Below are 72,089 nucleotides of genomic sequence, written 5' to 3' on the forward strand. Positions count from 1 at the left end.
ATCTTCTCCTCTGAAACTACTTGGCCAAATTAATCCAAACTTGGCCACAATCATCTTTGGGGTATCTAGTTTAAAAAATGTGTGGCGTGACCTGGTCAACCAACCAAGATGGCCGCCACCGCTAAAAATAGAACATAGGGGTAAAATGCAGTTTTTGGCTTATAACTCAAAAACCAAAGCATTTTGAGGAAATCTGACATGGGATAAAAATGTTTATCAGGTCAAGAACTATCTGCCCTGAAATTTTCAGATGAATCGGTCAATCGGTTGTTGGGTTGCTGCCCCTGAATTGGTTATTTTGAGGAAATTTTGCTGTTTTTGGTTATTATCTTGAATATTATTATAGATAGAGATAAATTGTAAACAGCAATAATGTTCAGCAAAGTAAGATCTACAAATAAGTCAACATGACCAAAATGGTCAGTTGACCCCTTTAGGAGTTATTGCCCTTTATAGTCAATCTTTAACCATTTTTCATAAATCTAAGTAATCTTTTACAAAATCTCCATTGAAACTACTAGGCCACAATCATCTTTGGGGTATCTAGTTTGAAAAATGTGTCCGATGACCTGGCCATTCAACCAAGATGGCCGCCACGGCTAAAAATAGAACATAGGGGTAAAATGCAGTTTTTTGCTTATAACTATGAAACCAAAGCATCTAGAGCAAATCTGACAAGAAGTTAAATTGTTAATCAAGTCAATATCTATCTGCCCTGAATTTTTCAGATGAATTGGACAACTGGTTGTTGGGTTGCTGCCCTCCAATTGGTAATTTTTAAAGAAATTTTGCGGTTTTTGGTTATCTTGAATACTATTATAGATAGCGATAAACTGTAAACAGCAATAATGTTCAGCAAAGTAAGATCTACAAATAAGTCAACATGACCTAAATGGTCAATTGACCCCTTAAGGAGTTATTGCCCTTTATAGTCAATTTTTAACAATTTTCATTAATTTGGTAAATTTATGTAAATTTTTACCAAATATAGTTCTCTGTTACTAATGGGCAAAGTTCATGATAGATATAATTGTAAGAAGCAAAATCGTTCAGTAAAGTAAGAACTTCAAACACATCACCATGACCAAAATACAATTTTGTCATGAATCCATGTGTGTCCTTTGTTTAATATGCACATAGACCAAGGTGAGCGACACAGGCTCTTTAGAGCCTCTAGTTTATATATATATATATATATAAAAGTAATTTTTTTATCATCAGTGCAAGCAGTAGCGTTTGTTTGATTTTAAAACACGAATCGATCTATACTATTTAAAATTACAATACGCAAGCTGAAACCGTACCAAGTGATTATTATTTTTGCACACGACATATAGGCTGTCGTCCCACCTCTAACAGTAGACGGTTCTCTTGGTGGGGATATTGTGCATTCAACCGTGGATATGATAAAATATCTGTAATAAACAAAATTGTAATGTTTTGATTGTGTAATGTCTTAATTTTTAAGGTTACGCGGGTTCGGTATTAAGCGGGACAATTGGTATGAACACATTTCGATATACGTGTAAATTATATTAAAAGAAGCTTTCAAACGCAGTTATTTTCGAGGATATTTAAAGATACAAATAAAAAAATCCTTTTTATGTTTTTGAATTAGGCTTTTAATTTCCATTCCTAATTATATATCATTGTAGAAAAAATTTATTTTATACATTTAAAGTACATGTAATTCTTTATGCTAGCTAGTCCATGAATAAAATTGCATAAATCACAAAAACACATTCGGGAATAGCAAGAAAGTTTACCAAAAAAGTAGTGGGAACTTTACTGTTTTTTTTATCATATATATTTCTGATAGTTTTCCCGACCTATTCACCTATTTTCAAACTTGAAAAGGGACCCCTTTCAGCGGCACGAGCCTGGAACATGTACACATGACAGTTGTAAGTAACAGCTATATAAATATACAAGAGAAGATATGGTATGATTGCGAATGAGACAAATGTCCACAAGAGACCAAAATTACACAGACATTAACAACTATATGTCACCGTACGGCCGTCAACAATGAGCAAAGCACATACCGCATAGTCAGCTATAAAATGCATTTCAAAGATACTATAATTAGAATAAAAGGTTAACGTACTTACAAAATATGTCATCTTAAAGAATGTGATTTCACAAATAAATTATTTTCAAATTCGCAGTCCAAGTCAACCTAAAATCGGTTACACACATTTTTAATGTTATAAATCCATTCCAACAATATTATTTTAAACACACACTAGCTTGCCTTTTCATTAATTTGAATAATACAAATTCAGCTAAATTTTGTTTATTCCCATCAACAGAGAAATCTCACACTCATCCCAGACGTTAATAATACTCATGCACTTCAATTTTGATAAACAATTTATTGATACGGACGAAAACGCTTTAACATACGGTTACATTAGGGTTAAAAAAAATGTGAACTTGTTTTTAATTGAATTCAAAGATAGATTAAACGGTAGCTTTAGGCATCAACCATTTGATTTTCTGGGGGTGGAAAAGGGGGGGGGGGGGCTATGGTTTTTTTTTGGAAAAAAAAGTTTGTTTCGAGTTTTGGAAAAAAAAATAATTTGTTTTTGACCCAGAGAAAAATAATGTTTGTTTTACCCTCAGCTGACACTATATGTAATGCTAAATTTGTCGCCAAAAAAATGTTTGGAAAAAAATCCATAGCCCCCCCCCCCCCCCCCCCCCCCCAAGAAAATCAAATGGTTGCTGCCTTAATAGTGAAATGAACTATTTTTTTGAAGACTCGCCTAAATGTATGTTGCATAGATGTATTTGACCCCAACAGTTTTATTTAGTTCATGCTGTAAATTATATTTATAAAACCATTTATTTGTAAATACCGCATAAATCAGTCTGTTCACTGTTTGAATAAAGAAACTTGTCGATTTTATAATATTGAGAGATATCCGAGATTTTGTAATATGGTGTGATAAACAAGTAATTGAAGATGAATATCATTTTATTTTAGTATGTGAAAAGTATAATGAACTTCGAAAGAAATTTATCAAACCATATTGTTGGAGAAAACCGTCGAATCTTAAACTTTTTAGACGATCAATGCATTTGAAAGGGGGCATATATATACAGTTGGAACTCGCCCCTTTTTTTATGCTCGGTTGGGACCCCCTTTTAAAGTGGTTGGGTTCTCACCAGTATCTGTTCATAATGTAAAGGAACTAACCAATTAAAGGGAAGTTTTTATTTCTGACTGAGAAGGTACGAAATTAAATTCATTCATTAATGCTAAAAATCCATTTGATCCTATTCTGCTGTACTGTTATAATGGTATACCTACTTATATGATTATTTGACTAATTGTTTAAATGTAAATATGTTTCACTGATGTAATTGAATATTTGTAATAATTATTTTCTGTAAGTTGTATTGCTTACGAATAAAAGATTATATTATTAATAAAATAAATATTATAACTTTCCTTTTTTGATTGGATGACCATGCAGTGGTGTTGCAACGCCAAGGAACTGGTAATAGAAAGCTATTTTGATTTGATACATATGACAATGAATCTTAACAAAAGGTTCTATAAATTCAATTGTGAAAAAAATCACAATACCGTGCATTAACTCAACAACCGTCCATCGACAAATATTACTCGATATTCATTGAAATGATAACAAGTAAACAGTTATTGTAAAAGCAGAGCAGTCTTAAATTCTAATAGTTTTGTCAAAAATGATTCACAGTTTTACCGATGCAACGATATTTTATATATTTTGAGTTGAAATGGCCTAGCGGTAGTCTGATCACTTCGAATGCAACACGCTTAATCTTTGCTGGGCATTCGTAAAGTTTTTAAACTAAAATAAGATCTTTATTATTAGTTATCAAAACATATGTTATATGTAAGCTATCTATTATAAATCTACGAGGAGTTTCAAGAAAAATGGGGGGGGGGGGGGGGCATTGAAGTCTAACTTTATATATATAAAAAAAATAAAAAAAAGATCGAGATGTGGTATTGATTGCCAATGAGACAACTCTCCAAAAGCATGAAAAGAGATTAACGTCATAAAGTTATAACTAACTAACCCCTTTCAAGACAGACGTTGTCATTTCTGCGGCTCAAGAGATATCTGTGACGAATATCATTATAATTATCATGACATGTTAAGTGTTGGATGTAGCTACAGATAGACAGACATTTTATACTGGAATATTGCTGCAAATTTTATATCAAAGGAATCGCTTTCACATTCTATACTATTATGTACTATATTAATACACACTTAATCATGTTTTTTAAAGTTCAGACTCTGAATTGAGACAGCACTATCGGTCATCTTACATAAAATTAATCTAAATTTCTACAAATGTTACAGGTAAATCGGTCCTGCAAGCTACATGCAAGTTAAATCAAGGTTTTTTTTCAACCAATGTGCATGGTATTAATAGTTGTAAATATATATTTTCTCTGTTACTATGAAATGTAGTTTTAAGGTAATAAAGTTCATTCGTTCATTAAAGTATTCTTTTTTAGATACTGATCTGTCTTATAAATATTTTAAATTCTAATTCTAAACACAAGGACACCAGTATGGGTTAAGCCAGAGAGCTTCCGAAAAGGGGAAATCCCACCTATGTTTACCTAACAAATACACTCATTTCTGCTCAAAATATCAAAAAGAAATTTTACAGAAATTCTCTTAGATGACCTTACATTCACATTATAGCAAAAAAATGGGGAAAAATTCAAAGGAAAGGCAAAAAAAAATTTAAGAAAAAATATACTGAAATTAAAGGGAACTATATTTGTGAACGAAAATTGACAACGAAAATTGAAGGGGGATAATTGTGTTCCCGGACCAGTACTAACAACACAATTCATAAACAAAAATAAGACAAGTTGCTTTCTTTAAAAAAAGAAATGCAATCGTAAACCCAAATGCTTGTTTGGCATTATATATATATTAGATAATAGTTTAATAAAGATGTATTGTCTTATATTACTTTTGTTGTGCATAAGAATTAGAAACTGACATTGCCTGTTTAGTGGTTTAAATAATGTAATACCGGCTTCACACATCAACGTATAGATCCGACGTACGTCGGCCGAGGTAAAAAAAATCATGCACGCTACCAAAATGCTAGTAATTTTGATGCATTCAACCTGTCAATCATATCTGTATCGTGTGCACAACGAGCTTAAAGCGTGTATTGGGTGTGCGTAAAGCGTACCTTAGCGTTTCTCCTGGTCTTCCTACATTCCCAACTGCAGGTCTGTCTATATGTGAATGTTTGTCAATAAGTCTGTCACATTCGCCCGTCTGTTTACATGTTTACCAGTCCGTCTATGTCCACTGGTTCGTCTACATGTTCACTAGCTTTGAAATAGCTTTCGGTAATTATAAAGAGATAGATTATTTAAATTCCAACGATCACAAATCTAATCTAAATCCGATTTCAATTATTTCGTAAAATACGTTTTTTGACAGACATTACCTTTATCTGATTATCATAATATTCCCAGTTTAAGGAAAAGAAAAGACATTTTTTCTATATATTTTTTTACAAAGTTGCTAATGGTTTAATTATGTCGTAATTTGCTAGGTCAGTGTCGGATTCCGGGCGACATAGCGTACACTTTCCTTTTAATTTTTAGCGTTATTAATATCGTAATTTTTGTATCCTTGCTATCCTTGCTAAATCTTCTACTGTATATCACAGCTAGTGAATAAGTCTAAATGTCCGTACAGTGTATAGTAAGATCTTTTTTCCACACATGGACATTTCATTAGTATAGAAAGTTCGCTATAGTGTTCCATCATGGTCTTAGTGCAGTTTCGAGAGCTTATAGTGCACCGAGGCGGCCTAGGTTATTTTTAGACGCACCGTAAAGTCCCAGTCACACCATTGCAACAACGTCCTGTTTTGATAAATTTGTTAAAATGCTGGGACCATGATACTAATAGTATAATATTTCCCTTTTAAATAGTAATTGTTATGAATGATAATATTTTATATGTATGCTGTCTTAGTTTTTAAATAGTTATTTGGTTAATATGGTGTCTCGTAAGTCATTTTTGGACAGGATATTTTTGTTTTATAGTGTCACGATGTATATTCTGCACGAATAATTTTTATCGCTATCATTATAAAAAACTAGACTATGTGAACCCTAGTGTGAACCGTATGAGATCGCACACAAGACGGCTGATTGGATAAATGGGATGAATTGTTACGCCTACATAAAACTGATATCCAATCGAATGCCAGCAGACACCTGTCAGTAAAAACAAATTGTAAGCGTGGATGGTTAGAGATTTATTTATGTATTCGATATTTGAAAAATAAGTTAGATAGTCACTATTCGTTTTCCCTTTTTTCAGCCGGATTTCAATAACTGTTTTTACACTTTCTTATGATTAACAGAAAGGTATTTAAATAGAAGCGCACCACATGTAACAGAGATTTACAAGCATTTAATATAGCGACTTGTGTTTTCCGGAACGTCCTATTTTCAATTATTCACAGACTTTTGCAATATTATTAAACCTTTATTTTTTACCTTCAAAAACTGCTCAAACTTGTATTCTCAGACTAGACAGCATGAAAGACATAAACACTTTTATAAGTCAGTGTACACACGGTGTTTTCCAAACTTGGTAATTTCTTCGCCCAGGGATATGAATTTGACATTAAAAGTCCCTCAAAGCTTTACAATACCCGGTCGTGTCATTTCCGTATATTGTAGATGGAACGAGTGATATACATACACCAGACATACATGTTCCGTTACAGGTAAATTTTACCTTTTTGGAGGACTCCTAAGTGGGGATGCGTTGCATGTGTGCTAATCTAAAAAAAATCAAATCTTTTATTTTTCTAAACTGCGTTACATGCAAATGCGAAATAATTGGTGTTGTTTGTTCAGTCCAATTTATTTATAAATATTAATTTATTCTTTTGAATAAAAAAAAACTACGCATGTAAACTTCAATGAATACAATAGTATTTAATACTAGTAGCCTAAATGTAAAACAATTGCAGCAAGATTTGAGGTTGAAGCGGCTCGATCAAAACGTGAATAGATGAGAAATTGTCATCATTCTTCTAATTAATTACAAAGTATTTTGTGAGAACAAATACTTATATTTTAGTGATGGTGATTCATTGTTGTTTGCCTCAGTCACCTCCAGTGGCAAATATTTCATTCGTGTTCATAACGAGAAGCACTTCAAATAGTCGTTCGACAATAAGATTAAAAGTAAACTTGAAATACCACTGAATAATGAGAGAAGATTTAATAAGGATAGAAATTTAGCCTTGCAACAGCTCGCTACAATGGGACCACTAACATCATTGAGGAAGAGTTTTCAATTTGCAGAGAGCGATGGTCCTCTCAATCTACTCTGATGTCGGCCATCTCTATTCATACGTGTAGATACCAACATCACATAACGGTATCTAATTTAGATAAGATCATGACTTTAAAATCGCATTAGTAACGGTGATAATTCTGTTAAACTGTATTGTTTATTATGCTCGAGTTTTTGGTATGACTATGCGACCTCTCTCCTGGTTGGTCTCGTGAGAATAAGTTCACCTCGACAGCGAGAGGACTTTAGTCCGAATCCCAAACGGGTCTAACAAAGAGTTTTTTTCTTTCTTTCGAACTGTTAGCTTGTGAACTTACACGTTAAAAATCCATCTCAGTGTGTCGGTCTAGTACAAAGCAGGCTTAATTTTCATATTATATTTCCATATTATAGTTTTGTCCTTAATCTACTGATTTATATCACACCTGCTATAATTTTCAACGATCGAAATAAAAAAATAAAAATAAAATGGTACGTGAAATATTTCTACGGAACACTTGCATTTTTGTCTAAAAAAAATCACTGCTCCCGTATTATTTAGTCTTGTTGCGGTTTAGGCTTTTTATTCTGTATAGGTTTCTTTCTATAACAAAAATCTGTGTGTTGACTCTTAATGTTTTGATTGATATGTGTCGTTGGGTTGATGTCGTATTAATGTATACCTTTAAAATTGTTTTCAAAACCAAATGATGGATTGGGTATAGAAATATTCACATCTCCCGTTCAATAGTATATCTTTGCTAAAATTGGGTGCGGACGTTTGGTTGTTCGGTTGTATAAATAAGCAGCCGCATTTGGTCGAAAAAAAAAGTCTATGCATGGTGTAGTGAGAGTTTCGCGCTATCTATACGTTAAAAAAAATTGAATAAATCGTTGAAGGGATATACGAACTTTGATTGAAATTTCTAAAAAACGAAAAAGGTCACCTGAATCTCCAAGTAAGCCAGTCGCATGGTTGAATTTAACACTTTAGAAGAAACGAAACGGCCAAAATAAGTTTAGTCTTATTATAAATTGTTGCCAACTTTTTCGTCCGTGTTTGCTTTTATGACAACTTTACCAGATATATATATATAAAAATTTGACAGTAATTGATTCACCAAAACGAGCTCAACTACATGTCGTTGTTTTACGCTTCAACATAAATGCATATGTATGTATACAATGGAGACTGTTTTCTGTTCTACTGCCCTTGTCCTAGATTGGCTGTATACAATCTAACCCCTGACATGGACTACTTTATTAAATGTTTACAAACAAATAAATGCAAAGAGAAAGATTCGGAAAGAAATTCTAAAATTTACGCTAAAAAATAAAATACACAAAAATGGAAACAGTTTTAGACAATTATCATTTGAGAACTATATATAATTAGCATGCATCACTAAATGAAACTGATAAATTGATTGCTCCCTTAATGTCCAGTGGCAAATATATCACGCATATTCATGACGAGATGCGAAATGGATCAACCTGAAGCAAATGATTGATACATCACCAAGACAGAGAGTTCGCTGAGGTAAAACGTATGCCGTACTAGAATGCTGTATGGATTTTGCTCATTGTTAAAGGCCGTACAGTGACCTTTGAACGACTTTGACCCTACCCCTGCAGAGCTATAGAAAAACAGTACATTAAGGGGTGTTACACAGACTCTTTTTCGATGATACACAGACTCTTTTTAATTGTTACACCGACACTTTTTATGAATAGAATCACTCATGCATGATCAGTGAGTTCATGGGCACTTTACTTTTCAATTAGATTTGAACTTTTTGGTTCACCGACTTATTTCCTGTCTTTTTATTGGATAAAATATTTACATTAGCATCAATATCTATTTTCCGAAACATTTCCAGTAAAATACTATTCATATCAGTACACCAAGGGATTAGACATTTAACTTCAAGGGAGGGGGGAGGGTATGGTATAATAAATCAAATTGTCATCACTGTTGGGTTTCTCGTCTGAATATTTTACATTAACTGTGTCAGATGCCTCATTACAGGCTGAACCTTTTATAGGGTGCTCATTATAAAGTTTTAGTTTTTGGTCATTGTTGAAGGGTGTGCAGTGACCTATTATATAGTGACTAACAAGTAAATCACTTGGTCTACATGATTTAAATGGTTGATACTCGTCTCACCATATCTCCTTAGGCCAAAATAAAAATTGTTTGTTTCCCCTCCCCAGACCCAGGTAAAAAATAAGCCCCCTGGGATGGGAAACAGACATTCTTTTAAATGTGGCCTAATTCATGATCTTTTTATTGAAATTCTGTAATAAGAAGATTTTACTAGTCTATAAGTATCACATAAACTTTACATTATCAATAATCCATTAAAATGAAGTCCAGTCAAAATAACCATGCCAGACAGATATATGACAGATAATTTCATGAATTACATGAATTTTTGAATTTCACAGTTCTTCCATACCCCAAATTTATGGTTAAACGTTTATAGTAACCATAGAAACAGAGAAAAAGACTAAACATAAAAACCATGAAAATGGTGTCATTGTCAGATGAAATAAGCCATTCAAAAATGTCAAACATGTACAACTTACATTTATTCCATAATTATGCCAAAAGTAGTGATCCTATACATGTACAATGTAGCTTATAGCTTATGAGAAACATTGATGACCTTCGGCTATTGTCTGCTCTGAAGTTGGGTTGTTGTCTTTTTTGGCACATTCCCCATTTCCAGTGTCAATTTTATTAGGAAGTATAAACTGAGAAACAAACCTAACCATGTTAACATTGTATCAAACTGAAATAAGGGTTGAGATCTCACAAACATGTTTAACCCCGCCGCATTTTTGCGCCTGTCCCAAGTCAGGAGCCTCTGGCCTTTGTTGGTCTTGTATTATTTTAATTTTAGTTTCTTGTGTACAATTTGGAAATTAGTATGGCGTTCATTATCACTGGACTAGTATATATTTGTTAAGAGGCCAGCTGAAGGACGCCTCCGGGTGCGGGAATTTCTCGCTACATTGAAGACCTGTTGGTGACCCTCTGCTGTTGTTTTTTATTTGGTCGGGTTGTTGTCTCTTTGACACATTCCCCATTTCCATTCTCAATTTTATTAATCACTTAAATTATCCATGAAGGTCAAGGTCAGGTCAACCCAACCTGATAGACAAGTAGATCTTTCAAGATACTCATATACAATAAAATGTATCCAATTACATATATAAAATATATACAGTATAAGAGAGCATTTCATTGATTAAGTAACAGTATATTTTACATGCAGTCATTGAACCATGAAAATGGGGTCAGGTGCAATGTACATATAATGGCAAACTGAAAGATCATAACATATTAATTAGCTACTAGCATCTGAATACAAGACAAGAAACATCCAGCTCTTTTAGCTTTTAAAATGTAAAGCTCTATAAAATAGCTTACATCATCACCCCAAGACTGTAATACAAATTTCTTGTATACAACCAACTTTCATGACTTTTGTGTAAGGCGAGACAAAATAAAATGATACTTTGAAGTACATGTATTGTTTAATATGTTTGACTACTATTATAAAATGCCAGTTTCAGAATGAACAGTAATTTAGAAGATTATTAAAATACATGTAGATACATTCAGACTATTATAACTATACAGCAAGCTGTCATTCGACTCTAACCAACAACCATGCCAGGGCTGTAAAGCTTGTCTAGGTTGGTAAAAACTTCCATCATCATGCATATATATGACACTAACCAATAGTGATGGACCGTGACAGACCCTCATGGAAAGTAAAGGAGGTTTAACACTTCCTGGTGGTACATGTAGCCAACAATAGCAATGGCAGCATAGAAACTCTTATTATATCCAAATTCTTATTTCAAATGAATAATTATCCAAGGTGAATCAGATGATGTATGATCATGATGCTGCACTTTTAGTATTGACAATGATTGATATATATTCACTGAAACTAGAAATTTCCATTATTCCAATTTTCTATTCTTAATGATATAACTATCCAAGATAATCATGGAATTAAGATATGATGCACTACTAATATTCCTAGAAAACTTTAAATTCTCTTTATTTCAAATTGTTAATATTACTTATTTCAAATATATATATATATATATATATCAAAGGTATGCTCTGTCACCAAGTAATGTAGTACATTGTATTTCCTACATTTTTTCTATGAATTGTAAGTTTGCTATTTGTTCAATTCACAATTCTCTTTTTGTCCAATCAGATCATCCCATCAACTGTACATCATGACATAATGCTGTTAGCTCTATCAACGTTATTTCCAAACCAATAAGTAACACAAAATTATGAATGAATCCACCATTTCACAATTTATAGCTACAGGTACAAATGAGGTACCATATGAGAGTAACTTAGTGACACTATATATTTCCTATATATACATTGATATACATGATATATGCCGCTTCATAATCTGGCTGGGAATCATGCTCAAACCAATGTGATATCTTATCTACAAAAAAAATATACATTAAGAATAAAGTATTTATTATATATAAACTTGTATTTATCTACAAGAAAAACTAGCAATCATAAGTTGCTTGACAACAAAGTTTAATGATGTAAAGAAATGAATTTATGACTTATACAATTTAATTGATAAGTCCCTTATGAGAAGAAGAATAAAACCCTTTTTTGAGGTTCTATTTCTAAAACAAAATGTTCTCTCTTTCTACATCAATGTTTTCTTAGGTGTATACTTCATTGAAGGGTTACTGTCTAATAGAGGCTATAGCACTATACTTGTTGTGATCAATTTATAATACTTTTTTATTTTGAAATAGAATTTGTTGAATATTACTACCAACGTGACATGGTGACAAAGCAAATAGTATTTATAAGATTCTTCTTCTTCTTCTTTATAATCCATCAACATACTGATGATAACGTGTCGGGCACTTATTTAACTATGCCGTGCATGCGTGGGATCTAATTTTTATTTAGTCATGACAGTCATGACAGTGAATAATATACAAAAGATAAAAATAAAAATTTCAACATAATTTCTTTTTCTTGTTATAACATATATTTAAGTTCTACAAAATTAAGAGCATAACAAATCATTTATAACAAAATAATGAATCATACCCGGTAAAATCTTAAATTTCTTATCACAAAAGATGAAAAGTGTTAAAAATTGTTGTTAAGGACGCAATGCCGTCTCATCATTTGGAATCAGGCATGTCAGGGCACAATATCAATAAACTCTTTTTTTTGCCCCGGGCAATTTTGAGGTTATTGCATATATACAAACCCAAGCCTTGAACATGTTGAAGGTATTCATAACACATATGTGACAAATTATAATTATTGTACATCACCCACCAGTGGCTATATAAATAGGTATATCATCGTCGTAACTAGTCCGAGATTACTCTGACGTCCAAACGTAACTAGTCCGAGATTACTCTGATGTCCAGCTTGTCTCGGACTACATCGTAACATGTGAAGATTGGTTGGTTATTGGTTAATAAAAAAAAGTGACCAATATTTCATGCAAATTTAGGACGTGACAGTTATCAATACATTAACATACAATATGTAGGATTACTCGATCAGGGGTTTAGGTCTTGTAACTGTTGTATAGCCTATAGGCCATCCCGCACAACCATACCATTGTGAATACCCCACATGTCAATGCATGTTAGGCAATAAACAGGGGTGGATCCAGCCATTTTTAAAAGGGGGTTTAAACCATACTTGTTTATATGTAACTTTTTAAATCATGCATTGATCTTTCAAAAAACATGAAAAAGGGGGGGGGGGGGGTCCAATCACAGGAACAATTTTTTAACAAGCCCAAATTCTTACTTTGCCTTTGAACAGGCTACTATCCAAGAGTGTGGAGTATTGGAACGTCGATTCATACCTGTATGCACAAATTTAACAAATGTGAACATTTTTCCTTCAAACTCTTGCCGTCTTGGGTGATGATCCATGATCAATGATTATTCTGATAGACATGTATTAAAATATTCATTTCTACTCACCAATTGCAATTTCCAGCTCAGCTTATATTGTACTATAGTTTCCTTCTACCATGTCAACGATTTTGTGTAAAATAAGTTAGCTATTAGAAGCGCTGACACTGCCGACACACATATGCGACATGAATGCAACAAAAATAAAGAGGGTACGGTAACGTTAAATCGTTTACGGGCGAAGAATTATTTTCCGTTTTTAATTAAACTTGTCAGATTTGATTAATTATCGTCGAAAAATGTCCCTAATGGATAGTCATTCAAATTAAACCAGCTTTATTATGCTGTATGCATGTAATATATATGTAACCTGGTCTTTAAATGTACTTTAAGTACAGTGTCTGACGTATTTATAAACATTTTCTTGATTATTTATCCTATTTCAAATATTAATTTGAATGAATTTATAAGCCTTTTTCTGCTATAATATTCAAACTTTATTTTTTAACGAAGGCTTCTGGTATGTAGTTTTTTTTACAAAAGGCCCTCGAATTATAGACACATTAAAAAATAAAGATGGAAAGTCAAACGCATGAGTCTGGCAAAAATAAAGTTAACGGACAATCATGTCATGACAATAAACGGAAAACGATAAAAGACAGAGTTATATCTATATATTTTTTTCCCTTCCTCAAATTTACTCAAATGCAATTTATATAGGTAACATAAAAAGATAAATGATAATGCATTCATTTACAATATTTAAAAATAGTTACATCTTAAATTTAATTTAACATATTAAGATCACGTTTTCAAGTGTTCACGGCCGACATCCGTGATTATTAAATAAGGGTGTAAAAATGAATGACAAATTCTTCACCACGTACGGCAGTTTGTAATTGCATATAAAACGTATTGCAATCAGTTGTAAACCATTAAATATAAAGGTTCAGGTGCTTATATTCAATAATCAAATATTATTTCGGCAATCTGTTGATTTTTTTTAGTCAATTCGCGGCGATTTGTGCAGCAGTATGACTTTGAGCTACTTTTTTTATTTATATAATTATAAAACAGTGTTAAATAATTAAATAGGAAGAAGTTAGAATTCAAATTGAATATTTGTTTTATTTAAATAACATGATTAAGGGGACGTGGTAGACTTTCAGTTAAAAAATCGTCTTCTTTCACAGTTTTATTTTATTCTTGAAAGGGGAGCAACCCCTGATAAATAATGGGAAAGTTTCACTCGTTTTGTGTCCAAATTATTAAAATCTGAACACGACTGGACACGGTCTGACAACATCTTGATGTCAGTTTGTATCCATGGTCTGTTTTGGTCTGACACGGTCTTAACGGATCTAAACAGCTCGCTAGAAGATACAGTCTTAAATATCTTGACATGCCTTAACGGGACTAATTTACCTAATGAGACTATCGATCCGAATGGAGACTTAACGAACTGACAAATCTTGACGTTTTCCTCTAGCGGTAAATCCAGTCAATTAAGATACGATCAGACCAAAATGACCGTTTCAGACTGAAATCGTGCTACTAGTGTATTGAATACATTTACGTCCTTTCAACTATAAATAGTTATTACACTACACATTTGTGTTCCGTATAATAAAGTTAGTTTATCCTTTTAAAAAGCGTAACGAAATAACACACAATTATATGGAGTTGTTTTCTGTCAAAACGATAGACCCTCCTTTTGAAAAAAAAAAATAAGAAAGAATAAACCGGACGATACCATGTTTCAATGAAAATTTATTCAAGACAACAGAATGGAATAAAAGTGCGGTCGATAAAATAAGATGCCAACTCTGCAAATGATTGAAGTTTAAAACAATCGCAAATAGCATAACCGCATGAGTGTACAGTACTAATGAAAGATGACGAATAATTTTGAAATGAATACTTTTGGATAACTAATTGACCATTAAAAGCACCATGTTCATTTTTATAAACAGGTAATAGTTATACTGTCATCAGCGTAGTAATATAGATCTAAGTATTGCTTTCATCAATAATTAGATTTAAAATGGGATATTTTAGACATTTCCTTTTATGTGTTTATCATCCTAAAAAAATCGTGATTCATTTCCCAATAATTGTAAAAACAAGTTTTTGTATCTGATGTTGTATTTTAAACTAAATATCCCTAGTATAACATAATATGCACGTTCATATTGATATCAAAGAGAAATACATTTTCATGTTCAATGATATATACATAATCAAAAGCTCGAATGACTTGTAGTTTAACTCCGTTTATTATCCTTTTTTCCTTTTGTTGAAATTGTGTTGTAGTCCTCTGAAATGTTAATTTAGTAATGTTGTTATGTACTTGTAACTGCATTTCATTCTTATTATTTGTATCGATTTAAGTGTGAAGAAATGTTTATACACGACTCAACTTATAGGTAAGATGTTAAGTTGCAAGACAACAATTATATCCCATATTTAAATCGCCTTGTACTTATCTTTTATTAACATTAAAGTATTGGTAGAAAGTAATAAGAACATGGAAGACCTATAGCAATGGCAATGTTATATATTAGTATATCTAACAGACACTCTTTTTTATTAGTGTTAGAGATTAGTAGTATGAGTTAGGCCACGCATTACATGACGCGATAAAAAGATTCTTTTCAAAGTTTTACGATGTGTTCTACGTTATTCTCTTACCATAAAACACGACCTGTGAGAACAGACGTTGACAGTGATACAATATATTCGGGACTTTAATGTCAGGCAACCCAACGTCATTAACAACAAAAGACATATAGTTGTCTATATACAGTACTGAATACGCTCGATTGTGATAATATAACATGTAGAGAGCGAACATTGTTTCTAAATGAACGAAAATCAAATCATGACCGTGTTTTTAATATGTGAAAAAATACACAGTTCAGTACCCGCCATTCTGATTTCTTCTTTAAGATGTTATGCTTATTATTTGTATCTCAATTACATTTCGTGTTGCGTAATCTTTAGTTTTCCATGTTGTCTCGTGTTTTTTGATTTTTTTGTTTGTCTTTTTTATTGTTTAGCCATGGCGTTGTCAGTTTATTTTCGATCTATGAGTTTGACTGTGCCTCTGGTAACAGTCAGTGACATTACTTACAATGTTCATTAGATTAGTATACTGATATTAATATGTTGTTAAAAATCGTATAGTACAACTTCCATATATATGGGTGAGGGATAATTTTTTGTTTTTCGTTCATTTTTTAAATAAGTTAGGCCGTTAGTTTTCTCGTTTGAATTGTTTTATATTGTCATAATATAAGACCAGTGACACAACTAACAATCCTCATATACTTATTATATAAATACTAGTCTTGTTAGACATTATATAATACAACTTCATATAGAGATGGGGATTATTTTGTTCTTTTGTTTGGCGTCTTTGTGCTATCACATTGCAGTATATATATAGCATTTCTTCATCTTCAATAATTGAATCATAAAACACTTACTGTAACTGATGGTAATATCTACCTATTTCTATATAAGTGGCACAGTATGATTAATCTATTGGTTTGTAATTTAACAGCAAATTATTACTTTTGTAATGGAACGTTTGAACCCCATCAATAATGGTTTATCTTGTTCGTACATAGTAAATTAATAATAAAAGGAAGTGACTTCTTTCTCTAATATAACAGCACAGTAGTATCCGACGTCATTGAGGACAAACGCTGTAAAAATAAAACAACATAAATGAAGACGTTTCATCCCAAATTGATATCCTACGTCATATTCAAACTCATAAAAATGCCAGGGTTATAATATGTTCTGATCGATTCAGGTTTCATATAGATTAGAATCATAAGGAGAATTTAAATCAACACACATGGAACGTCGTATTATTATTATATGAATTTAAAAGCAAGGAGGGCGTTCCATTTCATGTTGCGACGGTTTGTAATGATTTGATTATAATATGTTTTACAATTCCAGTGTTTAGCTTGAATTTTATCATGTGTAGTATGGTTAAACCGAATAACATATTCTTTTGGTTGACGCATTTTATATTTAAGGATCGGAGACATACAAAGGCTCACTTGTGTAACAACTTTATTTAATGAGAACTGACGCGGTAAACGCAATCTGTTTGCGATATTTGGGATATCTCTAAAACCATTTGTGAGTGAAATTGATCATCGATTGAACAATTTTAAGCCAACAATTCAACTTTTTGAATTTACATGGGACAACAGATCTTTAATAAATACATGCTACAAGTAACAGATGTAATACACAGATCTTTGGGAAACTCGTATTCTAATGAATCACCTAAAACGTAAAATCGCAAAAATACTGAACTTAGAGGAAAATCAATTCGGAAAGTCCATAATCACATGGCAAAATCAATTAACAAAACGCACCAAAAACGAATTGACAAGAACTGTCATATTCCTGACTTGGTAGAGGCATTTTTAAATGTAAAAAATGGTTGATTAAACCTGATTTTCTAGCGCTAACCCTCTCACTTTGACAGTCTCATCAAATTTCGTTTTATTTACATTGATGCGTTAACTAAACAGACACAATAAATAAAATAGTCAAAATAGTTAAAACAAAATTGAAAAAATCAGATGTCATATGCATTCTCTAAGGTATACAACCTTTTTAGATTGTATTGTTTCCAATAAGCCCTATATAAGTACAAATGACGTAGACACGAATGCTAGCGCTCTAATGATTTATTTGATCCTCGACTGATAACATCATATCATTAAAAAACCTCCAACTTGCATTACAACAAAGTGGATTTCGCAGTATGAGTATTTCTTTATTTATAAACCAACTTTATGTTTAAGAAATGAATTCATCAATATCACAATGTTGCACATCAATAGAATACTTTATTTTCACAACTTTGATTGAACAAAACAGTTTCGCTCCTGTTTGGAGTCATTGCGATTCCAAACATTTGTGTTTATTTATTTAGTGTAATCCTTATTCGATATTTCAGATTAGAACATCGATAAACTACATTTGTCTATGTAAGACATTCGTATCCTTGTTACTTATCTAGAATTCCAGTCATATTTAATAATCCGTTCTTGAAATAGACACGATCGCTTCTTTGATGTCGTTTATCCCCGTCTTATTACATCATAATAAAGCCTTTACTGGATATAAAATCGAAATAAATTGAGCATTATCATTAGATCCATGCATGTCTTAAACTATTAATTTATCAAGATTAAAGATTTGAATATAGTAAAGAGAGATTTCAAAGTTTAACTAATGGTATTTGACATCAGAAATACGAATTTTTAAAACATACTAATTTTTTTTTCATGAATTATGCATAATACAGCTACCCCAGAAATATAAAATTACTTCGTATTCATTGACTTATTTTGTATAAGAAAGAGTTCTCAGTGACAATCATACAACATTTTGTTAATATTTCTTCTTGATAAGACAACAGAAAGATACCGAAGTTGATTTATAAGAGACGTAAAGCGCCTTGTGGATCACTGATCTGAGAAGTACATATGTTTTACATTACTATCTTTAATCAATTCAATTCATAGTCTTTGATCCTTGGGTGGATTGTTTTTAATCAATAACAATATTTTTTTTATGTTGTGTTCTCGTGTTATATTTTATAGAAAAAAACAATTTACGATTTTACCTATTGTGTAAGATGTAAAGTTGCAAAAAAACAAATTTATCACATTTTTTATTCGCCTTTTATTTATCCCTCGTTGACATATAGTGTAATTGTGGTAAGTAATGCGTAATATGGATTAACCTATAGCAATGAAAATGTTTTATATTGGTATGTCTTGCAGACACTGTTTTTAATTACTGTTAGGAAATAGTAAAATTGACTCGGCTATAGCATCAACACGCATTAAATGACGCGATAAAAGATGTTTTTGAAAGATTTACGTGTTTTTCTCAATTATTCTCTTACCATAAAACACGATCAGTGCGAATACTCGTGGACAATGATACTATATACTCCTCACTTTATTATAAGGCAACGACATGTTATTGGAAAGTTTTTAACTACTGAGCACGCGGAAAACAAATTATTATAAGAAATAATTTCTTGGATTTTTTAAGGATTTTAAAAACAGACAAACATATTGAATCAGAAAACCTCTTTTATCATGTGATATTGTTACAATATTATCAAGCTGATTTTCAAGAATTTATCATTCACTTTGTCTAATTTAACAAATTTAAGAGACTGTTGTCAAGTGATTTTTTTTCGTTTATTCAAGTCAATCAATTCGTTGTGTAGTTGGTTTGTCATCAACGAGTATGTTCGTATTAACGTTTACAATTTTTCATTTCGATTATAAATAGTTACTTTACTACATAGTTTTTTCTTTATAATAACATATCTGTATCAATTCAAAAGATGAGAAGATATTGCGCATTTTTCATCGTAATTGAAAATTATAACGTGTGTTAAAATGGTGTTTCATAAATTAAAAAAAAAAGAGTAGATTTGTCTCTTTTCACGTTTATCAAACAATATATTGCATGATACAACAGTATGCGGTAGCAATTATTGTCATATCTCTGATGCATATATCAGTCTACGCAATTTCAATCTAAATGATAATAATGGATACCGATTCCCTGCGTATCAGCTGATTATGATTAATCCAGTTTTTTTTACAGTTGAGCAGTTCTTTCTATTAACTTGTATTATCATGCGGAAAGATCATTAAGACCTTCACGATAACGGTTCATTTAAAGTTGTTATGTTTTATATTCCGATCAAACACGTATTTGAAAATGGTAAATACAAATGTACTAAGTATTGATGAAATATGGAATAGGTTTACATCCATTATTGAATACATTTACGTCCTTTCTACTATAAATAGTTATTACACTACATATTTGTGTTCCGAATAATAAAGTAATTTTATCCTTTTAAAAAGCTTGAAGACATAACACACAATTATATGGAGTTGTTTTCTGTCAAAACGATAGACCCTCCTTTTGAAAAATAAAAAAAAATAAGAAAGATTAAACCCGACGATACCATGTTTCAATGAAAATTTATTCAAGACAACAGAATGGAATAAAAGTGCGGTCGATGGAATAAGATGCCAATTCGGCAAATCATCGAAGAACATAGTACTTTTTAACGGTATAAACATGTAAAGTAGATTTAGAAATTAGCGTTTTTATTATTATGAATAATGCGGTTTATAGTCGCAACAATTCATACACGCATTTTGAAATTTATGATATGAATAAGACAAGATTTTGTTTTCTATATTGCAATATTACTCGAAAATAAAAAAAATGCAATAAGAAATGCACGCAATAATTTCAATATTTTCAGACCTAAGGTTGACATGATTACGCATAGAAAGACCTAACTAAGATCGGCCTTTTGTTTGATATATACTGACACCCATGGGGATGTTCTTTGACAAGACACACCTTAAATAATGCAATATCTGTAGCTTAATCGCAATTGAAAATAAAAACTGGAAACAAAATGTTCCTTCTTACAAAAATTACTGAAGAAGATTAATCTCTTTCCTCATTAATCAGACAATATGTCACCTGATACCACAATGTGCAGTATCAATTGCTGTCATATCTTTTGTGCATAAAACCAGACTATGCAAGTCCAATATAAATGATATTATTAGATATCAATTCCGTGTCTATAAGCTGATTATGATTAATCCTTTTTGTGACATTTCAACAGTTCTTTCTATTAACTTGTATTATCATGCGGAAAGATCATTCAGACATTTGTGATAACGGTTTACTTAAATTAGCAATATATCATATTCTGATCAAAACATATTTTCAAATTGTTATCACAAAAGTATTGGTGAAATATGGAATAGGATACACGATAAGACTAAGTAATACAATACACTTTAATATGGGACAATATTTGTTTGTACATATAAACTAAGTGTCTAAAAGAATTGCACAAAAGCCAAACGGAGCTACACATATTCTTGAAAAAAATTAGTCCGTTTTAAGTTCCTTGGCAGATTAAACCCTATGATAATTTCCAATTAAAAACAAAAGCCCTGTTAATTTTTTTTAAGAACAGACGGAAAACTAAATGATAAAAATACAAACACAAAATGGGGATGCAACGCATTTGCTCTTTTCAAAATATAAAACTAAATATAATATATATATATAAATTATTATTGGTTGAATACATATAATATAAAGCTTTTAAATAATCAAAGCATTTTAGTTTTACACAATAAACTTTAATGTGAATAATCTGTATGCATCATTTGATTAAACATAGGTCGATTTTTGCGGAGGAAAATTCTTTATAGTTATATTGATTAACTCATTTCTTTATAAGAGACGTAAAACGTCTTGTTGATCATTGATCTGAGCACTGCATATGTTTTAACGTCATTGGCTTTAATGAATTGAATCTATAGCCTTTTATCTAGTAACTCAGCCCGTGGAATTAAAGTTTGAATACATAACAACATTTATCGCACGCTGTTTTCTCCAGTTGTATTTCATAGTAAATGAGTATTCTTTTAAAAAAAAGTTGAGAAAACTTATGGAACTATGAAAAATCTGAGTTATATTTTTTGATAGACATTTATGTGATAATATATGGAATATTTAATACCAATAGTCCTATTACTGGGAATATGGCACTAAGTAATACATTAAATAATCAGATATTTGTCTTTTTATCGATACCAGTGAATAAATAAAATTGTGTTACAACTATTCATTATCGTTGAATAATATTTCGAAACAAAAGATGGATGTCGGAGATACTTATATTCGTGATTTTCTAAATGACTTCATAAATGATATAAAGGTAAGGAGATGTTTAAACAATGAATATCTTATATATGATAGCGTAGAACATTACTAGAACACATTTGTAAGTATGTTTTTTAAAAGAATCAAAATTGTCTAATTGATAAAATTTACAATTGCTGTAAAAAACGTCAAATACAATTACCTGTACAACGTAAGAAACACAATGTGATTGAATCTTTAGCATCAACAAGCTGTGTATAGTGGTAAAATAAGGACTACGCAATTCAAAGATCCATTTCATAGATTTATGTTTTTGTCTCACTCATTATATTACCATGAAACACGACCAAAGAAAAACGTCATGTGTTGTGATACTTTTAAAATACTCTTGATTTAATTGTAAATTTTGAGAAATCAATATACTTTTTTAAAAGTGTTGACCCTTTTTTCTGTCAATTTGACATTGTACTTATTGAGTGTTGTTTACTTATAAGCATGTTACAAAACGTTAAATTTTTCGAAAATCTAAGGAATTTCTTATCCCAGGAATAGATTATCTTAGCCATTTTTGACACAACTTTTTGGAATTTTTGGGTCATCAATGCTCTTCAACTGTGTACTTGTTTGGCTTTAAAACTATTTTGATCTACGCGTCACTGATGAGTTTTATGTAGACGAAACGCGCGTCTGGTATATTAGATAATAATCCTGGTACTTTTGATAACTATTTCTACTGGATACATGTTGAGTGATTTATTATTTGAATACGAAACAGTAAGTTCTTTAAGCATCTCATTGCTGTTGACCGTTTTAATATCAATTATTTATTTATTTTGTTTTATCATATGTCCGTTTTATTGTAACTTATGTCATCAACCACATGATGAGGACTACACATTTGTTTAATTCAACCATGAATGAAACGAGTATTCAATCCTTTTTTCTTCTCTTTAGTCATTTATTAATTTCAATTGTCATTTTTTTTGTTATTCCTGAAGTCTTGAAAATAAATCAATGATAAGATATCTTGAATAAGAACTGTTTGTCATATTTCATTTTAATAAACATAAAGTTATGCTCATGATTAGGACGTTGATATTCGCGCCAAAAAAAATGGAGCCTATTATTCCATGAATTTTCGTTTATTTATGAAAATCATAGTTTGAGCTTTTAAGTTGTTTTGTCATGATAGTTATCAAACGTACCAGGCTGATAACTTGATACGCCAGACGCGTGTCTTCATAAGACTCATGAACCAGACCGCTCGTTTGACATTTTGATGTTAACACTCATTGTTGAGTATTTGACAGTGAACTGCAGTTGAATTCATCTTCACCATTTGTAGATTTGACTGTGAATTGTTATCATACCACATCGCCTCGTTGTTTTATGAAAACGTATATTTAGCATTTAAAAGGATTTGAAGTTTTTACATATAATTTATAATTATTGAAAATTCAAATGAGAAGCAATATATTTCCTAATTAAAAAGAAAACAAAAGAAGTTGTTTTTCTTTGGTCAATAATGAAAAAAAGTCACTGATCCAAGAAAGTGCAGTAGCAATTAATTTCACATCTTTACCGCATAAAACAGATTCTGTATCATTCTATCATTTTAATGATATCGTTGGAATATCATTTCCCAGTCTATAAGCTTGTTATGATTAATCCATTTCATTTGACATTTGAACAGTTATTTCTATTAATTTGAATTATCATGCGGAAAGATCAATTATACCTGTGCAATAATGGTTCATTTAAATTTACTTTCTAATAGTAAATGTATGAAATTTCAAATGTCGATCAAAGAAATATTTTGAAATTGTTATTACAAATGAACTCGGTATTTAAGAAATGTGGAACAAGGTATTTTATTCCACCACCAACATTCGTAATAATGTAAAAATCAACTATATTTCCTCACCGAAAATTACCACTTTGCTATTTTCTTGTGTTTTGCAATTTAGATGTTTAGTATCAAGTTGACCTAAGCATGCTATTATAAAAACACATATTCTGTGTATGATTTCCATGTAGTTTTATTTGAGGTCAGCGAAATTGTATGACGTCTAAACTTTGGTGAAATATTTGTACCTTCTAGCCTCTAATATGACTTTGTTCTTATCAAAATACTGTCTTTCAGGATAATCTCGTGCAATTATCTTGTAAGTGGGTCTTCTAAATTCTTTTAAATTGTAACTTGTCTAATAAGGGGTTAGACACTCGAAAGCAATTTAATTAAGAAAGCTTTTCTAGGCCGATTTTTCCAATGTTTTATACAAATAAATTGTTCTTTTTCGTTACCTGTGCCCTAATTTCTGACCATAGCCTTCACATGTTTATACCATTCAATACAATATTGGTAACACGAATTATATATATAGAGATCAATACTATTTACTGTTTTCATTGTGTTTGATTGCTATATACTATCATGGCAAATCAAATTATATGCAATATATAATGTTTAATAGGCTATTTTTGTTTGAATGTCCTTATTTTCCATATGTCCAGAAAGTTTTTAGTATATAAATAAGAAGATGTGGTATAATTGCCAATGAGACATCTCTCCACAGGAGACCAAATGACACAGAAATTAACAACTTTATGTCACATTACGGTCGAATGTTTACAAACCCTTTTTTCCTACGCTTTTGAGGCAATTTTATAAAACAAAAATGAGACGAAAGACAAATTATTTTTATTTGATTTCGTATATCAGGCCAAATGTTGGAAAAATATGTGACATTGACCTCCTTTTTAATATTATTAGTAAGCAGGTTGTTGCCATGGATACACCAAAAAGGAATATATTGAACCATTCAACTACTGGGTATCAGATATGTTGAAAATACTGATTACATACATATGCACATATATGATACAAACAGTAGGCTTTTAAAATTAGTAAGAAGGCAAAAAAGAGGGATGGTAAAATTTATGTATATTGCTATCTAACATTAGTACTTATTTAGTGACAAAATCCATGTGGTTGTGCTTTTTTCAAGAAAAGAGCAGTAAAACTCCCATTACAAATCAGCGTCCTGCTTTACATTTTAGGAAGTTTTTATAACCATGGAGGTCCTCTTTGTTGAGCTTCTGCAAATCTCTCACACAATTTTGCCATTTGATTAGGGACTTTCCGTTTTAAATTTTCCTCGGAGTGCAGTATTTTTCTGATTACAATTTATACTGCCCACACAGTGGTCGGCGTGTCAGCCACTGCATCATCTAGATTCTGGAAACCCTCTGCTGTCTACCCTTTTTGTTTCTTTTCTATGTTCTCTCTATGTATACAAGCTCCGTTTCTATGTTCTCTATATGTATACAAGCTCCGTCACAGCTATCAACCTGTCTACCTGAGCTCTAACCACCTTGCAAAATAATCCAACTGCTTTATTTCTATGTGGATACATAAAATGTAAAATTGTTCTTCGAAATTCTGTGAACTACTAAATCTAACCAAATAAACGGAGAATGTGTCCATATGGGATACAGATAATGCCCCAGCTTGCATATAACGCTAAAAAAAGTCATTACACAAGAACGATAAAAATGACGTCACTCAAATTCGCACTGGATTTATGTTTTATGGTATTAAGCATTGTGTATACGTTTCAAAGAATTTAATAGAGGCAAAATAAAATTCGAGAACGGAAACTAATTGTTGGGACGTACTGTACGTATACGTACTGACGGACGGACAAGGGTAACACTGTTTGCCTCCTGCTCCGCCACAGCGGATGATATAAAAAAATCAGATGTTTTTATATTAAAATTGTACATACTCGACTATCCCTACGACCCTTGTATGATACAGTCGATCTGGTCTTGCCAAGATCAGACTGAGATCGAGTATAGTTGATTTGGTCTAGCTAGTCGAGTAAAGATCGTGTAGAGATCATGAATTGGTCGGAATCATCGAATATTTATTCAATTAGTGGTCGAATTGGAGACGTGATGGAGTCATCAAGAAGTCGTGAATGGTCGAGTGAAGTTTGTGTACAGTCGGATAGCAGTCGGGAAGAAGTCAAAAACAGGCCCGATCAAGAATTTGGTCGTTGAAATGTGGACAATCGGGATCATCGAGTTGATCTGATCGCCAGTGTGAACCTAGCTTTATAGAACATCGATTTCTATCATTTATTTCTTTAATTAAGCTGTGCGCGTTTTGGTGATGGCACGTCATCAGGAATGATACAATTCATTGGGATATACATGTTGATTTACGTATGACGCGCACATTTTGTTATCCAATCCTAAAAACGGATTCTTCTAAAACATACATGTAATGTTATCATTCATTTTTGAAAATATTTACCTCATTTTGACTATAAATAGTTATTACACTTAGTCTACATCTTTGTATTATTTATATGTAACGTATCTTTATCAAGGCTCTATCTTATTGCGCATATTTTATTGCAATTATAAATTATAATTGGAAGCATGATATTTCCTATTTAAGAAAATACTTAAGAAGATTTATCTCGTTCCTCATCAATCAGTAAATATGTCGCATGATACCACAATGCATATGGGAAGTATCAATTATTGTCTAACCTCTGGTGAATATCAACAGTCTACGTAATTCCAATATATGAATGATATAACTGGATATCTACTCACTGTCTATAAGCTGATTCTGATTAATCCAGTTTTGTTCTTTTAAAATTTCTATTATCTTGTAGTATCATGCATAAACATCATTAAGACTTTTGTGATACCGGTTCACTGCAATTTACTTTATCGTCGTACATTATACTGTTTCAAATGCAAATTCAAGATTTGTTATAACATATGAACACAGTGTTTTGATGAAATATGGAATGAAGATGTGACCACATATACTCTCAAATACGAGCAAAATATATTACTTGGAATATACAATATGAGAGGAAAAGCTAAAAGAATCACATGTATGCCCATCGGAGCGAAACTTTTGACAGGGAAAGCCTATAATGGTATATACACACATATATGGTATGACGGCCAATTTCCAAACTTTCCATTGGAGAGCAAAACAAGTAGATGTTAATACTATAGACCACCGTGCGATCACCCATATCTACATAGAAGCGATACAAGCACAGCCAACACAATAATATACTAGACGTCGATCAACGTAGCCAGAAATCAATTGAAGATACATATGTCATTAGATGTTCATGTTTTTCAACTTGACAGAGCGTTTTGGTTGGTGATCTGAGTATGCATATAATAATTGTAATCGTAGAAATGACAAATATACGCTCCAGTGACTTTAAGCATTGCCAGTAATTCATTAATTTGCATATGAAATTTATATTTACTGAAATCTTCTGCAGCACTTCTGGTTTCTTTTTTTTTAACAAATAAGGTTTATGTTTATAATATACTTGTACATTGTAAGCGCAACATAGTTCATTTTATATCGCTAAAAAAATAACAGGATTAAATGCCTTTTCGAAGAAATTTATTAGTTTATAGACTGGATCAACTTATTTTGATCTCAACATCAAAGTTTGTTGCACATGATCATGTTTCATAAGTTTGTTTTATTGAATACAAGAGAGATACGTTTACTGAATCAACTATTTCAAATGAAAAACGATCGCAAATAAGTTATGTTACTACTGCAAAACTGGAAACCAGAACTTGTTACGCTTTTCTTTCAAATTATAGCATACAAACTAATGTTCGTAAGTTTAGTTCTGCAATACATAATTGTCCTGTCCATGTTGACCTTTGCAGGTTATTTGATATAAAAAAAAAGTAACATAACAAAGAATAGCAAACCCCATGAAAAAATCAAAACAGAAAGTCTTTTATCAAATGGCATACTCATTCAGATGACAAAAAAAAAACTATCATATTCCTGATTCAGAACCAGCATTTATTTATGTACAATACTGGTTGATTAATTCGGGTTGTATAGCTAAAGAAGAAAAGCAGATTATGTAGATTACATAAATGTTGTATTATCCGTCTACGAAAACAAATACATTTCGTGTTTTAATTCCTTGGCAGTTTAAACCCTTTTAGAGGATATTGTTTTCGAATTAAAAAAAAAAGGTTTGAGAAATGTAATATAAGGCGGAGAAGTAAATGAAATAAAAATACAAACACAAAACAGACACTCAACGCATTTGTTCTTTATTAATTAAAGCTCAATATATATATTATCAGCATTGTTTTAATACATATATCATGTATATAGAGCCAAAAAATATATTCTATGGCATTGAAGTTGTAAACAAAACAACTTTGAAGTGACTAATTTGTATGCATCTATTATTACACAAAGGTCGATTATAGCGGATGCAGATTACATATAGTTATATTGATTAGCTCTTTTCGTTATAAGAGATGTGAAACGTATTGTCGATCATCGATCTGAGTACTACATATGTTTTAACGTTATTGGCTTTAACTAATTGAATCTATAGCCTTTTATATGGTTACATAGCCTGTGGATTACATTTGAATAACTTACCACATTTAACTAATGTTGGTTTCTCAAATTGTATTCCAGGGTAAATGAGTATTCTTATTTGTGGTAAAAAAAAAGTTAAGGAAACACATTGAACTATGAAAAATCTAATGTATATCTTTTGATAAATATAAATTTGAAAATACATGAAATATTTAATATCAAAAGTCCTCTTAATGGGAATACGGAACTAACAAACATACTGAAACATCGTCTTTTTATCGAAACTAGTGAATAAATAAAATTGTGCTACGACTATTTATAAACCTTGAATATTAATTCGAAACAAAACATGGATAACGGAGACTATTATATCCGTGATTTTCTGAATGACTTCATAAAGGATATAAAGGTAAGGAGTTCTTTGAACCACTTATAATTTAAATAATCATGATGATATGATTAATGTCTAGCAAACTAGAAAACTTGTGACATTTTTTTTTCTCTAAAAAAATCAAAATTGTACAATTGATAAAGTTACAAAATAATGTTATGCCATTAGAACATACATGACAGTGAAGTTTTTAAAAGCATTAAAATTGTATAACTGATGAATTTAGGAAAAAATATCTATCATTCTAAGATTAAAGTAAAATTACCAAATGGTACAAACAGTTATTAGTATTATAAGAAAACGTATAGACCATATTTTCATGTTGATCTGTCACACTGAATTCTACATTTACGATGTTATAAGGGATGAAAGCTAAAACAAGACAAATATCCTTTGTGTATATTTCAATGTTACCTATAAGTGAAAATGGATCGCAGAAACACAACGGAGAAACATCTGTGTTAACATAATGTGTTACATTGCAATACTGACGTATTTGTCATAGTTTGTTTGTACAAAAACATATATACAAATAGTGTGCATATGCGCGGAATTGTGTTCTTTTTTTAAAGTCTATAATAAAGTAAAATGCAAAATATATTTAGAGATATGTGTTGTTTTTTTTCTCCAAAATGTCGTACTTGTGAGAATTGTGTACAGATAAAAAATAACGGATAATGGTCAACATTAACAATATTTCTTTACCACAATTGACCCACTTTGATAGTCTGTTAAATTTGTTTAGACTTGTTGACGTTCAGTTTTAAGCGTACCTTACAATGATATATAGAGAAAATAAATTTTGTAAATAAACGGACTGCATATAAAATGTTTTATATGTCAATACTAATGTACTAATGTTTTCTTTTAATATGTCATTAAAAACGTAATCGTTAAGTGCAGTGATAAATGTGGTTCAATTATATTGCTCATTTACTCTATGATACCAAAATTAGTGATAATTTACAAAACAAATGTCACCACAAAATAAGACTAAACCTGCGGTTCACAATATAAAAAAACGTCTTTGTTGAAATAACTACTAAAAATCATTATCTGTGTAGGAAGACTATTTGTTATAATTAACATATCAGCAGGTTAAGAACTGTTCAATATTTATAAAAAAAAAAAAGAAGATGTGGTATGAATGCAAATGAGACAACTGGCCACAAGAGACCAAAATGACACAGACATTAACAAATATAGGTCAACGTACGGCCTTCAACAATGAACAAAGCCCATACCGCATAGTCGTCTATAAAAGACCCCGATAAGACAATGTAAAACAATTCAAACTAGAAAACTAACCGTCTAATTTATATAAAAAAATGAACGAAAAACAAATATGTAACACATAAACGAAAGACAACCACTGAATTACAGGCTCCTTACTTGGGACATACATACATAATGTGGCAGGGTTAAACATGTTAGCGGGATCTCAACCCTCCCCTAACCTGGGACAGTGGTATAACAGTACAACATACGAACGAACTATAAAAATCAGTTGAAAATGCCCACATTCTTGCACCAGTTTATTTGTACTTTTTTATTATCTGTTATTATAAATCGTAGTCTGTTAGTTGGTGTGCTTACAACATAAGATATTGAAAAATGATTAAGTATAAAAAATCCAAGTTGAATACTAGTGGAAAAATAAATGACAAAAAAGAGCTAACAGTTTTTGTTAATTAAAGGGTGACATTTATACAGTGATGTCTCGACCCATATCAACACTACGTTTCGAGCTGATATGGGGGGCCGATATGGAAAATGCCATGTATTTAACTCTATGCAATATTTTCAATAATAACTAGATTTGAAATGGAATATTTTGGGACATATCATTAGTGTTGTCATCATTATAAAGAAAAAAGAGAATTGTACAACAGTTGTATACGACAGTTATTATTATGTTAATCAACATCTCCCTAGTATTACATAATTTTTTTTTTTTTTAAATCAAACGGATGTGATTCCTATAGTTCCGTTTTTAATCATTTTTTCTCTATCTACAAAGGGTCACTTAAAACAGAATTTGACTTGACATTGCATTCCAATTAAAATGCACTTTTATATTGATCTATTAATTTAAAGCACTTAGTAATACTATTTATAAAGTAGCTCTAAAGATTAGCTTTATATTTGTTATTGGCTTAGTAGAAGAAAAGGTTATAGTGTAGTGGGACAATTGTCAACATTTGTATTGAAATACATTCAACCATCTCTTATATTTAATCAACCAACGTATGACAAATTTTTGAGTTAATAAAATCGACTTTGAATAGAACGACGCATAATTGACATAATACATTTACACATCTTATCGAAAATTGTTTGCTAGTTATCCCAGTCATATTGTTTTCATGATTTTAATGTCATATGGCCTTTTTCATGGAGTTGCATTATTTAGTTTCTTTTCATATCCGTACAACAGTATGTTAACTTGTATATACTGTGCATGTATTTGGCCCGAAATATCTAGAATCATGAAACTAAACATTGTCAATAATTGTGGAACATAAACAACTGTGAACCCTGAAAAAAATGAGAATTGAAATGGGGAATGTGACAAGTGGACAACAACCCTAACAAAGAACAGAAACAAACGAAGGCCACCAATTATAGTTTAACACAGCAATCAAATGCATGATTTTGTGAAAGCACTGCATGCGTATTATAGCAATCAAACAACATCCCATGCTTACATATTTATATATATTGAAAAAAAATAATTAAAAAAATGATATGTTTATCTTGTTCTCCAATTTTTATTATTTGATTAAATCGATCAATATACACCTGATAGTTTTTCTGTTATTAAACTTATGTAAGGCTTGGTACAATGGCAATCGTTTACAATTAAGGACTAATGCAATCTATATTGCCAAATCTATTCACGTAAGAGATTTGTTACTCTTTCATAGATGTAATTCCTTTATCTTTACAAATCGAACGATTGGAATTGCTTAACTAAAACAATTGGGAGGTATACTCTTAGGTCGAAAGTAATAACGGACTTGTATCGTTTATTGTGCATATTCATAATATCAGAAAAGGAGATATATATCATTTTATGGATATTTTCTATGGTAGTTTTAGATTTCCTCCGTTCATTTGCTTGTTTTTGAAATTGTAATGAAGTCTACTCTATCGTTAGTTCAGTAATGTAGTAATCAGCCTGGTTGTATATAATCCTTTCTCTGTTATCTGGTATTTATATAATGTAGTGTTTGACTTCAACTAGATTCATTCTTGTTAATTTTGTGAACTCTTTTAATCAATGTGTATTTATCGCTTGTCCACATTTAATATCATTATTGTAATTAAGAAGAACAATGGATTGAACTACACCTATATCAGGTATATCTATATGTAATATATCAGTATGCATCGCAGACACTCATTAATAATTTCTGATAGGGATAAGTCAAATGGATTTGTACCTTGATCATCAGCACGATATATTTTTAGATAAACGATAAATTTCGCAATAAAAAGATTTATTTCAAAGAATATCAAGTTGTTCACTCTCATCATATTTCCTTTAAAACACGACCATAGAGACATTTTACTGTGTCGCTACAACTGACATTTCATGGCTATCCCGACAGTACTGTGTCAATCAAAAGTATGATTGATGCCACGCTATTGAGTGGGATAGTCATAATCAATTCAAGAATTGTTAATTCTATAAAATTGGATAATTAAAATATCATTCATGCCAATAATACCATATTCGTATAATGAATATGACAATGAGATTTTCTCTATCACTATGACATTCGTTAAAGAAAAGAATGCTATCAACAATTATTGTATTTGAAATTCATTTATATATATTTGAAGCTGATTGATTTAACAAACACTGATTTTGACGATACAAGCCAGTCCCCTCACTCACATGATTCAAACTTCGTAATATTTACGTATTTAATTGGATTTATGTCTTTTGAGTTTTGAGTATTTTGAAGTTGTACTTACTGGCTGATATTGTGTAGACGGAACATGTGTTTGGCGGACATAATTTTAATAGTGCTGTCTATGATGAGTTTATGTATAAAGTTCTGTGTTATGCAATATTCTTTCAATAAATTTGATCATACAATTCTCAGGTAGAAGTCATTAAGAAGTCATCTGAATTTTTTTTCTAGTTGATTATTATTCAATCGGACATAGTCAATCAACTAAAGGTAATCTATGTGTTTGTATCATTGAGACGACACCGCAACGACAATTTTTTTATTGAATATCTAGATATCGGATTTATGGTTCATAACATGTTGAAATGTTTCTTCGACTAAGCTATTATTGGCTCATGTTTTGTTTCACTTTTCAGTTCCAGTTTAGTTCACTCAATTGTTTAACCTTATTATAATTGCTAGTTACCTATCAAGTGATAAAGAACATTGAAACATGACAGTTCTGAATGCCTCTCTTTACTGCGTATATGATATGTACGCAATTTATACATAAACGTTCTATTCTAATGATTCTGGTTTTATAAATATATATCATCAACCACAGAACGAGAAATATAAAGTTGTATAATTCAAAAATAGATTTAAATGAAAGAATCATAATACTATTGTATTATTGCATATTATCATCGTGAACCCATGTGCCATTTATTATTTCTATTAATTTCTACAATCATCTCGTTGTGTAGTTTTGTTTCCCTAGTTACCTACTAATAATCTTAAAATAACAAGTATTATATCTAATGACATGTTTATAAACAAGAGAGTTTCGGTGTGGTAGTCAGCGCATCGGAATAATATCCCAAAGGTTCCTGGTTTGATCCCCGTTCCGGGGAGAAAAATTCAGAGACTGTCAATTTTTTGGTTCTGCATTGACATCATTTGCGAGTATGGTCTTAAGAAACGATAATAGTCAATCAAAGGGGGCGATAAATGGCTGACCTCTGTTAAGAGAGAGCAATATATCTTGCATGTAAAAGACACCCTTGTAGATTTCTAAAAAGAGCAGGCTTATGCCGCTACAAGGCAGCAATCGCACTCGTACAGTGGAAAGGGGAATATATAAGTTGTAATAACTTGTTTCCAAATCCAATATAAATAAATATGTTTAAACTAATAAACACATAATAAGACTAGTGATATGAAAGCCATCGTTCAGTTATTTAAATTAACTAAGTAAGAAGACTGGGGTTCAGGGGTTTTCCAATTTTTTATTTATCCCATTTGCTGAGATAAAACCTGATTGAATTGCATAAACGCCAAATGCTACGAGGTCACCTCTGAACAGGGAACTCATGGTATGCGTGCATCGTTAAGTAAACAACAATCAATCGGTAATTTTCAATATCATACAAACTGCCTAACAGTATTAAATATCGAATACATTACCTCTCACCAGATACTCGTATTTTTTTCAAATGGAATGAAATTCAAAATACCACATGCCTCTTCATAACGATACTATAAAATATAATTTGTCTTACTATTTTTGAATTACATCGGGTTTAGTGCATCATGTGTGCATTATAGAATGTCTACTGGCAAGACGGTTTTCCTTTAAATCTAAAAGAATAGACGTGTAGAACGGCAATTCAATTTTCCATAAATGTCACTTCATATATGCAATTGACACTTATTGCCAATAATACATTCAATTTCACTAGACAAATTAACTTACATCTTTCGTTCAATCAATTTTGATGATACTGTCGGTGATATAATGATATTTGGAGTGAGATTTAACGCTTAAGTTCAAAGGTGCATATAGTTGAGGCTTATTCGTGTTTAAAGTTCTAGTGTTGTTCATTCCACGTTTGCAATACTTCCAGAGTGTTCAAATTAACAACAACACATTCGCAGTTTAATATATTATGAAATTAAACTAACATACACATGCAATGTCATTTTACGATAAGTTAAATGTAAAGAAAATGTACAATTATACAGAAATAGAAGAAAATCGCCATTGCGTCCCACTAGATTTCTAACTTACTAGCCCGTTATTAATATCTCTTTTATTTGCTGGTGATTAAGATTAAAACACAATTATGACTACTGTACTATATTTTTTGACATTTTAAACTATATTGTGTCTGTTTGTTTTGTTTACATATCGTTATCAATATAGCATAACGTTATGCGACTTTCATACAAGTGGGAGGTTTGGCTATATAAACAGATTTATTCCAACATTGTCTACATAAGAAAATGCATGTACCAAATCAGGTATATGACAGTTGTTTTCAAATTGTTTGATATGTTTACGTTTTTAATTTTGCTAATGATTATTGATTTTTTTTCGGCGTTCGATATTACTGTGAATGTACTTTTAACTTTGTTTAATACACAATTATACGGTGTACTGATTTACAGATGCACTGCATTTTATAAAAGAACTAGTAAGGGTAACTTATCGCCTTTTTGTTTGTTTGCTTTTTTTAAAGGGGGATAAATGTTTTTTTTTCTCGGATTGGAAAAGAGGGACAGTGTGTGGGTATCAATTGAATTATCAAAAGTTCATGAATATAAACAGCTTCTTTTTCAGTTTTATCCAAGGCTCCTTGTTGAAGACAGTTATTTGACCTGTAATGGTTACGATTACAAATTGTGACTTGGATTGGGAGTTGTCTTTTTTGCACTCATACCACACTGATATCTATATATTTTCATTAACATACTTATAAATTGTAAAGTGATTAATGTGTATGTTATCTATTTCAGATAAACCAATCCAAACATCTATCATGTGGAAATGGTTCAAATCAAACATGTGATGACCAGTGGATAACCAATCGAGGCTCTGGTCAGGGGTCAATTGGGTCAGATGTATTCACATATGTCACCCCAGTGATATTTGCTGTAGGAATAATCGGGAATACAATTTCCTTATTAGTGTTTCTTACTAAAAACATGAGGAAGTTGTCGGCAAGCGTATATCTGGCAGCCCTATCAACAGCTGATCTAATGGCTTTGATATTTTATGTCCTGGTTGAGTGGATTAGAAAAGGAATACCAATCGGGTCAGGACAGGTAACAGCTCCGTTTCTGGAAAGTAATGGAGTATGTCAGATAATACTGTTCATGTCGTATTCTTTTCGTTTCCTTTCGGCTTGGCTTGTAGCATGTTTTACATTAGAACGATATGTCGGAGTCTGTCACCCGTTGAAACGCAAGGACGTCTGTAACTTACGTTCTTCAAAAAGAATCGTTTTCTTTGCAGTGATTATTTCCTTTGTTATAGCCTCATTCCGACCATGGCTGAGCGAAGTGCGTTATGTAGGGCCAAATGATGTTCCATCGTGTACTAGAAGACTTGAACACACATACCTCTCATTTGTCTATGACTGTATTTTTGGAGTATGTATCACCTTTCTACCATTTCTTATTATCACAATACTAAATACATTAATCATTCGGAAATTAATTATTCGGAACAAAAGACACCGACAGGTCAAAATTATAACAGAGGAAAGTATAATTCGATTAGAATTTACCGTAATTTTGATAACTATATCATTTTGCTTCATCGCTTTCAATACGCCATATGCCATTATATGGTTCAAACATTCTCTACAGATGAGTTCTATGCGAATGGAGGATAGTGTATTCGTACCAACAAATCAAAACTTATTGATTTTTACAAAGACAATATTTTTTATGAATTATTGTATTAACTTTTTCCTGTACAGTATAACAGGTGCTTACTTCCGAAAAGAACTCAACATGTTATTTACATATAGAAGTAAAGTTTATCAAAGTTATCACAAATGCTCCCTCCCTAACTCTACAGCAACAACTCCACAATCATGGATTCCTTAAAGTTCACAGTTCAATAAAGGTGTAAAACTAGCTGTTTCAATGACTAATATCATATGGAGATTACTTATATTCAATTATTTTATCATTTTGACACCCAAACAAATCTGATTCGTTAATAATTAATCATTTAATTTGAGCAATCTGTATGCCTATATAAATGTGAGTTATACTTCAATAGGATACCATCCAAACTCCAAAGATAATTTAAAGACTATCAAACATGTATATCATATACCTGTTTTGAACATTGATGTTAACAGAAGTATATCGCTGTTCAAAAGTCATCAACCGATTGAGAGAAAAGTAATCCGGGTAACAAACTAAAACCGAGCATTACACATCAAATATAAAAGGGAAAAAAGGGCAGAACAGACACACTTAAGAGCAACAAAAAACATACATGTACTGCCTTATTTATGACTTGGTACAGGAAATTTTAAGAAAAGTTATGGAGAGTTGAACCTCCTGCTTATATGACATTCTAAATATGTCGTTAACATGACAACATTATGTGACCAGAATACAGTACAATGAATTGCAAGAATATTCATAATAGAGAACTACCTAAATAATTAATAAAATTATACATTTTGACATGTAAGCCATAGAATAACAACTAACACCGAATATAATTTACGACACTGCACAAATACGGTAACATCAAATAATGAAATTTGCATCAAACGAATGTATCAAAGCCACAAATAGGGACGTCGGAGATAAATTTCTAAAGGTTGAATAGAAAATCAGTATAAAGTCATCATGATGTTATTTGATGTCTTCATCAGTTCTTTTTGTACACATATTTCAACATTGCAAGTTTTATCGAGACTTCATTGAACAAAAATAGTTTATTAACATTGATAAGAGTGCGTTTCTCTTGGTGTTGCATGGGGTTTGTGTTTCTCACAATTTTGTTGAAGTCAGTTGTATTCATACAAAAATTCTGAGTTGAATGATGGAAACATTTTTAATATAAAATCAAGTTCTGTTGTTTGTTTACTTAGTTTTCGTTTTACTATGCCTTTCTCTGATCTTATTTTCAGTTTCGTTGAGTATTGTCTCTGATATTTGCTGTTCTCTTTTCAAAATACTTATAATAACTAGAACCCTAAGCTTAAACGGATTGCAACTTAAATAAATGAAGAAGAATAAAAAAAAAACACGAATTATTTTCAAAGGTCTGTGGCATTGCTTGGAGATCAGATGAGTTGTGTTTACTGTCAATAATGTGTATGTTTAAACAGAAAATGAAAGAAAATCCGGGTGGTGACTTGATAAGAAAACCTAAAACAAGAAACATTTTACCAAAACAAAGAAGGAATTTTGGTAAATCAAAGACTGATCAACACGTACTCCACGAAAAAAAGTAAAAACACAAAAGTACTGAACTCTAAAAAAACATGAAATACGAAGTGGGTGGTTTTTGGCAGGATAAAACTATGTATGATGATCTTGGCTGAAAAAATAACAGATTATTTGCAATCACTACGACAAGTCCTTTTTGTCGAACCTAGTACACATTCGTATTATAAACTCACATATATCAAACTGTAAACGATATAAACATATAGAAATTTATTGAAGTAGTTGTTTGTTTTGTTATTTTCTGTTATCATGTTGCTTTATACTTTTTGTTTATTGTAAACTGCATGTTAACAAATAGTTCATTATACAGTATGCGATTACATGCTTGTACATTATTTAGATTGTATTACTTGTTTGACACTTTTTGTTGTTAGATTAAATGTTTCAAATTAGCTAGTTAAATTTAGTTTTTAATATATATCAGATAAATGCATGTGAGCATGATCAGTTCGCCTGCTCTAAAAAACACTGAACCATTTTCATGGTTTGCTGTGGTGCATGTGTAATGCTACAGCAGTTGTTTAAGGAAGACCAATTAAATTTGAAGTATGCTCATTTTATAATCAATATCATGAGTTTAGGCTTTTCAGTCAACTCCTAAATAAGATGCTGGTATTTCATCTTAAAATATAAGTGCAATCTCTGTCAAATGCCCGAATGTTCAATCTTAATGAGTTGACACGATGACACTTTTCCAGTACCACTGTAGGTTACGCGATAATTTAACTCCAGGGCTAGTTTCAAAAATTTAGTGTGTATATTCCAAATATATTGACAATATGTGTAAACTACAGGTTACCTATTTCTAGGTATACGAAGATGTGGTATGTATGCCAATGAATTAACTTTCCTTCCAAGTCAAAATTTGTAAAAGTAAACCAATAGAAGTATACATACGGTTTGAAACAGAGTCTAGGCTCACACCAAACAGCAAGCTAGAAAACACCCAAAAAGACTTGTGTAAAACAATGCAAACGGGAAAACCAATGGTCTTATCTTTATATTTATATAAACGAAAAACAAGAAACACTTATTCACAACATCAGCACACTACAACAACTGAACGGCATGTTCTGAACTTAGGACAGGTGCTTTTGTTTTTTATACACAATAAGAGACAGTGGCTACACATACTATTACACGAATTTTTCCTGGTGTAATTTGTTAACTTCAAGCGGATTAAATTGAAGACATGTTGTTCTCAATTTGTTTTAATGTTTACCCCATACTTATATTTTATAAGATGTGATTCATAATAATGACAAAAATGTAACAATCATTTGTTATCTCACTTTAGAAAATCAATAAGGTATTAACACGAGATAAATCACTTTTATAAACCGACGTAAATGCACCTTAAAATATGTGTATTTCCATTTTAAGGTGAGTAGAATCAGTAACCCTTACGACATCTAAATACATTCTAATGAATGAACTAGTTAGACCTGGGTTTTGCCGTTGCAACACAAAGTAGATTTCTTGAAAGCATCAGTAAGCTACTGGTATTTCCGTGTATCGATATTTTGTTATGCATTGAAAAATGGACACAGATAGCTTATAGACATTCTGTAATCTTGATAATTTTAAAAATTGCATGATACATCATCTTTCAGAAATAAAAAAAAAAACCCACTATAAATGATTTTAAGAAGATTGGCAAAAAGAGTTCAATCATATTTAGGATATAAAACAATTGACAGACAATATGGAAAATAGAAAAAAAAACACCAACATAATTGTCGAATAAAGTGTGATATACTTGTTGATTTATAAGGAAGAAAGTATCACAATCATGCTGCATAAAAATTTCCACGAGTTGTAGCGTTTACAAAGCGTATACCTTTGTATTTCGACGTACTTATGCAGTGCGCGTTTAACGATTGTTTAGCGTTTCTCTGGCGTCCAACTAACGTATACCGACTTTGTGAATTTTCTCTGTACGTTTAATGAACGCCTATCTATACGCCAATGTGTGACGCCGGCATAAAGGACCTATATTATGGCAACTTGAATAGTGAGTCCTATGTAGATGAAACGCGCGTCTGACGTATTAAATTATAAGGCATGGACCTTTGATAACTATAAGAATGTCGAAATGTATTATTGTATTGCTGTCCCATATGTTCTTGCATTTATTTGAACTAAAGTCCTGTCATGTAATGTCTTTTTAGTGTTATATTTAACATTGAAATAAAAACGCGATGTTTGGCAAGCCACAAAACCAGGTTCAACCCACACTTTTTCTTAGATTGTCCAGTACCAAGTCAGGAAAATAGAAGTTGTTATCTTATAGTTCATATCTTTGTGTGTTACAGTGTTGTTTGATTTTGTGTTTCTTTTGTTTCTTTGTTTTTGTTTTATAGTTGATGTGTTCCCTCGGTTTTAGTTTGTAGCCCAGATTTGTTTTCTCACAATCAATGTATGACTTTCGAACAGCGGTATACTACTGTTGCCTTTTTAAAGTCGGCGTACATAAATTTGCACTCAGTAGTTTAAGTTTTTGAAATTCTAATAACTCTCTCAAACTATCCTGGATTTTTACCAAAGTTGAACAGAAGCTGGTTTATAATCTAAAGCTAGTATATAAAGGGATACACTTTGTTAAAACTTTGTACCTGTTTTTCCAATTTAACTTATTAATGGACTTAATTTTTCTAGCAGTTAACATTGCCTACAGTGTGCAGTTAAAGTTTTTGAAGCATTTAGTGGACTCACAAACTTTACTGGATTTTAAATGAATTTGGACAAAGCTTCCCATCGTCAAAAGATAGTATCGAGATAGTATTGTAGAGCCTGCGATTAACAGCAAAAGTAGGCAGGACACTGGGATCGGTGGAACCCTTGCAGATTGTTATATAACCCGTAGAGATAAGTAGTTTGAATATACTTGTGTATCCCAGTTTTAAGTCAAGATTATTTATGACTGTTAAAATCTAAAATGTAATTTTAAATTACTGTAATTGTGGTATGTATTTTCTATTCTTTTTTGGTCGTTCGTCCAAATAAATCTTAAGAAAGATGACCGGAAAAAATGTATGGGTAACTAAACAGAGGATATAAAAAATCGGTTAATAAATATAGAATGGTAGACTAATTGGATCCATATAGATTCTACCTAGGCAACCAGTGTGATACGCAACAACTCCATTCGAGAATTTTAAACTCTATGCGTTGATACTTGAACAGAACCTGAAAACTTCCCGGTTTAATTCCGTTTTGGGTGAAAATTAATATAATTCGAGCTTTGTTTAAAGACATCTCCGTAATAAAAGGCAGGAGATTACTATTCTGACTGACAAAAGACGTAACAATATTACCGGATTTTTACAGTTTTAATGAGTTTACTTCAATTTAATAACAAAAAGTTAAATCACTAAAATACATAGATCCAAGGAAGTTACAAAACTTAAAAAAAAAAGACAAAATCAAAACGCATCAAACCAATGGAAAACAACTCTCGTAATTTTGAACTGCATGTACATGTGTATATGTTAACGGATCCACTTTTCCTTGTGTGTAACGTGTTATACTGATATGATAGTTGCTGATTTACCGAGATCAATACAGGGTATTGGCAGTATTTATAAAATATGATGTTCAAAGCTAAGTTTAACAGGACTTTATTCAAAAACGTACGTGTTTTAAGGGATGTACATACCATGATATAAAAGTGTATATTCATATTTTATACTATTATTATTTTTGAAAACTAAAGGCAAGCAGAAAATAGATTTAGCGATTATATACACTTTTTTTTCTTCCATGAAACAAATAGATATTAGACAAATGTGTCTATTCAGGTCTTATCATCCTTTGCGTATACACTATTCATAGACTTCAGTATTGGCTCGTGCTCATAAAACCCCTATAATTGAAGGATATGGAGCAAATATGAATTTTAAAGTTCAGGGCACACCCTGCCAGGTTTCAGATCAAGGCCTCCAATTACACCATATATGTGGTTTACATTTAACACCTCGTTCTTTATGTCTTAGTGCTAGCGTCACCGATGAGTTTGTTTTAGACGCTTTGTTGCACACTTGTTTTATCCTGGTATATATGAAGAGTTTATTAAGGTATTCAAAGCTTGCATACCATCCGTATGTTTTATTTTAACCATATTGGTCATGTCAACATTGATTGTTTACTATTTTTTATTAAATAAATTAAATTACAAACAGTTAACAGACATTATTAACCCTTTTAAAGTCAATTACAAGTTTAGGGTTTGATTATTATTCTGTTTCACATTCAATGTTTATTATATGTTTTCATTATTATCCGGAACTAGACATATCTCTTACATCCCCGTTCGTATTGTACTAAGTGACTGCCTTTAATTTTAGTAACACCATCTGCACTAGTATTTCAAAACTAAGTACATGGACGACATTTAACTTTTTAAAACATACCACTGATTCATTCATAAACTGTGATATTTTAATATATTCAACTCCGTTAATTTGGATAAGTGATTTATTAAATGCATACGAACTGTAATTTATTAAGATCCGATTTTTGAACTGTAGATTCCACTTTGTTTTTTTTTACCATTGTAAATATTGTGTTTAACATGTTTAACGTTCATATATTGCATTCGTATATATCAGTCTGGGGCATTACTTAAACAAGTAACAATTAAAATAACCCATACAAGTAATGTTGAAAACGAGGCTATTTTAAATATTACTTATGTGAGTAACTTTTCTGAATACTATTTTTATAAGCGTCCAATAATACATATTTTACTAGCTTTAACAAATTTTCACAGTCATATGGTAATTTTTCTCATTAAATATAAAATCTAATCCTGCTGAACCACTAATTGCCTTTCTGACGCACTTATCTTTCATACGGACGCTTCTTGGTCAAAGATTGGTTTCTTGGGAACTAATAAATTATAATTTTTCTCCAAAATCTTGATGGTAAACTGATATGAATAGATAGAGACTTGTGAATCAATTAAGACTTCAAGTTATTTATAGTTTGTAACCGAGGTGAATTACATATGTTCTTTAAATAAGTGATATTACTATTGTTTTTCAAAAATGTATAAAATAACTTATCCAAGTAATATTTTTGTCATTATTTTTAAAGTGACCATATATCTTTATACTGTTCTCAAATCTAATAAATTCTGTATTTTATGATATAAGATGGTGTAAAAATTACTGAAAACTACATTTAGTCTTTGCTTTTACTGAAATTTAAAATAACTCTATTAAGTAATTTTATTATTTTTACAAACAAAAAATACTTATATAAGTAACTTAAAAAAACAACTTGTTTAAGTAACATCCCTGACTGTATATTGTAAACTATTGCATTTTTTTTATTTTTTTTTCAGTTTACAAAACAATACACTGCCTACTGTATAAACCTTTCTGGTGGAATATTATATTTTCATTTTCGAGACAAGTTGTTTTCTTATAATACCCGTCCATATTGCGATTCAGTCGCTTGATTTAACTAGTTGAGTCAGGCTCAGAAAAGTTATGCAACGTAAATATGTATTCCTGTTTCTCATGTCGCCAAATCATTTCATCGCGAGCAGATAACCAAATTGGTTAAACAAAAGGGAAAAGTTATCTTTTCCTAGCCATATGAACACATAAAGCAGTATTCTAAACGTCTTACATTTTATATGAACAAAAGGAAAATGGGTCAAATTAAAGGCACACTTCTTATGTAATAAATACGTCATCAATCAACTGAAAGAATGAAATAAGACAGACTGCACTTTAACTTATCGCGAATGTCACTTCATTTTCTCGTCATAAAGAGGCATGTGGTTTTGATGCTTATTTTCATTACACAATATGTTATCAAATAACAAGTTCAAGAGGATTATGTATACGCCTATCCTCAAGCTATGTTTAAAAATTGTTAGATGATTTCATATTGCGTTTTTCATAATAATGAAGTGTAACCCTACAGATGATCCATACGCAAAACCAACTGGTAGCCGAATAAAGCTGACAGACATAAAATCAAAAGACGAACGTGTTTCATTCTAGAACAGATTTACGTTCATTTCATATGTTATTGAGCCAGACATGTCAATATATTATTTGCAACATTATTATATTTGATTGATCAGTGTTTGTTTAACATTTAGTAGAAAATAAGATATGCTTAATTGTTTCACTATGTCGAAAACAAATTAACAGAAACGAACTAAAATATAACAATGACCATATTCCTGACCTTGTACATGACATTTGTAAAGAAAAATAGTGGGTTGAACCTGGTTTTGTGGCATGCCAAACCTCCTGTTTTAATGGCCATGTTAAATATAACATTAAAATGACATCACAGTATTATAGGCCTACATATTGGACAAGAAACATACGAATAAAAGGCACCAGTTTTAAAATTTAATACGCCAGAAGTGCGTTCCGTCCCCACAGGACTTACTAGTGACGCCCAGATACAACAGTTTGAAAGCCAAAACAAATACAAAGTTGAAAAGCATCGAGAACCAGATGTTAAAAAAAGTTGTGACAAAAACGGCCAGTGTTTTCTGTTTGGAACAAAAACATCCCTATTATTTAGAATAATTTATACTTTTGCAAACAGTAAATTTTATAAAATGACTATATAAAAGATATACATGATGAAACTGAAGTATTAACTTATTACAGAAACTAACCGGATACATTACATAAACCGACAAAATCCAACACAAAAAAATATACACACCCGAGTAAGTCAAGTCTTCAACGCAAAGTAACGTCACATTTGAAATTGTAAAAAAGGACAACAAAATTACGTTATATTTTAATTTGTAAAACAGGACACAAAAAATGACGTCACATTTGAATGAATTAAACTATCTATCAAAAATAAAATAGAATGAGGATTGATTTAGGATTACATTTGTACTAAATACTAATATTACATTTAATAACAATGAAAATTGCAATATAATAATCAAACTGAGGTAGCAATTAGACAATTAACTATATTCTATGTCCGGTTAATTCTGAATCAAACTGCAAACGTAATACATCGTAAAAATTACGTTGAACCAAATCAAATCTAATAAATGAAGGCGGTGATTAATTTTCTTTACCATAACACATGACTATAACCGAGAAGACGTCAAGACATTTGACAAAATCCGATGAGAATTATAAATATAACATCAAGTCTAAATACATAAAATCCGATGAGAATTACAAATATCTATAAGCTTGCATATTATACTTGTTCATCATGTTAAGCGGTCCTTTCGTCGAACGTTTTCTTGTTTTATCAATAAGGGTTCATTTTCTATAATAATTATTTGAAAATATACTTTTTAATATGCAACATTTTCCTACTAGATAGAAAATTAAATTAAATAGAACCGTTATCCCCAAAGTATAAATGATCTTTCCACATTTTATTACAGGTTATTAGAAAGAACTGTCTGAATGTCATAAAACTGAATTAAACATAAGCAGCTTATGGATAGGAAATTGAAATTCGTGAAATAGCATGCAGATACATGTAGTAGAATAGCATCATGTACGTAGACAACTGCTTTAATGATCAAGTAACATTTCTTAGTAATAACTGAATAAGGAAGACCATAATGTTGTTCTACTCTGTTTTTTCTTATTACAATTTTTAATTATGATCACAAATGCATGGTATACGCCTTCCAAGCTAGGGGGCGGACAATTCCAATGAGATATTCAAGCTCAAAAATTTATTATAATTGAAAAGAAACACAACAATAAAAATGAAAACAGACAAAGAATATAGTCTAGTATATATTTTTTTTAAATTTCTTTTCATTAATATGTTTTATTGTTAAGCGGGAAGTCAATCTAATGAACCAATTCACGTGTTTGTTTTGGAACCAGAAGAATATCACCTCCTTATGTAGGATTTTAATAGTGGCCTTGTAAACTAAGACTTTGTACAGGTTGTTTTCTATCTAGCACATTTCCCGTTTCAATTCTCTAATAATTTCCCCCTGGTACTTAATACGTCTACACAACTTATCATATTGATAGGTTCTTTGCGATACCATTCCAAACAGCGGGATGCTGGTTCCCAATTACATGTAGAGAATGATCATCACGTATATTCCCGCTGATACTGTATTATGTATAATAATCAGATATTGTATAACAATAATTAATAACAGCGAATGAATGACAGTTGTATTTACGATGATAATGTATAACAATAACATGGATTACAGCTCTTTCTATTTAAATATATATTTCATAATTATATAATCCAGATTTAGATGTACCCTACTGTGATCAATGATGAAACACAAGAAATGTAAATAGGATAATATTTTAAATGTCAATTTCAAACATACATGTAGAAGTAAACAGAGAATAAAGGCAGTCATAAATTAGTTTTTTCAAGTTTGTGTTTACTGAACAGTTAACTAAAAATAATCAAAATGCAGATACAACATCAAAATTGTAGTATTATAACCAAAGTGTAAAACCTTAGTCAATTAGAAATTTATTCACCTCGGAAAACACACAGAATAGAAATGCATAAAACAAATTAAATCAGTAGATAAACATATATTTAAAAATGTTCCCTAACCGGGACGATTGGGAGGTTGACATTATCATGTGTATTGTCAAAGACTTAATATGTGTAAGTACGCGTTTGAGTACAGTTCTTTGATTAGGTTCACTCAATGAATATATTATTATTAGACATGGACACACCAATGTCAGATAATACACGTAAATCTTTAAGACAATCATTATTTATGTAGGGCATAATTACTTACTCGTATTTCTTTTGGAACGCACCAACCTCTAATATATTACAGAATTTCAGATAAGACGTCTTTTTCTCAAATTATCAATTTGTTTTCGTATTCCCCTTTCTTTTTCAAGTAGCTTTTTTCTGTGATAATCAAAAGTAGTACTATTGTTTATTATAACAGAGAAATAGCCAATTTGATATCGTTTGTCTAGTGTAGTCATTATAATAGCATTGAATATAATTTTTATTGTTACACTGCTATTGTATAACCACCAATATGCCAGATGAGACGTCCATCTTTATGGAAATTAATGACTGTGTCTAAAATTCCAATTAAGCAAAAGTATTACGTATCACTGCCCACGAGTTGTGTCAATGATCATGTTTTATGGACAGAAGTAGGTGAGAGAACAAACGGCAAATCTTTTAAATTAATCTCTTTATATTGCGTCGTTAATCGTTTACCAATATAATATATACAGCATGTTGATTCTGTAAGACCACTTACAGCAATAACAAAACTTCTATTCACGAGATACTTAAATGTTAAATTGTTATGGATGAAGCATAACACATTTCACATACTACTTACAGTAATTAAAGGTAAAAAAGGATTACACAAGGTGAATAAAAACACTGATAAGTTTATTTTCGTGCAACTTCAATCTTAAATGATATTTTTTGTCTTGAATTGTAACATACCAAAATTAGAATAAAGTCAATGATCTCGTGATATAAGTACATTTTATCTGGGTGTGGATATATAGATATAGAAAAATATCAGCCCACGAGCCAGAATATGAAGCTAAATGTCGAGTGAGCGTAGCGAACGAGCCATTTAGCTTCATATTCTGTCGAGTGGGCTGATATTTTTCAATATCTATACAAGCCACATTTAGATAACATTTTTATCATCTTTCAAAGCAATGTTTTTAATCAAAATTTCCTTTTTTAATAATTTTGCGGGAATTGTTATTACCGGAGTGTCTCTATTGTTACTAGGAAACACCCGTCATCGACATATAAAACCGCGGAACACCTTGCGGCCAAAATACGCAGGGTAAAATATTCCCATTAACTACATGAAGAAAAATGTTTTTTGCACGTGAAAATTCATATATGGGTGTATAATATTTGAAGATAATACAAAAAAAAGAAGAAAAAAGGCTTAATGAAAGATTAAAAAACAAAAGTATTTCATATCACCACAAGAAGAAAAAATCTACTCGCTGACTGCCGAACAACTTTTAAGCATACGCTTCACAAAACAAATTCCAGAAATATGAAGTCTGAGAGTACTTAAATATCTAATAGTCGTAATTCGTTAAGGAGAAGTTAATTTGAGAAAGACGGATATTTGTAAATTGACCTTTTTGTATGCAATACCTCGACATCTCGCACCTTGCAACCGCCATTTGTACGTGAGAAGAGAAGACATTGGAGGTAGGTGTTATTTTCATACCGACTTCCTCACCAAATTGCATTGGGACGGTATTTGGTTCAAGTTATTGAGTAGTACTATTTCCTATAAGTGCTTTGCCTAATGTTATCATTGAGAAAACATATTTTCCGGGGGTATTTTGTTCACTGAGGAACAAAAACAATCAGATCACCTGAAATATTTGCTTCGATGCATACTTTTGGTCTATGTACATTGATATACATGACTTTTTTTGTATCATTCTTTTTGTAACTTTGAGTTAAATGATATAATACATCATGTTTATGATTCTAGGAGAAATGTATATATATATGCTTTCAGTGTATTCAACTAGGTAGCTCAGGGGTCAGAGCATCTCTCTAAGAGAAGGTCTTAGGTTCAAATCCTAACTTAGTTACACTGAAGCAGTAAATACTAGGATTGGAATCTTAACATGTTTAATATGTATTAATCATTTAATATTTGCCTTCTTGAGTCTATCTCATGTGAATGATCAATGTACATTATAGACAAGGATTTTTCCTTGATATAGCCAATATAATTATGATTTACACCAGTTTTCACATTGTAACTTGCAACTGATATTTTATATCAACAGTATATGTAGAAAACAATTTATCTGTTGTTCAAAAGCTTTTTTTTGGGGTGCTTTTGTGTAAAGCTTGTTACAGAGTATGTATTTTGGTCATTGTTAAAGGCCATATACCTTACCGATATATACATGTATATATGTAAATTTGCTTTCATCGTGAGTTCATAATCTTTTTTATTGGTGCTTTAATATTGCATCTTCTTATGTTTTTTGTTATTTGCAGACTGGTTTCAGGTTACATTAAATAAATTGAAGCTAGTTATAAAATTTTGATATATATGCAAGATGATTTTATTTTGTTAATTTGCTCTCTTTGTAAATACATTAAATCATTATTAACATTGCTTAAAGCAAAATTATTTTTACACATTTTCAGTATAAGACTTTTTTTAAATTTTTAACACTTGTAATATGATATTGATACAGTGACTGAGTGAGTCTTATAATTTGTAGAGCATCTGGAAAAATTCACATTATAATATTTAAGAAATTGATTTGATACATAAAATACATTTGTTGGTCAGATATTTATTGTGTTTAGTTTTAAAAAGTTGTTTTTAAGCAAATTAAGTAATGAAAATATTGGATAATTCCGACCCACAACAAATAAATGAATTGAATCATTATAATATTTTAGAAATCACTATCACTGTCACTGTCAATTACGCATAGACGCTTTCTTTTGTTCTGTTTGTTGACATCCGAGGGTTGTTGATCTGATGACGATGATGGCCCATTGTTAAATGTAAAATTGAAATTTCCACCATGGAATGTTGCGTTGGTGAATAGACCACTCATTGCCGGATGTAAATTCGAAAAATTAAAATTTCCTTTGTAAATTGACTGTTTACTGTTGTTACTTACAGTCGATTGCGTCTGTGTTGATGTTATAGCCTCTAATACTGGTGAGGCATTTTCTTTATTATCTGATTCTCTTGTTGAAGATAACATTAGAGATGTTCCAAGCTTGTTTTGGAATATGAAGGCAAACTGTTAACATTTTTGTGTCCTGTTCTTTGCACAATTTCTGTGTCTTGCACTCCATTGTCTTTTTGTTCTTGGATTGAACCCTTCCTTGTGCTGTGGCCAGTTAGTCTTTTATCATTATTGGGGAGTGCTTCCGTGGCCATATCTTTTATTATTTTAGAAATTGATTTAGTTCCTAGTCTGAGATTTTTGTACCAAAGAATTTTGATTCATAATTACTATCCTGAAACGTTGAAGCCTGAATATAAAAAGGGGAATCCTCTTTTTTTATGGTATCTGGTCTTTTTTGTCGAAATAGTTTATATTGAAACACAGGACATCTGGTGCGGTCAATTTTGTTTTGTACTGCGATTTGTCCTGATTTTCTTAGATTTGTTATATTTTCACCCTGTCTTGTTTTTGTCTGCCTTTCCCGACAATACTGGAGGTATTCGTCTCCATTTGTGTCAACTTTTAATGATATATCACCCCAACATAAATTATAATGTTCAGTTACTCCTCTCAAACCAAAATGGTAATTGTTATTAATGTATACTGCGTTTGTAAGTGAGCGAGGGCTATTGGACCCCATAACGTTTTTCATGTACAATTTGTTGAGATCGTCATTTGTCAAAGGGTCTGCAGCATTGGGTTTATTACCAAGACCAAGTGATTTTAAGTTTTTAAATTTTGCGCTCAGAGTCTGACGACTGTTGTGGAATTCATCATCAGTTATAATATTACATCCATACTCATTATCCTTTAAATGTCGGCTAATGCTCTGCTGTATTGACTTAAGAGATGATGGTTCATATTCAAAAGTACCATTTGTTTGTTTTTCCTTTGTGGCGCTAAGAAAGAAAAAACTAAGATATCTGTCCAACTCTTGTGGTGGTATTTGTTCAATGTTTCTTTTTTCATCATGTTTTGACTTTAACAATTGGAAAATTTTCAAATCAGACTTTGTTTTCTTTGAAGTATTTTTATTAAGTTGCTCTTGAAGGAAGGAGTTTATATCAGCATCTGTTACATCTCTGAAACGGTCACCCTCTGATGCTTTTGCTAAGGATGTTGTGCCAGTTTGATCACTGTCAGTTTTAGTGTTCTTGTCTTCTTTTGCATTTTCCTTTTGTTTTTCATTTGTGGCATTTTGATTTAGAATTAAACGGTCACTCTCTGAAGCTTTTTCTGAAGATGTTATGCCAAAAGATGCAGTTTGATCACTGTCAGTTTTAGTGTTCTTGTCTACTTTTGCATTTTCCTGTGGTTTTTCATTTGTGGCACTTTGTTTTTGAAATTTGTCAACATTTACAGGGAGGTATTTATATCTAGTGCTTGAACTTGGTTTTGAAAAGTCCCAGTAACTGCATGAAGGGCTGTCCATTTCACTTAATAATGTATTCGTGTCTGAATTGTCTCCCAATTCCCATGATTCACTATCACTCTCTGTATCAGTGGCCATTTTGTGTGTTTGTTTTGTTTTGTTTTGTTTCAGCAGACGGAATAAGTGCTTTAGACTTGTCAGGAAAAGGGGGTTTGAGCTCTGATAGAACTTTGCATAATTTGATGTAAAATGTTTTATCTTTGCTGTGATTAAACACAAGTGCATTTAAACAATTAAAGTTAAATTTGTTATTGGTTTTTCTGTGAATAATTGGTTTATACTGTAAATATAGTTTTAATTGTTAAATTTTCCACCCCCGCATTGTTGACATTTGTTTCGGTAGACTGATCTCAATGTAGGTCATACCAAGAGTTCATGTAAGTACACGGAGTTCAATTTAAAAAAAAGTAGTCCCGGCCGACGTTATTTAGAATCCGGTGGGACAGGTTTTTACTATTGCTTATTCAATAATAAAAGGTAAATTTGGCAACATGAAAATTGCACAATGCAAAAAATGTTATGCAAGGGTAATTTATTTGTGCAAATCATCTTTGTAAGTTACATGCTATCATTACAATGATGGAATAAATGTTGGGAGAATTTGTTGATATTTCCACCTCAAGTTGATAATGTTTCCTCAGAGCACGCGCTATCGTGATACGAGTTTTACGGATACGTTGAGGAAACAGATATAGCCGTAGGGAAGGATGATAATATCAAAATATTGATTTGTCGGTGCTTGATGCCACTCTAAGCACCATTGTTCTGATTTTGGTCAGTTTATTTCCGACTCAGGAAATATATTGATAAACCGCTGTATGTTTGTTTGCCCATCCGTTTGACATTATGTCCATGCATTCGTCTGTCTATTTCAAAATTTGCACAATAACTCAAAAAAATGCTTTCAGCTATGTCCATGAAATGTTGGCGACTGATTGAATATATGAACGTAAGCTACTACTTGATTTAATTATATTTTAAATTCTACTTTTCAAATATATTAGAATTGATTCATAAAAAATGATTTGAAGCTTAGATATAAAGTTGGTACCTGATTCTTATTTTAGCCGGATGTGTGAAAATATAAGATTGAAATCAATACACTAAACAAATAACGTGATGACCTCATACTTAAACATTCCATGTACTCTTTGTCATTGATGACTTCCGACACTCCTAACCGTTGGATTTTTAAAGATAAAACTACTAGACAATTATAATAAAAACACATGTTACGTTAATCAGTTTGTCAAATGAATATAAATTGAGACAGATTAGTGCTTAATGTCAAGTTGTTGTCATTAAATTAAACCTTTAAGTATTCTATAAACATTGTTACAGGAAAGGCACTAGGTGTACATGCATCGATTTTGTTTTATAGATAGATATATTCCAATAAGATAAAACGTTACCTGTTTGCCCGATTCATGTAATCTATTTAATAACGTGTTAAAGCAGGATAAGTAGTTTAACTGCAGTTACTGGCTGGCATTGTTTTAAAAAAGAAAACAAACCATTAACTGTTTAAAACACGAGAAGGTTGAGATTTGTTTGACAAGAGTTCATGCTAACTGAATGCCGGGAGACAATGCACTTAAACACACATATAAAATTTCATGCCATTCAATTGAAAAGGCCATATAAGCTTATAAAACTTTTCTTTCACTGTGATTAGTAAATAAAATCATTCTAAAGCAATGCAAGTCTATTAAGGATACCAGTATGATAGAATGCTAAAGGAGTGCAGTTTAAATGGATAAAATGTTGTTTTAAATCCTTGTTAAAGAGACTATTCCAGAATATGCATATTATGTAATTCTAAAGAGAAGTAGAACTCATATAAAGATGTTGTTTAATCTAATTTAGGACATAACTGTTAAGTTTAATTTTTAGATAGGATTGAAATAAATGATATGGCTTAACATAGTAGATTTTTAATCTTTTTAGTGTTAATATCATTGTCCCTTTTATAGTTCATGTGTTTCCTTTTTTTATACCTGCATTGGTGTTAGCCTTATTGAGATATTACTATTGAACAATGTTTTACTGATTTTATTGATACAAAATTCCAATCCTGGTATTCATGATGAGTTTATTTATAACCAACTTTTTATGCAATTTATTCGTTTCTTTTTTTAAATTTGGTTTTTGTGTTTGAATCTCTGTGATGTGCTAATTTATAAATTTTGTTTTGTTTCTATTGTGTGTTTGCTTTGTATGATAATGTGTGTGAAAATGTCACTGTTATGTGGAAGTTTATACCATTTGTTTGACTGTTTATTTTCTTTATACGTTTGTGTTTGTTATTTCTTCTTGGTGAGTTGCTAGTATATTTGTTTCTGTGTTGATTGTTTTGTTTGTTTGTCATATGTTTGTTATATGTTTCGATTTGATCCTGATGAAATTGATTTATTTCACGTGTTTGGTTTTATTTCTGCCGAAATTGCAATCATGAGCTAGTGTATGTTTTTTTTCGTTTTGTTTCTTCTTGCTACGTGATCGTTTTATGTTTTTGGAATAATGTTGATGTGGTGTGTTATTTTTTTTTTATTATTGTTTTTATGTTTGGGTGTTTTCAATAATGTTGTAGTTTGATAGTGTATTACTTCATGTTTTGTTTTGTTAAACAAACTAATTATTGCTCTGTAATCAAGGTGTATTCTAATAAATTTGTAAAAAGAACAGTGTCAATCAAAAATAAATCATTCAGTATAATGTCAATATAACCCTAATACAATAAAAAAGAAAGACAATGCCTGGACGCACAGACACGATATAAATTAATCTTTCAAAAAGTGGATAGATATCAAAATGTTTATCAAAGAACTCAAAGGAAAACCAGTATTTGTTCAAAAATATATAAATTGAAATTTAGAACAAAAACAAGGTGAACAAGATTTAAACAAATGGCAGAAAAAAAAACCGATATAGTTTCTTAAATTGCTTCAGCCTTTGACATGTTAGAATAAAATGTATTTAGTTCTAATTATCTTTGATGTGACTGAACACAGTTTATACTTTAAAAAATGTTTTTATTTGCGATGTTTTTTGGCACTATTACGGTCGTTTTGATAATTTAATAGCTTCATTAAATAAATTATACTCCAAAATCGATTTTGATGTGTATCTATGATTAATCTTACAGTCATAATATGACGAGGAACAAGGATAGTAATATAGCTTTATTGTCTAGTTAAAGGTAGATTAATTTATGAAGATTATGTAATATGAATTGGAGTAAATACAGTACGAAAAACATGCAAATGTGGAGCCGAACTTGATTACCCTTTCGGAGCACCTTGAATTAATTACAGTTTGTGGTGGTAATCGCGTTGGTTAGTCCTTAGTTTTCTATGTTGTGTCTTATGTACTATTTTTTTGTATATCCAATATGCAATATGTCCGTCTATTCGTATCAACAGATATGTGTCTATAATTATATCTTACGAATGTGTAATGTTATATATGTCTCTGGTATTTGACTTTTCCCTAGAGAATGCAGATGACGTCTGTTTATGTCAATCATTTGGTTACGTCGCTCAGACAATGGTCTTCATACCATCTGTGCGTTACTTATGTATATTTGATTGCATGTCTCACATTGATATAACAAAAATGATGAATGTTTCATAGTATTTTACACAACTCAACAAGGGTCTTGTGGACAACACATATATCGTTCATGAATCTCGTTTACCACGTTATTCTTAGCATACATGTTTCTGAGACACACACATTTATGTTAGATGTACTCTTTTGTGTCTATCATTCCTTGCATATGAAATGTCACTATAAATGGTTGCATGTGCCTTTCCGAAGTAATGCGCCTAGTATTAACTTTTTGTCGCTTTTTGGTCATTAGCAAACATTGTTCATTGTTGAAGGCCGTACGGTGACCTATAGTTGTTAATGTCTGTGTCATTTTGGTCTTTTGTGGATAGTTGTATCATTGGCAATTATACCACATCTTCTTTTTCATATTGTATTTATTTTTTTTTATTAATAATTTGTAATTTGTTGAATCGAACGTTGTTAGAAAATACAAATGACGTGCGTCATTAAATGGGCCATTTTGAGATTAAATCGTTTTAAAAGCGTTGCGTCGAAAACAGTTTCATCAGAACCATGAGGTTTCTGTTTTGTAACAGAAACCAAGGAGTAAGAAAATGTTTATGTTTAGGTTAAACATTGTGTCGCTGTCCATTAACAATATTTACATCACATACTATCTACGATTGTTTGTATTAAACTTCGTTAATACTCTAAACGGTAGTCCTTTATCATATGTATATGATTAATCCTTTATATGTTGTTGTTGAGAAAATGTCGCAGGTTTGCAACTTTATAGCTGGCATTGTCTCATTGGCCATCATACCACATTCTTATATGTAGAACGATTATTACTTACTTATATTTTTGTTGAAGTCATCAGCATGTAATATATTTTAGAATTTTAGAAAAGATGTCGTTTCTTGTTTACCAATATACACAGCTTGTTGATACTGTAAGACCGAATAAAAATCAAATAAAATATGTTGAAGTATTGTCTATACCATGATACAAACAAAAACTAACAAAATTACAGAACTCCACAGAAATTTATATCGGGAAGTCATTTATCAAATGGCAAAATCAAAACCTTATACCCATCAAACGAATGGAAAAGTACTGTCATATTACTGTCTTGGTTTAAGAATTTTCTCATGTGAAATTAATGGTGGATTAAACCTGGTTTCATAACTAGCTAAACATCTCAAGCGTATAAAAGTCGCATACAATTCCATTATATTGACAACAATGTCTGAACAACATAACATATATAATAAGAGACAGTAGCTACACATACTATGACACGAATTTTTCCTGCGGTAATTTGTTAACTTCAGGCGGATTAATTGAAGACATGTTGTTCTCAATTTGTTTCAATGTTTACCCCATACTTATATTATAAGATGTGATTCATGATAATGACAAAAATGTAACAATCATTTGTTATCTCCCTTTAGAAAATCAACATGATATCAACACGAGATAAATCACATTTATAAACCGACGTAAATGCACCTTAAAATATATGTATTTTCACTTTAAGGTGAGTAGGATCAGTAACCCTTACGATATATAAAGGAATATATGCATACTTTGTCAAAACCACGAAATTAAATATCCAAGAATATGCAAGTTTTCCTCAAACCACGAAAATTGGTACCCACGAAAATAAATGAATCCACAGTATGCATTAACACATATACACAGATAGATTATAGACATTCTGTAATCTTGATAATTTAAAAATCATTTAAATAACATAGAATATAATTTTGATTGTCACTATAAGACCGAATAAAAATCAAATAAAATACTGTTGAAGTATTGTCTATACCATCATACAAATAAAAACTAACAAAATAGCAGAACTCCACAGAAATTTATATCGGGAAGTCATTTATCAAATGGCAAAATCAAAACCTTATACCCATAAACGAATGGAAAATTACTGTCATAATACTGTCTTGGTTCAAGAATTTCCTTATTTGAAATTAATAGTGGATTAAACCTGGTTTCATAACTAGCTAAACATCTCAAGCGGATGAAAGTCGCATATAATTCCATTATATTGACAACAATGTCTGAACATCATAAGATATATAAACAGAGACAGTAGCTACACATACTATGATTCCTGCTGTAATTTGTTAACTTCAGGCGGATTAAATTGAAGACATGTTGTTCTCAATTTGTTTCAATGTATACCCCATACTTATATTATACGATGTGATTCATGATAATGACAAAAATGTAACAATCATTTGTTATCTCCCTTTAGAAAATCAACATGATATCAACACGAGATAAATCACATTTATAAACCGACGTAAATGCACCTTAAAATATATATATTTTCATTTTAAGGTGAGAAGGATCAGTAACGCTTACGATATATAAAGTACATTCTAATGAATGCACTAGTTAGACCTGGGTTTTGCTTTTGCAACACAAAGTAGATTTCTTGAAAGCACCAGTAAGCTACTGGTTTTTCCGTGTCTCGATATTTTTATACTGTGGTTTCATTATTATTCGTTGGATACCAATTTTCGTGGATTTCGTGGGTACCGGGAAACCACGAATTTAAATATTCAACGAATTGCAAATTTTCTAAAGGAATATATGCATACTTTGTCAAAACCACGAAATTAAATATCCACGAATATGCAAGTTTTCCTGAAACCACGAAAATTGGTACCCACGAAAATAAATGAATCCACAGTATGCATTGACACATGGACACAGATAGCTTATAGACATTCTGTAATCTTGATAATTTAAAAAAATTGCATGATACATCATCTTTCAGAAATAAAAAACCCACTATACATGATTAAGAAGATTGACTAGAAGAGTTGAATCATATTTAGGATATAAGACAATTGACAGACGATATGGAAAAGAGGAAAGAAACACCAACAAAAACGTCGAATGAAGTGTGATATACTTTTTTTTAAACTTATGCGATTTATAAGGAAGAAAGTATCACAATAATGCTGCATTAAAAATGTCCACGAGTTGTAGCGTGTACCAAGCGTATACCTTTGTATTTTGATGTACTCCAAACTTATGCAGCTCGCGTTTAACGATTGTTTAGCGTTCCTCTGGCGTGCAACTAACGTATATTGACTTTGTGAATTTTCTCTGTACGTTTGGTGCACGACGATCTATACGCCAATGTGTGACACCGGCATAAAGGACCTTTATTATGGCAACTTGTATAGTAAGTCCTATGTAGATGAAACTTGCGTCTGGCGTAATAAATTATATATTTGAATGGTTTTACACTAGTAGTTCTGGGGCCCTTTATAGCTTGTTGTTCGATGTAAGCCAAGGCTCCGTGTTGAAGGCCATACATTGACCTATAATGGTTTATTTTTTTATATTGTTTTTTGGATGGAGGGTTGTCTCATTGGCACTCACACCATATCTTCCTATATCTATGTACCTTTGATAACTATTAGCATATCGAAATGTATTATTGTATTGCTGTCCCATATGTTCTTGCATTTATTTGAACTGAAGTCCTGTCATGTAATGTTGTCTTTTTAGTGTTATATTTAACATTGAAATAAAAACGCGATGTTTGGCAAGCCACAAAACCAAGTTCAACCCACACTTTTTCTTAGATTGTCCAGTACCAAGTCAGGAAAATAGAAGTTGTTATCTTATAGTTCATTTCAGTGTGCGTTACAGTGTTGTTTGATTTTTTGTTGGATGTTGTGTTTCTTTTGTTTCTTTGTTATCGTTTTATAGTTGATGTGTTACCCTCGGTTTTAGTTTGTAGCCCAGATTTGTTTTCTCACAATCAATTTATGACTTTCGAACAGCGGTATACTACTGTTGCCTTTTTAAAGTCATTTGGGAGCTCGTAGAGAGTTGTCTAATTGTGAATCATTCCAACTCTTTCAATACAATTATCAGTACTAATTTATGAACTGTTAAATAACGATGCAGAATATATCAGATTACATATTACTGTCCTGTACTTTGACAGAGAAATCCGTGGTGAAAACATTGCCAGTTATACAAATATTGCGCTAGTAAATGGTATTATTATGACTAATGAAGTTGACATTTGATAGACATAATTAGACTAGACAAATAAATAATTAATAACGATTTTGATGTCCACAGCAATACAATATGGTTTTTTCTGTAAAAGTACTGCACTTATCCATTCCATGTTTTTAACAGTGTTCAATATGATTCTAATAGAAGCTGTGAACATTAATGCGCAGAATATAATAGAACTTGTATTGTTGAAAATCAGCAATTTACAAATAGGAAGAAAAATGTAGATAATTACATCAGTTAGAAATATGGTTAAAAATAATCTAAAATGCTGCAAATGGCATCTTACATATCAAACGTTTTAATGGTGGTTATAAAATCAAAACGGTCTGTCGAACACAATTATATATATATAAATATATATATACAGCTAAAAGTGGTTCTGTGTCATTTTGGTCTCTTTTGAAGAGTTCACTCATTATCAATCACACCTTATCTTTTTGTTTATGTTAAGAATTAAATGAAAGAACAACACACTATTTGTAAAATCTTGAAATAAAATCATCATAAATCAATTCAAATCAATTCAATGCATTGTCGATTAACTCGTAAACGCAAAATGTGATAAAATAAGTAATTTTATAATGTTTAGAAATGATAAGATAAGAACTGTTTACATGCAGATGAACTCCACAGAATAACTTATAAGTTCTATAAATTCAAAAAGAGTCATTGAAAATGTCAAATAAACTTAAAGTATATAGCAGCCTTCCAAAACATGACTTAATACAGTTAAACTAATTCTATTACGTTCAAATATTTCAAAACATTTAAAACCATTCTGTTTGTCATTAACAGTGGTTTTTGTCATTGTTTCGGGAACTTTCATTTTTGTCAAGCCTTCGACTTTTGTCAAAAAATCCAAACATAGTGATCATACAGTCGTCGACGGCGTACATAAATATCCACTCTGTAGTTTAAGTTTTTGAAATTCTAATAACTTTCTCAAATTATCCTGGATGTGTACCAAAGTTGGACAGAAGCTGGTGTATGATCTAAAGCTAGTATATAGAAGGATACATTTTGTTAAAATTGTATACCTATGTTTCAATTTTACTTATCAATGGACTTAATTTTTCTAGCAGTTAACATTGCCTACAGTGTGCAGTTAATGTTTTTAACGCATTTATTGGATTCATAAACTTTACTTGATTTTAACCGACTTTGGACAAAAGCTTCTCATAGTCAAAAGATAGTATCGAGATAGTATTGTAGAGCCTGCGATTAACAGCAAAAGTAGGCAGGACACCGGGTTCAGTTGAACCCTTGCAGATTGTTATATAAACCGTAAAGATCAGTAGTTTGAATATACTTTGTGTATCCCAGTTTTAAGTCAAGATTATTTATGACTGCTAAAATCTAAAATGTAATTTTAAATCACTGTAATTGTGTTATGTATTTTCTAGTCTTTTTATGTCGTTCGTCGAAAGAAATCTTAAGGAAGATGACCGGAAATATTTATTTGTTTTATATTTTTTGTTTTTTTTTCAATTCTTATCGTGTACCTGTATTCCATCAACATGATCAAACTCAAAAATATGTTTTATATAAGTTTTCCTAATTTTGGATGATCGGTTGTAAACTTTTTGAAAAGTACTTTTATGCATTTTTTTTCTCAATTTAATGTGTATTAACCAAGCATTACATAAAAAGTACAAAATATAATAGGAAACTAAACAGAGGATATCAAAAATCGGTTAATAAATATAGAATAGTAGACTAATTGGATCCATATAGATTCTACCTAGGCAACCAGTGTGATACGCAAAAACTCCAATCGAGACTATTAACATTTTAAATTTTAAACTCTATGCTTTGATAATTAAACAGAACCTAAAAACTTCCCGGTTCAATTCCGTTTTTGGTGCAAAATAATATAGCTCGAGCTTTGTTTAAAGACAACTCCGTAATAAAAGGCAGGAAACAACTATTCTGACTGACAAAACTACCGTTCAGTTTTAATGAGTTTACCTAAATTTAATAACAGAAAGTTAAATCACTAAAATACATAGATCCAAGGAAGTTACAAAACTTTTAAAAAAAAACGACAAAATAAAAAAAAAACGAATCAAACCAATGGAAAATAACTGTCATAATTCTGACCTGGTACAGCCATAATTGTGTATAAAATGTTATATCCAACTAAAATGTAAAGCTAGCTTAACATCTCACTAGTTTACACACACAATACAAATTGGCAATTTGTGCTACAAAATTTATATGCAAAATATATCTTGTTGCATATATTTAAACTGATACTAAATAACGCAAAACAAACTTCCGAACATATGGCGAACGTTATGGTAAATTATCATTGACCACAAACCTCTTTTCTTCAAAACAAAGAAAGGAACAGAAAAAAAGGAAGACGGACGCGTAGATGAAAACAAGAACATTGTATCCTACTCTCGTGCACACATTACATATGTTCACATTGATGTTATGTCGCATTCGAGTTATTTACACAGTATATGTGTATATGTTAACGGATCCACTTATCCCTGTGTGTAATATGTTATACTGATATGATAGTTTCTGATTTACCGAGATCAATACATGATCTTGGCAGTGTTTATAAAATATGATGTTCAAAGCTAAGTTCAACAGGACTTTAATCAAGAACGTACGTTTTTAATGCATGCACATACCATGATATAAAAGTGTATATTTGTATTTTATACTATTATTATATTTTTGAAATCTAAAGTCAAGCAGAAAAAAGCTTTAGAGATTATATACAATTATTTTTTCCATGGAATTAATAGCTATAAGACAAATTTGTCTATTCATGTCTTATCATCCTTTGCGTATACACTATTCATAGACTTCAGTATTGGCTTGTACTCATAAAACCCGGATAATTGAAAGTTAGGAGCAAATATAAATTTTAAAGTTCATGGCAAACCCTGCCAGGTTTCAGATGAAGGCCTTCTATTACACCATATAGGTGGTTCACATTTAACACCTCGTTCTTTATGTCGTAGTGCTAGCGTCACTGATGAGTTTGGTTTAGACGCTTTTTTGCACACTTGTTTGATCCTGGTATATATGATGAGTTTATTAAGGTATTTAAAGCTTGTATACCATCCGTATGTTTTATTTTAATCATATTGGTCATGTCAACATTGATTGTTTACTATGTTATATTACATAAATTAAATTACAAACAGTTAACAGACATTATTTACCGTTTTAAAGTCAATTGCAAGTTTAGGGTTTGATTATTATTCTGTTTCACATTCAATGTTTATTATATGTTTTCATTATTATCCGGAACAAGACATACCTCTTACACTATTCATAGACTTCAGTATTGGCTCGCGCTCATAAAACCCCTATCATTGAAGGATATGGAGCAAATATCAATTTTAAAGTTCATGGCACACCCTGCCAGGTTTCAAATCCAGGCCTCCAATTACACCATATATGTGGTTTACATTTAACACCTCGTTCTTTATGTCTTCGTGCTAGCGTCACTGTTGAGTTTTTGTTAGACGCTTTGTTGCACACTTGTTTTATCCTGGTACATATGAAGAGTTTTTTAAGGTATTCAAAGCTTGCATACTATCCGTGTGTTTTATTTGAACCATATTGGTCATGTCAACATTGATTGTATACTATTTTTTGTTAAATAAATTAAATTACAAACAGTCAACAGACATTATTTACCGTTTTAAAGTCAATTGCAAGTTTAGGGTTTGATTATTATTCTGTTTCACATTCAATGTTTATTATATGTTTTCATTATTATCTGGAACAAGACATATCTCTTACATCACCGTTTGTATTGTACTAAGTGAATGCCTTTAATTTTAGTAACACCATCTGTACTAGTATTTCAAAATAAAGTACATGGACGACATTTAATTTTTTTAAGAAATCGAAACATACCACTGATTCATTCATAAACTGTGATATTTTAATATATTCAACTTAATTTGGTTATTAAGTGCTTTAGTAAATGATACGACCTGTAATTTATTTATATCCGATATTTGAACTGTAAATTCCAATTTTTTACATGATTGTAAATATTGCATTTAACATGTTTAACGTTCATACATTTCAATCGTATATATTGTAAACTATTGCATTTTTCTCATTTTATTTTTTTTCAGTTTACAAACAGTACACTGCCTACTGTATAAACCTCTCTGGTGGAATATTATGTTTCCATTTTCGAGACAAGTTGTGTTCTTATAATACTCGTCCATATTGCGATTCAGTCACTTGATTAAACTAGATGAGTTAAGCTCAAAAAAGTTATACAACGTAAATATGTATTCCTGTTTCAAATGTCGCCAAATCATTTCATCGCAAGCAGATAACCAAATTGGTTAAACAAAGGGGAAAAGTTATCTTTTCCTAGCTATATGAACACATAAATCAGTATTCTAAACGTCTTACATTTATATGAACAAAAGGAAAATGGGTCAAATTAAAGACACACTTCTTATGTAATAAACACGTCATCAATCAAGAGGAAGAATGAAATAAGACAGACTGCACTTTCACTTATCGCGAATGTCACTTCATTTTCTCGTCTTAAAGGGGCATGTGGTTTTGAAGAGGATTATGTATACGCCTATCTTCAAGCTATATATGTTGGATGATTTCATATTGCGTTTTTCATAATAATGAAGTCTAACCCTTCAGATGAGCCAGACATGTCAATATATTATTTGCAACATTATTATGTTTGATTGATCAGTGTTTGTTTAACATTTAGTAGAAAATAATATATGCTTAATTGTTTCACTATGTCGAAAACAAATTAACAGAAACGAACTAAAATATAACAATGACCATATTCCTGACTTGGTACAGGACATTTGTAAAGAAAAAAAAAATGGTGGATTGAACCTGGTTTCGTGGCATGCCAAACCTCCTGCTTTAATGGTCATGTTAAACATAACATTAAAATGACATCACAGTATTACATGCCTACATATTGGACAAGAAACATACGAATAAAAGGCACCAGGTTTAAAATTTTATACGCCAGAAGTGCGTTCCGTTCTCACCGGACTTACCAGTGACGCCCAGATACAACAGTTTGAAAGCCAAAACAAGTACAAAGTTGAACAGCATCGATAACAAGATGTTCACAAAAGTTGTGCCGAAAACGGCCAGGGTTTTCTGTTTGGGACAAGAACATCCCTATTATTTAGAATAATTTATACTTTTGCAAACAGTAAATTTTATAAAATGACTATACAAAAGATATACATGATAAAACTGAAGTATTAACTAATTACAGAAACTAACCGGATACATTACATAAACCGACAAAATTCAACAACAAAAAAATATACACACCCGAGTAAGTCAATGCCTCAACGCAAAGTAACGTCACATTTGAAATTGCAAAAAAAGGACAACAAAATTACGTCACATTTGAATTTGTAAAACAGCACACAAAAAATGACGTCACATTTGAATGAATTAAACTATCTATCAAAAATAAAATAGAATGAGGATTGATTTAAGATTAAACTTATACTAAATACTAATATTACATTTAATAACAATGAAAATTGCAATATTATAATCAAACTGAGGTAGCAATTAGACAATTAACTATATTCTATGTCCGGTTAATTCTGAATCAAACTGCAAACGTAATACATCGTAAAAATTACGTTGAACCAAATCAAATCTAATAAATGAGGGCGTTGATTAATTTTCTTTACCATAACACATGACTATAACCGAGAAGACGTCAAGACATTTGACAAAATCCGATGAGAATTACAAATATAACATCAAGTCTAAATACATAAAATCCGATGAGAATTACAAATATCTATAAGCTTGCATATCATACTTGTTCATCATGTTAAGCGGTCCTTTCGTCGATCGTTTTCTTGTTTTATCAATAAGGGTTCATTTTCTATAATAATTATTTGGAAATATACTTTTTAATATGCAACATCTTCTTACTGGATAGAAAATTAAATTGAATAGAACCGTTATCCCCAAAGTATAAATGATCTTTCCACATTTTATTACAGGATATTAGAAAGAACTGTCTGAATGTCAAAAAACTGAATTAAACATTAGCAGGTTATGGATAGGAAATTGAAATTCGTGAAATAGCATGCAGATAGTAGAATGGCATCATGTACGTAGACAACTGCTTTAATGATCAAGTAACATTTCTTAGTAATAACTGAATAAGGAAGACCATAATTTTGTTCTACTCTGTTTTTTCGTATTACAATTTTTAATTATGATCACAAATGCATGTTATAGGAAAGCCTTCCAAGCTAGGGCCGGACAATTCCAATGAGATATTCAAGCTCAAAAATTGATAATAATTGAAAAGAAACACAACTATAAAAATGAAAACAGACAAAGAATATAGTCTAGTATATCTTTTTTTTTAATTTCTTTTCATTAATATGTTTTACTGTTAAGTGGGACGTCAATCTAATGAACCAATTCACGTGTTTGTTTTTGAACCAGAAGAACATCACCTCCTTATGTAGGATTTTAATAGTGGCCTTGGATATTTGCTTTAAACTAAGACTTTGTACAGGTTGTTGTTTATCTAGCACATTCCCCGTTTCAATTATCTAATAATTTCCCCCTGGTACTTAATACGTCTACACAACTTATCATATTGATAGGTTCTTTTCGATACCATTCCAAACAGCGGGATGCTGGTTCCCAATTACATGTAGAGAATGAATATCACGTATATTCACGCTGATACTGTATTATGTATAATAATCAGATATTGTATAACAATAAATAATAACAGCGAATGAATGGCAGTTGTATTTACGATGATAATGTATAACAATAAAATGGATTACAGCTCTTTCTATTTAAATATATATTTCATAATTATATAATCCAGATTTAGATGTACCCTACTGTGATCAATGATGAAACACAAGAAATGTAAATAGGATAACATTTGTCTATGTCAATTTCAAACATACATGTAGGAGTTAACAGAGAATAAAGGCAGTCTTATTTTTTTTTCTTCAAGTTTATGTTTACTGAACAGTTGACTAAAAATAATCAAAATGCAGATACAACATCAAAATTGTAGTATTATAACCAAAGTGTAAAACCTTAGTGAATTAGAAATTTATTCACCTCGGAAAACACACAGAATAGAAATGTATAAATCAAATTAAATCAGTAGATAAACATATTTTTTAAAATGTTCCCTACCCGGGACGATTGGGAGGTTGACATTATCATGTGTATTGTCAAAGACTTAATATGTGTAAGTACGCGTTTGAGTACAGTTCTGTGATAATGTTCACTCAATGAATATATTATTATTAGACATGGACACACCAATGTCATATAATACATGTAAATCTTTAAGACAATCAGTATTTATGTAGGGCGATAATTACTAACTCGTATTTTTGTTGAACGCACCAACCTCTAATATATTACAGAATTTCAGATAAGACGTCTTTTTCTCAAATTATCAATTTGTTTTCGTATTCCCCTTTCTATTTTTCCAGTAGCTTTTTTTCTGTGATAATCAAAAGTAGTACTATTGTTTATTATAACAGAGAAATAGCCAATTTGATATCGTTTGTCTAGTGTAGTCATTAAAATAGCATTGAATATAATTTTAATTGTCACACTGCTATTTCATAACCACCAACATGCCAGATGAGACGTCCATATTTATGGAAATTAATGACTGTGTCTAAAATTCCAATTAAGTAAAAGTATTACGTATCACTGCCCACGAGTTGTGTCAATGATCATATTGTATGGACAGAAGTAGGTGAGAGAACAAACGGCAAATCTTTTAAATTAATCTTTTTATATTTCGTCGTTTATCGTTTACCAATATAATATATACAGCGTGTTGATGCTGTAAGACCACTTACAGCAATAACAAAGCTTCTATTCACGAGATACTTAAATGTTAAATTGTTATGGATGAAGCATAACACATTTCACATACTACTTACAGTAATTAAAGGTAAAAAAGGATTACACAAGATTAATAAAAACACTGATAAGTTTATTTTCGTGCAACTTTAATCTTAAATGATATTTTTGGCTTGAATTGTAACATACCAAAATTAGAATAAAGTCAATGATCTCGTGATATAATATTAATAAATTGATTTGTTGGTGCTTGATGCCACTCTAAGCACCATTGTTCTGATTTTGGTCAGTTTAAATCCGCCCGACTCCGGAAATATATATTGATAAACCGCTGTACGTTTGTTTGCCCATCCGTTTGACATTATGTCCATGCATTCGTCTGTTTATTTCAAAATATTGCACAATAACTCAAAAAAATGCTTTCAGCTATGTCCATGAAATGTTGGTGACTGGTTTGAATATATGAACGTAAGCTACTACTTGATTTAATTATATTTTAAATTCTACTTTTCAAATTTATTAGAATTGATTCATAAAAAATGCTTTGAAGCTTAGTTTGTACCTGATTCTTAATTTAGCCGATTGTGTGAAAACATAAGATTTAAATCAATACACTAAACAAAAAACGTGATGACCTCATACTTAAACATTCCATGAACTCTTTGCCATTGATGACTTCCGACACTCCTAACCGTTGGATTTGTAAAGATAAAACCATTAGACAATTATAATAAGAACACATGTTACATGTGGGGTTCGTGTTGTTTATTCTTTAGTTTTCTATGTTGTGTCGTGTGTACTATTGTTTTTCTGTTTGTCTTTTTTATTTTTAGCCATGGCGTTGTCAGTTTGTTTTAGATTTATGAGTTTGACTGTCCCTTTGGTATCTTTCGTCCCTCTTCTTTTACATGAATCAGTTTGTCAAATGAATATAAATTGAGACAGACTAGTGCTTAATGTCAAGTTGTTGTCATTAAATTAAACCTTTAAGTATTCTATAAACATTGTTACAGGAAAGGAACTAGGTGTACATGCATCGATTTTGTTTTATAGATAGATATATTCCAATAAAATAAAACGTTACCTGTTTGCCCGATTCATGTAATCTATTTATTGAAGTGTTAAAGCAGGATCAGTAGTTCAACTGCAGTTACTGGGTAGCATTGTTTTAAAAAAGAAAACAAACCATTAACTGTTTGAAATACGAGGAGGTTAAGATTTGTTTGACAACTGTTCATGCTAACTAAATACCGGGAGACAATACACTTAAACACATATGAAATTGCATGCAATTCAGTTGAAAAGGCCATGTAAGCTTATAAAACTTTTTTTTCACTGTGATTAGTAAACACAATCATTCTAAAGCAATGCAAGTCTATTAAGAATACCAGTATAATAGAATGCTAAAGGAGTGCAGTTTAAATGGATACAATATCGTTTTAAATCCATGTTTAAGAGACTGTTCCAGAATATGCATATTATGTAATTCTAAAGAGGAGTAGAACTCATATAAAGCTGTTGTTTAATCTAATTTAGGACATATTTGTTAAGTTCTATTTTTAGATAGGATCGAAATAAATGATAAGGCTTAACATAGTAGATTTTTAATTTTTTAGGGTTAATATCATTATCCCTCTTATAGTTTATGTGTTTCCTTTTTTATACCTGCCTTGGTGTTAGCCTTATTGAGTTATTACTATTGAACAATGTTTTACTGATTTTGCTGATACAAAATTTCAATCCTGGTATTTATGATGAGTTTATTTATAACCAATTTTTTACGCAATTTATTCGTTTCTTTTTTTTAATTTGTTTTTTGTGTTTGAGTCTCTGTGATGTGCTAATTTATTAATGTTGTGTTGTTTCTATTGCGTGTCTGTTTTGTATGATGATGTGTGTGAAAATGTCACTGTTATGTGGAAGTTTATACCATTTGTTTGACTGTTTATTTTTGTTTTATTTCTTCTTGCTACGTGATCGTTTTTTGTTTTTGGGATAATGTAAATGTGATGTGTTATTTTTTTATTATTGTATTTGTGTTTGAGTGTTGTCAATAATGTTGTAGATTAATAGTGTATTCCTTCATGTTTTGTTTTGTTAAACAAACTAATAATTGCTCTGTAACCAAAGTGTATTCTAATAAATTTGTAAAAATAACAGTGTCAATTAAAAAAATAAATCATTCAGAATAATGTCAATGTAACCCTAATACAAAAGAAACAAGAAAAACAATGCCTGAACTCACAGACACGATATAAAATAATCTTTCAAAATGTGGTTAAAGATATCAAAATGTTTATCAAAGAACTCCAAGGAAAACCAGCAATTGCTCGAAAATATATAGATTGAAATTTAGAACAAAAACAAGATGAACAAGATTTACACAAATGGCAGAAAAAAAAACCAACATAGTTTCTTAAAATGCTTGAGCCTTTGACATGTTAGAATAAAATGTATTTAGTTCTAATTATCTTTGATGTGACTGAACACAGTTTATACTTTAACAAATGTTTTTATTTGCGATGCTTTTTTGCACTATTACGGTCGTTATGATAATTTAATAGCGTCACTAAATAAATTATACTCCAAAATCGATTTTGATGTGTATCTATGATTAATCTTACAGTCATAATAAGACGAGGAACAAGGATAGTAATATAGCTTTATTGTCTAGTTAAAGGGAGAGTAATTTATCAAGATTATGTAATATGAATTTGAGTAAATACAGTACGAAAAACATGCACATGTGGAGCCGAACTTGATTACCCTTTCGGAGCACCTGGAATTATCTCCAGTTTTTGGTGGTAATCGCGTTGTTCATTGTTGGTTAGTCCTTAGTTTTCTATGTTGTGTCTTATGTACTATTTTTTTTTTGTATATCCAATATGTCCGTCTATTCCTATCAACAGATATGTTTTTATAATTATATCATACGAATGTGTAATGTTATATATGTCTCTGGTATTTGACTTTTCCCTAGAGAATGCAGATGACGTCTGATTTATTACAAATTGTTTATGTCAACCATTTGGTTACGTCGCTCAGACAATGGTCTCCATACTATCTGTAATGTGCGTTACTTATGTATATTTGATTGCATGTCTCACATTGATATAACAAAAATGAAGAATGTTTCATAGTATTTTACAGAACTCAACAAGGGTCGTGTCGACAACACATATATCGTTCATGAATCTCGTTTACCACGTTATTCTTAGCATATACGTTTCTGACACACACACATTTATGTTAGATGTACTATTTTGTGTCTATCATTCCTTGTATATGAAATGTCACTATAAATGGTTGCATGTGCCTGTCCGAAGTAATGAGCCTAGTATTAACTTTTTGTCGCTTTTTGGTCATTGACAAACATGGTTCATTGTTGAAGGCCGTACGGTGACCTATAGTTGTTAATGTTTGTGTCATGTTGGTCTTTTGTGGATAGTTGTCTTATTGGCAATCATACCACATCTTCTTTTTTATATTGTATTTGTTTTTGTTTTTATTAATAATTTGTAATTTGTCGAATTGAACGTTGTTTGAAAATACTATGGGCCATTTTGAGATTAAATCGTTTTAAAAGCGTTGCGTCGAAAACAGTTTCACCAGAACCATAAGGTTTCTGTTTTGTCACAGAAACTAAGGAGTAAGAAAATGTTGAGATTTAGGTTAAACATTGTGTCGTTGTCCGGTAACAATATGTACATCACATACTATCTACGATTGTTTGTATTAAACTTCGTTAATACTTTAAACGGTAGTCCTTTATAATACGTAGATGATTAATCCTTTATATGTTGTTATTGGGAAAATGTCGCAGGTTTGAAACTTTATAGCTGGCTTTCTTCACAGATAAAGTATCATCAAAAGATACAAAAGAATCATTTAAATCAAAAATAATTAAAGCTTTACTTTACCTGAAAGAGTCAATTGCATCAAATATAAAAACAAAGAAGATGTGGTATGATTGCACATGAGACAACTGTCCACAAGAGACCGAAATGACACAGACATTAACAACTATAGGTCACCAAATGGACTTTAACAATGAGCAAAGCCCATACCGCATAGTCAGCTATAAAAGGCCCCGATATAACAATGTAAAACAATTAAAACGAGAAAACTAACGATCTCATTTATATAAAAGAATGAACGAAAAACAAATATGTCACACGTAAACAAACGACAACCACTGAATTACAGGCTCCTGACTTGGGACAGGCACATACATAACTAATGTGGAGGGGTTAAACATGTTAGCGGGATCCCAACCCTCCCCCTAACCTGGGACAGTGGTATAATAGTACAACATAAGAACGGACTACACAAATCAGTTGAAATAGGCTTAACTCATCAGATGGACAAAACTACAAGTAGACGTGGCCGGGTACTTATGCATCCCGTCAACAACAAAAAAGTAGGAACAAATCTGAAAGTACTCGCAGTTATCTGAGAGCTAGTTCAAAGCCATTAACAACTAATGAAAAAATAATGCATCTAAGACTAAACAAAAACCTCTAAACATCTGTCATCTGTTCGTGGATTAACCTTTGAGAACTCTCATAGAAAACTATTTCTAAAATGTAAGATGTATGAACTGTCTTTATGTATGAATAGTCTCGAACAAATGTAATCAACAAACTTTGATTTACAATTCGTGAATATAACATGTTTAACTCCACCAATCCTGTATGTGTGTGACTGTCCCGAGTCAGGAGTCTGTAATTCAGTGGTTGTCGTTTTACATATTTGTTTTTCGTTAATTTTTATACATAAATAAGGCCGTTAGTTTTCTCGTTTGAATTGTTTTACATTGTAATTTTTGGGACTTTTACAGCTGACTAGACGGTGTTGGCTTGCTTATTTTTGAAGGCCATATGTTGACCTATAGCTGTTAATTTCTGTGTCATTTTGGTCTCCTGTGGAGAGTTGTCTCATTGGCCATCATACCCCATTCTTATATGTAGAACGATTATTACTTACTCATATTTTTGTTGAAGTCATCAGCATCTAATATATTTCAGAATTTCAGAAAAGATGTCTGTATATATTATTTATTTATTTTCTTACCTCCCTTTGTAATAGACAAATGGATAGTTTGTCCACTACTTTTGCTTAAAACAGATAAATAGCTACTGGACTTTCTTTTGTCTACCGAAATCATTTAAATAACATAGAATAAATTTTGATTGTCACTATGCTGTTATATAGGCGTCAACATGACAGATGAGGCGAACAGATTTATGAACATGAATGACTTTGCATAAAGTTCTAATTAGGTAAAAGTCTTAGGTGTCTCTGCCCACTAGTTGTGTCACTTGTCATGTTGTATGGAAAGAACTATGTGAGCAAATGGCTAATCTTTTAAATGAATCTTTTTGTATCGCGTCGTTTCTTGTTTACCAATATACATAGCTTGTTGATGCTGTAAG

General features: G+C 31.1%; 1 protein-coding gene and 1 long non-coding RNA gene across 2 annotated transcripts; one reads left to right on the forward strand and one right to left on the reverse strand.

Annotated features, from left to right (window-relative positions):
• Window positions 1–10,861: 10,861 nt before the first annotated feature.
• LOC139497109 (uncharacterized) lies at window positions 10,862–13,905 on the reverse strand. Its single transcript, XR_011657680.1, has 2 exons — window positions 13,368–13,905; window positions 10,862–11,830 (listed from the first exon to the last, which is right to left on the reverse strand). It is a non-coding gene; the product is annotated as an uncharacterized lncRNA (long non-coding RNA).
• A 7,763-nt stretch (window positions 13,906–21,668) lies between these two features.
• On the forward strand, window positions 21,669–36,702 carry LOC139497110 (thyrotropin-releasing hormone receptor-like). Its single transcript, XM_071285196.1, has 2 exons — window positions 21,669–22,125; window positions 35,578–36,702. Exons 1-2 carry the CDS (start codon window positions 22,066–22,068, stop codon window positions 36,673–36,675), a joined length of 1,158 nt encoding a protein of 385 aa, XP_071141297.1. The 5' UTR covers window positions 21,669–22,065; the 3' UTR covers window positions 36,676–36,702.
• Window positions 36,703–72,089: the final 35,387 nt, after the last annotated feature.

This window comes from Mytilus edulis, chromosome 12 (assembly GCF_963676685.1).
Source record: "Mytilus edulis chromosome 12, xbMytEdul2.2, whole genome shotgun sequence".
NCBI classification, from domain to species: Eukaryota; Metazoa; Mollusca; class Bivalvia; order Mytilida; family Mytilidae; genus Mytilus; species Mytilus edulis.

Bases quoted from the DNA above. Each gene is read 5' to 3' on its own strand.
- LOC139497110 (XM_071285196.1), top strand. From the start codon at position 22,066: ATGGATGTCGGAGATACTTATATTCGTGATTTTCTAAATGACTTCATA. The intron at 22,126-35,577 runs GTAAGGAGATGT...TATCTATTTCAG, and splicing joins ACTTCATAAATGATATAAAG to ATAAACCAATCCAAACATCT.